At 40.0% G+C, this 72,089-nt stretch overlaps 1 long non-coding RNA gene across 2 annotated transcripts; it reads left to right on the top strand.

Annotated features, from left to right (window-relative positions):
* Positions 1–10,805: 10,805 nt before the first annotated feature.
* On the top strand, positions 10,806–44,379 carry LOC111771612 (uncharacterized). Of its 2 annotated transcripts, none has more exons than XR_011440281.1 (3): positions 10,806–11,018; positions 40,962–41,073; positions 44,106–44,379. It is a non-coding gene; the product is annotated as an uncharacterized lncRNA (long non-coding RNA). The 2 variants fall into 2 exon arrangements; XR_002805527.2 differs by having other exon boundaries at positions 40,962–41,029.
* The last annotated feature ends 27,710 nt before the right edge of the window (positions 44,380–72,089 follow it).

Consider the following 72,089-nt stretch of genomic DNA (forward strand, 5'->3'; position numbering starts at 1 on the left):
TTTTATAATACCGTTTAATGACTTGAATGATTTCCCTCTGCTTGTTATTACTTTCATCTTCATCTTATTATTATTATTATTTATTATTATTTTTTTGCTGAGGAAGACTGGCCCTGAGCTAACATCCATGCCCATCGTCCTCTGCTTTATATGTGGGACGCCTGCCACAGCATGGCTTGCCAAGCTGTGCTTAGGTCCATGCCTGGGATCCAAACTGGCACACCCTGGGCCGCTGAAGCAGAGCGCCAGAACTTAACAACTATGCCACTGGGCCGGCCCTTTATCTCATTATTTAAAACTTTTTTCTTAAATACTTTTATAGTTCATTCTCCAAGGCATATTGTAGAATAATTTTGTCGAATAAAATACAAAAAATAAAGAAATGTCCCACTGGTATTTTGATTGAGATTGTAATTGCATTTAATGTGTTAAATTAGTCTTGGATGATCTGACATCTTTTCAGTATTTAGTCTCATTCCGACATGCTCTTCGTCTGTGAAGTGACCTTATCCTCTACAGACGTTTTCCAAGGTGATACTAATCCTCCACAGGGTGTAGCTATCACATGTTCCATATTTACCCCACAATTTGCCTTCGAGGCTGCCTAAACATTGGCACTAGTCACTGGTGTGGCCAGTTTAAAGTGGGCTTCTTTGCAAAGGCAAAGTCTAATCTAGGCTTACATTGTACACACACACACACACCATAGACACACACACGCATGTGTGGCTCCTCTCCCTTCTCTTTGAAGCAGAGGACTTGGATGTGACTAAGCGAGGAGGAGAAGGAGGAGGAGGAGGAACTTGATCAAGACAGCAGAGAGCTGTCGATTTTTTGATCCTTCTTTAGTTGGTGGAAAGATAAATTACCATAGAGTAGGAGGTAAATTTCCCAGAACCATGAGCCATATGATGGGGATCACGAGGCCCACTGGAGACGACAAGGGCTGTTGCAGAACTGAGCTTGTATCTCCAGGTAACCAGCATTCTGCTCTCAAAGATGGGAGTAGGCTAAGAGCTGAGACTGAAGACTCAGGTGCTCCCAGACCCCCTCCCTGGCCCCTTTGCTGTCTCTTCCCCTTTTCTCAACTCTATCCTCCAGTGTGTGGTTAGGAGGGCAGAGAAGGTGGCTGAAATCAGTGATTTTGACTGTAACATGTTTTGTAACATTATTTGTTAACCTTACTCCCAATTAATCATGCACTCATCCAGTAAGACAAATGCTTAAAATTTGCTTGGGAATGGAGGTTGCATAAAACACTTAGACACTGAAATGGATAATTTAATATTTCACTGATCTATGTTGATTCCACTTTATTATTTATTTATTTTTGCTGAGGAAGATTAGGCCTGAGCTAACATCCCTGCCAGTCTTCCTCTATTTTGTATGTGGGTCACTGCCGCAGCATGGCTGACAAATGGTGTAGGTTCGTGCCTGGGATCTGAACCTGCAAATCCAGACCACTGAAGCTGGAGTACACCGAACTTAACCACTACACCACAGGGCTGGCCCCTTGACCTCTACTTTAGTTTCTCTCTCTCACACACACACACTATATATATATATGTATTATGGGTTCCCCTGGCTATTTTCTGAACTAATTTCTGGCATAATAACTTTTATCTTGTATTAAGCTACTATTTTAAAAATAGATATTAATTTCTTCTGCTATTTAATGGAAATCAGTTGCACTAAATGAATTCTTAAGGAGCTATAAGATTGTCTCCTCAGTCCATCCTTCCTGCCATTTGAAGCCTCGGGTTCTTACAGACCCTCATTTCCTTCTTCTCTGGCACTGAATTGCCCTCAAAGGGGACCTTCAGAACACCACTTGTGTGTCCTCCACTGCCCCTAAGTCGCTCACTCCTGACTGATTTGCCTGGACGACAGGTCTAACTATTATTTTATCACCTGGCATCTTAAAGGGGAAGGGACATTTAGCCTTCTGAGAATTGTAAATACTTCTAACAACAACAACAACAACAACAAAATCAGGTAACAAAGTGAAACGTGTTCTTCATGTATTCTCTAGGACTTCAGAAAAAAATAAGGAAACTAATTTATAGGAACACAGGTTTTTTCCCAAACAAGAAGCTATTGTGAGCAGCGCTGCGTTCTCAGTCATCTCTAGCAGTGTCCTGACGAATGCCTCAGCCTCTGAGGGAGGACGGGAAGGCGGCAGGAAGGAAAGGAGTCAAGTCGCTCTGAATGTGAACCATACGGTTTGCATTCCCTGTACCTAATCACCTCTTGTTGTGATCCAACCCTCCCCAGGATCCCTGGATGCTGACAGAACCCTCTTCCAGGGACTGTCACACCGGCACAGCCGACCCAGCGTCACCTGGTTTTACTCCTTGTCTTCTTCCAAAGAGCCTGTGCTGGCAGGTAACTAAGGATCCTATGTCTCATTGCCTTTCCCACAGGTCCTCACCTAGGGCTGCCTGTTACAGGGATCTGAGTAATTCTAAATAGTGCATGATAGCAGGGTTTTTCCTGAATGGTCCCAAGATTTGACTCATTCCCTGCTTTTCTCTCTTCCATTATCCTAGAAAATTGGAGTGGGTGGGCAGGATTGGGAAATAGAGTCCTGGTTTTCTACCTGGAGACAGACCTAGAATTGCCTTACTGCTATGAAATTAGCCATCTGGTCCCTTTGACCTTGAGGACAGGATCATTGAAGGTGAAGAGTTGAGTTTAAAACTGTGTAAAGATGGCTTTAGATGCTAAAACGACTATAGGAAAAAGAAGGCATTTTTGTCTCGAGGGAAGATGCGTGTATCTGTGCGTCGCAGATTTGGTGTTCTGCCCTGACTACGGTGATCTTCCAGACTCACGCTTCCCCTGTAGGGTACTTGTAGGGCCAGTCACCAGGCAGACAAGAATCACATGTCTCGTGAACCAATTCCATGGAAAATTTTGTTTTAAACTTCACTTTTCAGAATACAAACAAATTAGCTGTTTGAAAAAAGTTCTGGGAAAAGTAAGAATCCTGGAGACGTGAGTGAGGGGAGGTGGTGGCGGGTTGGTCTCTGTGGCTCTTTCCATGCTAGGTGCCGCATAGCCCTCATTTTGATGTTCACTCAAGTGTTGTTCATGGTGTGTTTCTCCCCTGGGTGCTTTCTTCTACTTGGATTGGAGTCTGCTTTTGGGAAGAGTTAATTGATTTGGGGGCAAGAATCTGTTTGATGCTTGTAGGAGGAGTTCACTGTCGGGAATGCAGGGGTAAGACACTTTTCTCTGTCCTAGCCAGGAGACGGGAATAAAACAAGCATCCTTAAATTGCTGTCCTTCTGGGTTGCCTTCGGCTTTCTGAGGTGTATCACAGAATCTCTGTTTAATTTCCTGAGCATTGGGCAACTCCTAAAATCAGGGCTTTATATTTGTGTTCTCTGCCATGTCCTCATTAGAGCGTGAGAACAAAATAAGGTCAGGAGACATGACAAAAGTGTTTCCCTGGAAAATTCTAGATGTGAAATCTAAAGATCGGTGCTAGACTAGAATTTATTTTTTTGAGTCTTCTTGAACAAAACATAACTTAGATGTCGGAGCCAAAATAATTTGGTTCAAACCAAGTCTGACTTCCATCTGTCCTATTTTATCTGGGACACTCAGAGCACTTGTGAATTTCTGTTGGAGAAAAGGAAACATAGATATGAAATTAACTAGCCATGAGAAAAGGAAAGATAGATAGGTTCAAAATAGAGGGACAAAAGTTTGCTACAGAGAGGCAGGAACAATTCACTCTAATGCGGGAAATAAGGGAAAATTTCAGAGAAGTGGTGGTATTTGAGGAAGACTTAAAATATTTCAATACGATGAGAATTGGAGGAGGGGGAACATTTCAAACTGAGGCAATAGCATAAACCCCAGCACAGAAGCATGAAAGGGCTTCCTGGTTTAGAATACTCTCTTCCTAGAGGCATTAACTACAAGTGGAGTAACTCCAAGAGTGCCCTCATCAGCGCTTCCCAACAGCAAAATACGCTGACGTGCATCAACTCAGCTTCTTATGTGCAAAATCAGGTACAGAACGCTGTCTGAGGACGACACCCTGGAATCCGCAGACATCACAAGACTCATGCATTGACCGAAAATGAACAGATCCCTGGGAGGGGGCAAAAGCTTCGATCAGTCTTTATGCTGTCAGGTAAATGGGTTTTTCAGATTACTTGGAATCTTAGAAGATTCTCTTTCTTTCTTCTGAGTGTAATTCACAGAATTTGAAAGTGAAAAATGCAATTTCTTAGACTCTGTTACATGTGGAAAGAAGCCCCCTTCTGTGATGAAGAGACCATGATGTATCACTACTCTGAATTTTCAGCACTGGGGGTACCAAAACTTCCATGCTTGTTAACCTTAAAGCAGGTTGAGCATAGCCCTAGACTGGACACAGTTGCTCTGGAGTATGGCTGGGTTTCAAGAGCATATCTTGCTTGTTGCTTCTGTAACAGAAAAACCAGGAGACGTTTTACTGGCAAATGAGAAATCTATTTTATGACATCCAGATGTCATTCTTGGTTCATGTGGATCCATGTGAGTAAGATTTTTGCCTTTTTTTTTTTGACGTATTCATCATCTGACTGTTATCTTTGTGGAGGCACAAAATCTTTCTTAAAGGTTTTTCAAAAATAGCAAATGAATCAAGACAAGAGGAGGAGGATTGAGAAGTTTTTGGATTCAGTGTTTAAGTATGTCAACATATGAGTCCTGAGTTCTGGATCTGGGAGAAATATGGAATGCAGAAGCAAAATGGAGGAGTACGGAAAACGTGTGCCTGCACTTGAATACAAAGAAGAGATTACCTACCCATCCCGAGTGATGGTCAAAATCTGAGGAGAAGTTCAGCTGAAAGACAAATAAAAATGTGCATGTGTCTACCTTTTTGGGTTCTCTTTTTCTCTAGACATTGGTATCTCCAGGAAAATCCTAGCTATCTCCTCGAGTCAGGAATGAATCTTTGTGTTAACTGAAGTTCCCATATCTGCTGATGACCAGCTCCGAAAGAGTTGAAATCATCCAAGTCTGTTTGTCACAATAAGAAGTTGCCCCTAATGAATCCTTCTTTGGTGACTGAAAAGCAGTTTAGGCTGCTGGTAGTAGTGTCTTGCATTGTCACAGAGTTATCATTAGGAACAGTTAGATGCTTATATTTGAAAAATGAATATGTGCTTTTTAATAGAGATTTCCAAAGGAGATTTAGTTTTATTGATGTAAAATGTAAGGATAACTTGAATTCAGTAAACACCTGCTTTATATAAAATTTAATGTTTACCAGCTATCCCTCAATTTGCTCAAATGAATATCTATCACTGCTTAGTGCCTAAGAGATGAATTCTTATCTCAGGGACTCAGAGATGAAAGAAATCTAAAGTACTTCTTAAGCGGCATGCAACAAAACAAAATAAAAAGAAAGAAGTATCTGGATTCTTTTCTTTCTTTCTTTTTTTTTTTTGAGGAAGATTAGCCCTCAGCTAACTGCTGCCAATCCTCCTCTTTTGCTGAGGAAGACTGGCCCTGAGCTAACATCCGTGCCCATCTTCCTCTACTTTATATGTGGGACGCCTACCACAGCATGGATTACCAAGTGGTGCCACGTCTGCACCCAGGATCCGAACCGGTGAACCCCGGGCCGCCAGAGTGCAACGTGCGCACTTAACAACAGTGCTAGGGCCGGCCCCTGGATTCCTTACTTTTTGATTCAGAGAATTAACCACAAAAATGTATTATCTCTAAAAATAATCTGGTATTAAATTTGAATAGTGCCATAGAGTACAAAACATCATCGATCATATTTATTTATAGATTTTCCTGTCAACTCTCTATGCTCCATTTCATAGATAAGGCTTGGGGAGATTAATGATGGAACCAAACTAAGCAGCTATTAAATGGCCAAGATGTGACCTGAAACGGATATTCTTAGTGCAGGTGCCATGCTTTTTCTACTAAACCAGATGCCTTAACTTTGAGTCTTCATTTCTTCAAAGCTTTTTAGCAGATATTTGCAAATTGTCAAAAGAACTTTTCCAAAAGAAAAGATCTTGAGGCAAATTCGTGGACTCTGAGGCAACCGTCCTCTTTCCTATTTCAGCTGTGGTTTTGGTTTCAATCTTCTCCTTTTCTACTTCCTCTTCATCCTCTTCCACTTCCATCATCATCATCATCACACCTCATCATCGAACTCAGCTTGCCAATGGAGCAGAGGTTGTGGTCACAAAGGAGTCATCATTCTATGCTACCTCCCTCTTTATTTGAGTTACAATTTATCCAGTTGTTATTTACCAAAGAAGGGGGAACATATAATTCTTTTCTTTATTCTTTCTCTCTCCCTCTTTGAGTAATCTTCCTCCTCTTTTTTTCCCTTCCCTTCATCCTTTATATCTTATCCACTTTATCAGCTCTCCCCCAAATACCTAACCACAGAAATTCCAAAGCAGCTGTTTTCTGGGACAAAACAGCCATATGCCTCCCTGCTTGGGCACCACCCTTACATACCAGAGATAGACAAGCTGTTCTCAGCTCCCTCTGCCTCCAAATGGAGCTAACCACCTTCACAGGCTTTGTTCCCCAGGCCACACATTAGCCTGTGGCTTCAGTAATATGTAAAGATGTATTTGTTAAGTTTCACTTCAGCAGCAGAAGCCAGTATATTTTGCCCATGGTGGCAGTAAATTCAACCCACAGACACACACGCACAAATCACTCTCAGCTGTATCAACAAACAGAGCTTCAATTTAAAATCCGAACTGTGAGATCATAGTTTCTCGACTTCAGAAAGTCTTCTCCTAGACTGGGCCCTACCAAGCCCAAAGGAGCAGTGCGAGGATCTCTCTGGATGTGGACGTGCATTCTCTCTCAGATGCAGGATTGCCCTTCTGGTCTGTTCTAAACAGCGCCAAGGATCCATGAAAAAAGATAGAGTTTAGTTTAGGGAGTAGAAGTTCAAATCTTCCAGACAGTCAAAGATAAGCTAAAAACAGCAGCAAAAAGAACAACAACAGAAGATGCTTTAGTTTAATTTGGGATTTATGTAAATTGACCACTGTGGCCATGGAGTCATTGTCACTCTCAGGGAGATGTTCGGAATCTCTGAGACTGTAGAGTGGAGGCTGTGGCGTTCCACTCGGATGCTGCTTCAGAACAGAGGTACTCATTCCTGCAGTGGCTAGAAGTGTGGCAGCTGAAGACTCTTAGCTGATTCTCCTCCAGGAGTTGGCCATCAGTGCTGCCTTGCCCAAGGACATGTGCCCTCCCTGGGGACAGCCCATGTCCAATGTCTGGTCCTTGTGCTTCAAGGCAGGACAACTATGAAAGGCCATCTGAGCCCCAGAGCTCTCCATAAGATTTGTTGGGGCCTCTGTTGTGCATGTGTCACAGCCAGCCTTTGTCCTGGCTCAATCCTAAAAGCAATCCCCAAAGAAAGCTGTTACATGCAATTTCAGAGTCTCAGAGTCTGTCCCCCGGGGCACGTGACCTACCACAGATTTTTTCAAAACAGGTAAAATATGTCAGGACTTGCTGGAGCGAAAAGCCCCTGGACATCTGCCATAGCTATTCTCCTTTATTCCAGGGAAAAACAAATCCTTCTCATAAGGAATTCTTAGAACTCCCTTGCTATGAAAGAAACTAGCTTCATCTCCAAACAACCCTCAGAGATGAGATGGGCACTGACCTACCCCAGAGACAGCATCTGTATGTGCCATTTCCCTCTTGGCATTTAAATGGAAGACATTGTGATCAATAGATGTTTCAAGGAGCCATTAAAATGCTTCTTCACTGATACCTATAGAAGGCTAATTATAAAAGATAAAAAGGAAATGTTTATTCTTATCGTATGACCTAGAAACTGTTTTCTGAGCTAAATATATGACAACTTTATGTGTATGCTATAAAAAGCAAAATCTTTTAAGAAAATTCTTTGGGATAAAAACTGAACATTGATAAAATTTTATCCCTACATTACTTTATTTTTGGTTCTGAGAATTGTAAGAGGATATCATAATAATAGCTGTCATTTACTGAAAATTTGCTGTGCACCAGTAGCATGCTAAGTGCTTTATGGATTGTCAAAAAAATGATTAAAGAAGACAATTTAGGTGATACAAGCAAACTTTATTTAGCACGTCATGAAGTAGACAGTCTCCTTTCAGAGAGCTGCAAAATGGGGTGGATGGCAGGAAGCTTTTATAGGATAAAGAATAAAGAACAAGCAAGAGCAAAATAGAAAATATCTGATTGACTGGAGCCATATAGTCAATCTTGGGGTGAGAATGCCTGGAATTGGTGTGGTGGTTGGAGATTGGCTGAATGGATGTACTGCTTTCTGGTCAAACAGAGCATTTACAAGGGCAGGAAGGCGATCTGAGTTTCCATTTGCTGACGTGACACCCCAGGCACGGCCAGCTCCATCTTGGACCTAGAAAGTTATTTCAACAATATATATCATCAGATTTAATGTTTGTAGCATCCTTGTGAAATTATTACTATTCCCATTATACAAATCAGGTAATCAAAGCACAGAAGGGCTAAGTAACTTGCACAGGGTCACGTAGTTGGAGGGCAGAGCTAGAATTTGTACCTAGATAGAACAAAGTTTTAGCCCATATGCTTAACCACTGTGCCTCATTTCCCCACCCCAGTCATTGATAATTCTTTTATTTTAAAGGTGGAATGTTTTTGTCCAGCACATCAAAATTCTTTAGCATTATCTCTTAAAAACTGTTGCTGAGGAAAATGCCTGGACTGGAGACTAGTTTTGCAATGGAAGGATGGGAGAAAGCAGATGCTCTCCTCATATACTCAGGCTTCCTACACATGTCTTTGTCATCAATATCTTACCCAGAGACTTGAATTTGCTCTGAAATTCGAGGAATTATGGGAATTATGACTATTTCACCATAAATGTGACTACTCTCTTGTTGTCACTTCTGTCCTGGTCCTGAGTTCTTAGCACATCAGCAACCAAAGATTGACTCAATTCTTTAACGATGCTTCGAGTTTATTCTGGGTACTTTGTTAATTTCTTAGTTATTTGAATACTTGTAGTTTTAAATCCTTTTACACTGAAGCCCGCATGTTCTCATGCTCCATATCTGACTAGAAGTAAGAGGTTTACGAAAATTTTTTTAGGTAAGTGAGGGAGGCTACTGGTGCACCAGACCTTCTCTTCCAAACTTCTTGAGTGTTGTTCATAAACATGCTTCTTATTCCTCAATAAAATGGGCATCTGTTGATTTGCAACTTGCGGGCTTCAGATATATGGCTTCTAAGTTCTATTTCATATACTAAAGTCAGGCTATCAACCTAGGCAGGTGGATTAGCAGAGTATGGATGCTTACTTGGTTCCTTATATTCAAGCAGACACCTGCCAACATGGTAGCTTATGGTGGATTGATCATAAATTTGGTCATTCTTTTCCAGTTTGAAAATCCCCTTATTTCAAAAGTTTAGGGCTGACCACAGCCTAGAGCTGAAAAGCATATTCAAGGCTGGAAGCTGAGCAGAACTTATGGTATCAAATCTGTATCTTCCTGCTTCAGTAGCTTTGAAAGGAGATCCCAGTTAATGAAATAGAGTGAAAAAGGAATAATGTACTTTTTTTGGGTACTTTTACTGAGGTGTGTGTAATTATATCATGTAAATGTATTTACAGTAAAAATGTACAAATCTTAAATTTTGAAAAATTTACATATCCGGATTAAGACATAGAACATTTCCACCACTCTAGAAAATTCCCTTATGCCCCTTCCCAGTCTATACCCCCACCTCACCCTAGGAAGTTTCTGATTAATCTCCCAAATTTGCTTTGCCTGTTTGCCTATTTTTGAAATTCACATAAATGGAATCACATAGTACGGATTTTTTTGTGTCTGGCTTCCCCACTGCCCGCCAACTCACTGTCCCTGAGATTGATCCATGTTCTTTCATGCATCAGTAGTTCATTCCTTTTTAGTCACTGCTAAGTCACATTCTATTGTATAAATATACCACAACTTGTTTATCCATTTTCCTATTGATGGATATCATATTGTTTTCAGTTTCTGACTACCATGCATAAAAGCGCAAGGAACATTCTTCTACAATTTACTTTGTGGACATCTGTTTTCATTTCTTTTTGGTGAACACTGAGAAGAATTGCAGGATCATAAGAAATATTTGGCATTTTAGGTTTTTAAATTTTAACCATTCTAGTGGGTGTGTAGTGTTATTTCATTGTGGTTTTAATGTGCATTTCCCTAATGACTAATGATGTTGAGCATATTTATATTTTCTTTTGTGAAATATCTGTTCAAGCCTGTTGCCCATTTTTGGGGGGTTTTCTTTTGAAAAATTACTTAATTGTAGGAGATCTTTATATGGCCTGAATACATATCCTTTGTCAAATATGTATGCGTTTAGTGTCGAATTTGTATCCTCTCCTGGCCTTTTATCTTTGTACTTTTGCTTTATTCTTAAGTAGTTGCTCTGGAGACTACAATATATCTATCTAACTTGCTACAGTATATCTTGGGTTAATATAATACCACTCTATGTGTAATGTACTATGATTACAACAGTATATGGGCTTCCCCCGCTAGCCAAAAATTCTCTTTGCACCACTTTGCTTTTAGGAAAGACCTACATTAGTACCTATTTTCACTAACCAAAACAGATCCAAAGGGGATTTTCACTTTTATGAAAAAAAGGCAAAATCAAAAATAAGTGTTGAGCTTTTGTTTTGCAGTGAGCCATTTTAGCGGCCAAGCGTACTGTGTGTTTCAGGTCTTCCACAGCAGCCGAAGCAGATGATGCAATTCAACCTTTGACGTGGAAGAAAGTGTAGAGGTTAGTGATCTGCCTGTCCTGGTGGATTCAGAGGAGCTGTTACTAGGTGGTTAATAGCTGACCCTCTTCGTCTCTCTCCTACGCCCCAGTCCCCTGTACCTTCCACCACTCCAACCTCCGACAACTCAGGCTAACACCCCATCATCACCACCACCACCTCTCAGCCTTCCACTGTGCTCACTCTCTTCCCTTTGCTGGTAAGTGAAACCACGCTGTAGAGACATGATTTCTACCTTGTCTAAGCTGTGTATTTATCCTATCATTCCTGCTTTTACTATACGGTAGTGTTATTTTAGGGTTTATGTGTCATTTGGTATGATTGGTAAGTTACTTTTTGGGTCTGGGAGCACTCAGAAATTTCTTCCGTATAAATAAACAGTAATTGCTTCTTTGCTTTATGCCATTGCCCCTTAAGAAACATTTCATAGGAACGTTCTACTTTTGGATAACGGGGGAAACCTGATATTCCATTTGCCTTCCCTGTCCTTTTTGAAATTGCTGTCATATAAATTGCTACTACATATGTTACAAACCCCAAAATACAATGTTGTTCCTTTTTTCATTTTTTGCAGGGAAAGATTGGCCCTGAGCTAGCATCTGTTGCCAATCTTCCTGCTTTTGTTTTCTCCCCAAAGCCCCAGTGCATGGTTGTACCTTCTAGTTGTAAGTCCTTCTAGTTCTTCTATGTGAGCTGCCGCCACAGCATGGCAACTGACAGATAGGCGGTGTGGTTCTGCAATCGGGAAATGACCCCAGGCCTCCAAAGCAGTGAGCGTGCGGAACTTTAACCGCTAGGCCATCAGGGCTGGCTCATGATGTTTTTACTTTTACTTTAAACAAATATCTCTAAAAGAAATTGGGAAAAAATAGTCCATATTATATATTTATATTTTATATATTATATAATATTATATATTTACCAACTCACTTACCGTTTCAGGCACTTTTTAAACCTTCATGTAGAACCAAATTACCAATTTTCAAACAATCATCATTTCGCTTCAGCCTGAAGAACGTGGTTTAGCATTTCTCACAGTATAGGTCTGCTCTCGATGGATTCTCCCAGCTTTAATCTACATGACAATGTCTGTATTTCATCTTTGTTTTGAAGGATATTATTACTGGATATATAGAATTCTGGGTTGACAAACCTTTTGTTTATTTATTTTTTTTGGAAGCAGAATTGCATTGTTTTCCTTGAGAAGTCAGCCATCATTTTTCTTGTCCTTCTTTATATTGTTCATATGTCTGCTTTTAGGATATTCTCTTTATCTTTGCTTTTCAGAATTTGTTACTATATGCCTGTAATGTGTGGCCATTGTTCTTTCAAATATTTTTTTTCTGATCCAATCCTGTTCTTCGAAGACTCTGCTTGACTATATGTTTGACAACTTGATACTGTCCCATAGATCATTAACGGTCTGTTCAACTTTTTCTTTAGTCATTTTTTCTTTTCCTTTATTTTGGATAAGTTCTTTGTGTGTGAAATTCAACATCAGGGCCCCCTCAGAGACAGTTTCTGTTTACTGATATTTTTCCTGAATGTAGCTCATACCGTCTTATTTCTTTGCCTATCTCGTATGATTTGGTTGAAAACCGAGCAATTTAGAAAATATATTACAGTAAAACTCCAGATTCTGATTCTTTTCCCCTGAAGGTTGCTGTCATTTAGTGGTTTTTGCTGTTGCTGCTGTCGTTTTAGGAAGTTCTCTGGACTTTAATCTGCACAGGCTGTCTCCTGCATGATGTCAGGCAATTGTTTTGTTTCTTAAATTCTTATTTTCATTTTATTAGCCTGGCTTCCTAGGCGGCTTCTGTGTCTGCACGGCTCAGTGGTCAACCCAAGACTGGTCATAGGTTGTGCTTAAACAGCCCCAGCCAGCAGAGCTGCCACCCTCTGCCGACGGGTCTGTGTGTGCAGCAGGAGCATGTTCAAAGTCAGGCAGCTTGCAAGTCTGCCCTGGATTGTACTTTCTCTTGGGCCCTCTTGGTCTCCCCTGTGGGTGGGGATCTTATCTGGGCCTACCCAGCCTGGGGTCTTATCTAGGCCTTCTGTCCTGCTCTCATTTCCAGGATCTCCTCGTTAAATGGATGTCTGCTTGGTCTGCCAGTCTGCTACTCGCCCCAACTGGGCCTGCATCCTCAGGCTACGAGAGCTGTGGGGTTCCCCTTTTATTTCCTACCAGTTTTGCTCCTCTTACTGACAGTCCCACTGGGCATGAGTGAGCCTCTCTAGCAGGGAAGCGGCTGGTTTTCCGGGTTGGCCCTGCACTGGTAGAATCGCCACGCTGCCCGAGCTGGAGGGATGGTGACAGCAGCCTTGGCAAGAATGCCGCAGATTTCATCTGTTCTGACACAAAGTGTATCAGTTTTTTTTAATAAGCAAACACTTCTCAATTTGTCGTTTGCCTTTACTTAGTTTCCAAAGCCCTGAAATGGTTATTTTGCCAATTTTCTCCAATTTTATAGTTGCTTTCTGGGGAAGAAGATTTACTGACTTCTTTATTCTATCATAGTCAGAAATCTTGCCCTCACAGATATTTCTTTCTTTCTTTTGGTGAGGAAGATTGGCCCTGAGCTACTATCTGTTGCCAATCTTCCTGTTTTTCTTGAGGAAGATTGTTGCCGAGCTAACATCTGTGCCCATCTTCCTCTATTTTGTGTGTGGGACATGGCCAGCCACAGCATGGCTTGATGAGCAGGGTGTAGGTCCATGCCCAGGATCCGAACCTTGAATCCTGGGCCACGGAAGTGGAGCACACCAACTTAACCACTACGCCTGGGGACAGCCCCCGCTGATGGATATATTTTGACAAAGGATAGGAGAGGCAGAAAAAGATAAAGCATGATGCAGCTACTGGGAACAGTATTCCCTGTCATTTATAAACCTGTAACCAAACCACCAGGCTGTTGGTTCAGAAGCTTAAACGTCCTTGAATAATTTTTTTAACCATTGACTCAAAGGTGAAATGTGTTTAATGATATACGTAATCATTGTGCCATGAGAGTTAAATATCAGTGATAAAGAATTCACAGAAAAATAGATAATTATTCACAGAAAAATATATACAATTATTAACACCTTACCTAGCCCAGAAAATCGTTAGATTTTTCTTATCATGAGATTGATTATAGATCCTGGAAGACTATCTAGATCAACATTTTTCCTTGATACTCCACGTAGTGATAACTGACACCATCCTAACTCATTCCTATTACGTGGTAAATGTCCTGTCCCTTGCTTCCTCATTTCTGTATGATATTAGGGACATAAAGAAGTTATTCCCTTTATCCCTGCTCCAACCCTCCCAAACCTTTCCTAGGACCCCCGATTCCCTTAACTAGAAGCAGAGCTCTTTCCTTCAATAAGTGAGGAAAGGTAGTTAACACACAGGGGTGACCCCTTATCAACCCATTGCCATGTGGTTGCAACACAGCCTTCCCCACTTGTGTGAAGAAAGCAGTTTGTGGGAAACCTGAAGGCCCTGGCCCTGAGGAAATAGGAGAGAAAAGGCATGCTCCTGGGCATCAGGAAGCTGGCGCCGTTTAACAGGAGGCTTCTCTGACCTCATTCCGCCTTATATCACCCATCCGCCTTGCATCACCTGGCTCACCTTCCTCCAAGCTCTGGCAAGCAGGGCTGCTCACCGCCGGCCTCCAGGCCAGTGTGGAAATCCCCACTTGGAGAGAAATCCCAAAAGAGCCCTAGGGCATCCGAGGGCCCTGAGGGGCTGTGGGGAGGTGAGGGGTGCCAGCCTCTCCAAATGTCGTCCCCGGTACTTGGAGCAGCAATTGAGTTGTCTAGAGACCCACTGATTTTCAGTAAACTTCCGCTAGGTCTCCTGTGACATTTTTTTCTGGGCTCAAGGACTGCACTAATTAAGCTTTACCCTTTGTATTGTCATTTGTGTGTTGTGTGTCCTTCACCAGATTTCAGGTGGGGTGGGGTGGCATCTCTTCTGATGCTATTTTCCTTCGTATATCCCTTCCCTATTTCTCTGCAGGCCCAGCTTTTAACATCTAGCATGAACTCATCAGACCAATTTTATCTGTTGTTCCAAATAGAATATAAAATATTCTGGCAACTCTCAAAGGCAGTGTTTCTCCATCGTGACTGCTCATTAGAATCAGCGGAGGAATTTTTAAAACCCAGGCTGCTCTTGAGACCAATGAAATCAGACTCTCTGGTGATGGGATCCAGGCGGCCAGTGCTAAGAAACAATGCTCTCATGGAAAGTAGAAGCTTTATGTAGCATGCTAATATTTGTCTTTACTATTTTATCTTAAATCAACATTTCCCACATCCTTCAGGGACACATTCGAATATTAGTTGGCAGAAGGAACAGCAATGCAGAAACTGAATTATATCACGCTTTCATTGCAGTGTGTCAATATATCTGAGGTCATGTTGGCCAAATGCCCCTCAGTGTCCTTGTATTCAGCAGCTTCTTTGGTGACTGACGGCCTAGGAGAGGTTTGCCACATGAGAGCAAATAAGAAAAAAAACCCTGTCGATGTGAAGCATGTCAGATTTCAAAGGCTGCTGGCCCATTATGTAAAATGCAATGACACATTAGTACAAATATTTACCTTCGCCTGGCTCCCCTGGAGTCTTTGTTCTCATTTAAACACTGAATGGCCATTGACTTCTTTTCAAAGAGAAAAAAGGAGAGTGATAAATCTTTCACTACCTTCTCCACACAAATTTCCTTTTTGAGATTGAGATTTTCCACCCTTGCTTTTTCTACGACAAGATCACCACTATTTCAAGTTCTTGGTTCATTTCTCTAACCTCAGAGACAGATGCAGCTTGCTCTACACCGTGGACAGAAAGTTGGCTAAAAAACAAAAAAACAAAAAAACAGCAAATATTTCTCAGATATTTGTCGAATCTCAAACGAGCACCAACCAACTTTTGAGTTTTCTCCTTTGAACGAGAAGATGAGTGGAAGAGCGAGGATAAGTTTTAAGGACCTGTAGGAATGCTTTTAGCACTGGTGCTTAGAAAGGTAGTGGCAAAGGGTATGAGGCCATGGACGCTGTGCAAAGCCTGCAGCTCTGTGCTTGGTGGGGTGCTCCTCTATTTTAGATAGGGACGGCATCAGAGAGTTAGCCATTGGGAAGAATTTCCTGGCATGAGAGGGGCGAGAGGTGAGACTCCATCATTGGGTAGAATTTTAGCAATTCCATTTTAGAATTTTTTCTCGGCAGGGAGGGAGGTTGGGTTTTTTTCTTTTTTAAAGAAAGACTCAGACTGATTTCTAGATGTGTGAAATCTTATTCTTGAGACAAGAATTTAACAACTCCTGAGAGTTCCTGTTAGGCCTGTAATTCTAGAAGACATTATGTTCAGGGCAGTTTAAAGCAAAAACATTCAACTTTGCTTATTTCAAGACTTAATACGTGTGCCAAGTTTCCCCATCTTTTACAAGTTTGTTAGATATGTTTCTGTACTCATTAGAAAGAATAAATGATAACTTGGACTAGAAGGCTCAGGGCCACCGCATATGACACGCGTGTTGTGCAGTACCAATGCCAGGGGCCCCATAACTGAGACTGCATTGGGGGTAGTGTTCTCTGGAGCTGTGAATTCACTGGTCCTGGGGAAGAGCCTGAGCTTCATGCCAGTCATGGCAGGGTGGAATCACAGTTAGCGTTGCCTGCCTACAATTTTCAATTGCCTAGGTATTTAAGGTTCTTCACTGCTTTTATTTTAAAATCTAGTCTATATATCACTAATTTAGTCCATGTTAGGCGACATTGCATACCTGTAGGAGGAAAATCCAGTGGTGTAATAGAAAAAGATGCTTTGATAACACATGCATCATTTCTTTCGGCAATAAAATTCCTACTAGGAAAGGTCAGTGGATGCGTTGGTCATTGTCTCAAATTGTCCTCTTCCTGTCGATAGCACCATAGCTATTTTCCCAGTGGAGGTCAGAAATATGATTTGCCTTGTGGAATAATCTGAGCCAGAAATGATTATTATTACTGTTATTTTCTCTTAATCCATCTGGTCATTCCCGTTGTGAAATACTAGCTTAGCACTCCCCAAGAGTCACAGGAAAGTGGAGGAATTGCTTGGCTTGGTTCTCTGGGGTGAGCATCACTTGCCATTGTCATACTGAGGGTTGTCTCTCAGCCCAATCACCTGGACTGCACATGGTTCTGAAACTTGGGTGCCCCTTGGACTCTCCCAGAAGTAGAGGAGATGGTCCACCCAGTGCAGAGCCAAGCTGGGATGGTGTAGATATGGAGGGTGCTGTGCTTTTAAGAAGTGACAGGAAGATTCCCAAGCTAATGGGCTATTCCTGGGTCCCTTCTGTAGGAGGATTTGCTGGATGGTTATGCTAGTTCACACTGAGTATTTGAAGACCTTCACTCACATATTTAATGGTTTACGAGCCTGTAATATTAAAAAGACTAGGCTAAGTGTAGAATATAACGTAAGACACAAGTTTTCCCCATTCCAGGAACTTATAACCTTGTTGAGGGAAAAACCATCCATGAAATTGTTAAACACCAGCATGTTGGAGGATGTCCCCAGGGTGGTTTGGAGTGATCAGGCAGATGCTGTGGAAGAAGCAGGTCTTGAGTTGAACCTTGAAACTTGTACAGAGCATTGCTAAGTGGAAGGGAGGGAAGAACGTACTCTGCGTAGTAGTGGACTACAATAGCTTGGACCAAACTGGGGTTCAGAGTTTCGTGCCAGGAAACTGGAGCCATTGTAGTGACTTCTACACGTTTGTTCAAGGATTTAGCTGATGTTGTGCCTTGAGACCTAGTAAGGCTTTGGACTTTCTCTAGAATATGTCCTCGGATGCGTGGTAGGACCGTTCCAATGTGTTGGACCAGCACTGTACTGAAGGCTGGATGCTCTGGATCATAGATGGCAGCAGACAGCACGACAGAGTAGGACATGGGGAGCTGTTTCCACTGTTTGTTATGACTCTTACTAATAGCATCCTGCTCGCTGTTTGGCTTGGCCTGGTTTCTTTTGAGCTCTGTGCCTATCTGTGGGTTGAAGGTAATTTGTGGTGTTACTGCTTTATTGATCTTTTCCTCTCCTGAGAGAGAAAATGTAATTTAGAGCTTGAGATTATTCTGGATTATCCTGGATTATTCTGGTTTATTCTGCAGCTTCATCTCAGAAATCCAAGCTGGCTCCTCAAGGATGAAGAGACAAGGCCCTCTCTAGCCAGGGTTCCTCAGACTTCAGTGTGCCTATGACTTGCTTGGGGATCTTATTTAAAAGGTCCTGATTCATTAAATCTAAGATGCAGCTCAATATTCTGCATTTCTAGTAAGGCCTGAGGTGATGCTGATGCTGAGGGTCTGAGGACTACTCTTAGTTTCAAGCCTCAGGGCATAGTACGGATGATTATGGCAACAGAGTGGCCCAGGAAGGTTGAGTGTGGGAAGGAGCAGGATGGAATGGAAATACTTTTCATATGAGATTATAGCCGCCCAGGCTCCCACATAGACTTGACAATGAGTCATGGTCACTATCCACCCAGACCTTTGCTTCGCATTAGAAGGTGCTCCCCTAAGACATGCCCACGCTGAAGCCTCAGGAATACCATGCTTTTCCCATGAAAAGCCCAGTGAAGAAGCTTGTAACTTCCCAGCGGTGAAAGAGACAGGGAAGCCAAATCCTCGGTGGGTTTCGCCTTTTCCCCTCATCAACTGCATGGCTAATTGGAAGGCGAATCTGGTGGTTCCTTCCACTCTATTCAACTCAGTGTGTGTTTATGGCAAGTCTGCTCTGGGTCTAACACTGTGCTAAGTATGTGGATTTCTGATGAAGGGTGAAAAGTGGTCTCTGCTGTCCAGGGACTTGCTGTATTATTGGGAAGAAGAAAACAGAACACTGACAAGCAGTGAAAGAATAACATGAGACAGCAGGGCTATAATTATGTGCTAAATTGAATATAATCAAGTGCCAAATCTATGACACAAGCAGTAAGTGCTGTGAAAAATCAGGGAGAGTTTGGATATTGGCTTGGCTCCCTGAAACTCAAATTATAGTTTTCAATCGAGAGCTCTATTGTTTGATTTGTATTGGGGTTTTGGAGATCTTGTGGATACAGAATTTGGAGCTACTGGGTGAGAAAGGGAAGGGCTGAGTCCAGCACAGAAACACAGTTCGCTTGTTTCAGGTACTAAGACCCCCACCATGAATGCAAATCGCACCTCCCACCCCAGCCTTCCCATCCCCACAGTGAATGAAGCATTTCTTTAAATGAAACCACCCCTAGATAATGAGATCATTGCTGCACTGTGCTGGGTTTGACTGGACACTCCCACAGCTTGTCGGAGATTCCGACCTAGAGTGAGTTCTTTCCATAGATCATGAATAATAATGGGGCTTAATGGGAAAGGTCATCGTGGAATCTCAGGGCAGATACCTTCCAGTTTATCGATGGGGCAGACAAAAGGAGAAGGGGCTGGGAAAGGCCCTCAAAGGCACAGAGAGAGTGCCTATCTTTTATCTTGTCCGTGAAAGCCCTGTGGAAGAACAATGCCATTCAGTACTTACATAGCACTTTAAACTCTTTCATAAGCAGCAGCTGGTAAGGTCTTGCATGACACCCCTGGAGAGCAAATGCACATTGGTCTTCCCTGATTTCTGAGAGTGAATCATGGGCACGGAGCCTTTATGTGTCTGGTGGAAACACTCATGCATCCCTTGGCCTGCCAAACTGGGGGACTGGGCCAAGCCCACATGGCCAAACCTATCAGGTGACTTAGCTGTGTCATGCATGAACCAAACACCAATCCTCCACACCTCTCAAGGTCAGGAACAAATATCAGGTTCTCTGAATTGTCCCATGGAACACCCCTCTCCCAACTGGGACTGAGGGCAAGTTAGCACCTCTCCTGCCTGCCCGCTAGTCAGGTTAGGAGACTCACTCCCAGTTTCCTTCAGAGATCCTCCTCAGATGCTCTCGCCTGTCTGCACTGTGTCTTTTTTTTTTTGTGAGGAAGATTGTCCCTGAGCTAACATCTGTTGCCAATCTTCCTCTTTTTGCTTAAGGAAGATCATCACTGAGCTAACATCCATGACAATCTTCCTCTATTTTATGCGGGATGCCACCACAGGATGGCTTGACGAATGGTCCTAGGTCCACACCCGCCCGGGATCTGAACTTGTGAACCCTGGGCTGCTGAAGTGTATGGCACGAACTTAACCACTATTCCACCAGGCCAGCCCCTGTGTCTTGTTTTCATATCCTTTTCTGGATGAGTAGTCCAAGAGTTACAGAACCTCTTGTTGAATGCTTCCTGTGTGGACATTCCCGAAGCGATCTGTTTCATGCTCACTTGATATCTGAGACCGATTGTGGGGGTGCCTCAGGCTAGACTAAGGCAGGAAGTGTGTGCTTGTAAACTTTGGATCACACCAGCAGCTGTTTCCACTGATGGAAAAGACTGACAGGAAATGGCCAAAACTTATCTATAGGCTGAACTTGAAAGAAACCGTTTTCACTTGCTGGTCTTACCTTCTCTATCAAGAATCTTTGGAGGCCCAACAGGTTCCAGTTGGTGGCCCAGAGGCCAAGTCTGGCCCACAGATGTATTTTCTCTAGCTGGTCTTGTGGTTTGTAAAAATCTGAATTACTTTTTAACATTTTTAAATGAACTTATTTTTATATAAAAATTGGGATTTCTGGCTTCTCTTGAAAAAACTTTGAGGAGCTGGCAACCCTGGGCCCATCTTCTGCTTGGAAACGTTGACCTGAAGCTGCAGAGCGAGCCCCTGCTCTTCACTCTGTCCTGCCCCCTCGGCCCACTGCCCCCATTTCTTCACTAGCCCAGGCCCTGTGAGCATTTGGGTTTTTGACCTTGATGAGTCGCAGATACAGCCTGCATTTATTTCATCTTGATATTAGGGGTGCTGTGCCTAAGACAGACAAGAGATCAGGGTAGGTTTGGCTAGTAGTGATTCAGGAAAAGTGGAATGTTGATTTTGGGACAGCTCAGAAATGCTCCAAACTAGAGGCAGAAAAATAATCTCTGAGTGCTTCTCAGATCGTCTGTGGAGAAGGACCAGTTTGTTTTCCACTTTCCAAGTCATCACAGACCTGTAGTTTCGTAAAATACAATATACGTGAATTCCTAGAAACACAAAAGAAATAGAAGACACACAAAATACAAGGCAAATTTTATGATTAGAGTCTACAGGCATAAAAATTATTTTAATAAATGTGATCAGAATAAACATAATATGGGAAAAGAGAAAATAATTACAAAGTTTATACTGTTCATTTAATGCATGCATATAAGCTATAACTATAGAGAATCACTATTATAGCTTTCTATCTCTGCAGTTATGAACTAATGAAAAGTTATGAATGAGATGGCAATTTCCCATATTAAATGTCTATATGCACGCTTTTAATGAACAGCATGTACGTTAAATTTTAAGTTTTTTTAAATGCAATAAGTAAGCATGCTTCTTGCTTGTTAATTTAGCTAGTATAGTTAAATCGACAATGACATTCCTTATGGTGAAGATGTTTCTGTGTTTTGTTTCGATAACATTCCCAGTAGAGAATCTAGTCTCACAGAGGTATCTTGACATGAATGGGAGAATAAATTTTAAAGTAACTTCAGCAAACTCAGGATATGCATTTTTAACTTTTCTTCAAAATGAAGCAAATAATACAGTATTTGCAAAATTCATCTTTAATCTTTCATTAGTAGCAAATTTGGACAATTTATCCTGCAAAGTTAAAGTTAAAATTAATTTAACTTTCAATAAAAGGAATGGATATCAGATCCATTAATTTCCTCTTCGTGAATGTTCTTATAATGGAAAGTAAAATCCAAAACCTTCTCCAAAATTTCTCAGATGTATGGCAATAACTTTGCAGATGTGTAATTTCAAGATCATCACCTACTTTATTATTAGTTGCTGTTAAATTACAGGACATCAACACTCTGTAGAAATTGTTTGTCCAAGCTTCCAACTTTTCTTTTTCCCTTTCTTCTTATCTGCGCTTGAAAACATGTCATGTCCTTTATTTGAATGGAGTATTAAGATCTTTAAAAGTATAAAAGATATGCAACAAATAAGCATGACAGACTGTCTAATGCATATCTTTGAAATGTTAAAACTGGTTCTTTTCTTGTAGAAACACAATAGGTTTGTTCAGTTCAAATATTCCTGATGGAAATTTCCCTCTCAGGAACCATCATTGCACAGTAGTTGTTTATAATCAGCTTCCATATGATTAAAAGTAAAAAGAATGCCCTCAAATTTTACGAGTTAGCTTTTATGTACTTTACAACTTACACCAAGAGCACTTTTTAGTTCAGCCAACATTTTTGTTTTGTTTTCTTTTGGAATAAGACTTCTTGATGACGGAAGCATTCCCTTGATTTATATTGGGCACAGCTATTCCAGAATGCTTCCTGTTATGAGAGCTGTGCCATCAGAACATACTTCTAAAAATTTAAACTCCAAATCACAGTTGTTGATTAATACTTCATGGCTCTATATAGTTTAGAACTGGTTGTCTTTTTGAAAATGAAACTTAGAACACAAATTCTTCCTTTAAATCACCTTCATGTTCAAACTGCACATATGTGAAAAGGATGGACATTTTAGCAATATTTGTATATCTGTCTAGCTGCAATGAAAATTGTATTACCAGCTTTATTTGTTTTATAGTTGATCCTGCATGACGTTAAGTTTTGTGTCACTGGAAAATGGCCGTTGAGCCACCCTGTTTGACAAGATTCTCTCAACATTTCCAAGCAAATATCTTTTTTTTTTTTTTGAGGAAGATTAGCCCTGAGCTAACATCTGCCACCAATCCTCTTCTTTTTGCTGAGGAACACTGGCCCTGAGCTAACATCCATGCCCATCTTCCTCTACTTTATATGTGGAACACCTGCCATAGCATGGCTTGTCAAGCAGTGCCGTGTCCGCACCCAGGATCCGAACTGGTGAACCCCAGGCCACCAAAGTGGAACGTGCACACTTAACTGCTGTGCCACAGGGCTGGCCCCCAAGCAAACATCTTTGATGCATTCGTTCATTAATATTTAAACAAAGGCATGTGGGTCTTTAGACTTAGCAACTCAAAGTGTTATTTTATAAGAAGCCCACAAAGCACATTTGTTTCTGGTGGCTTTTTAATTCAAGATCCTTTCTTTTTAAAAAATGATTCTTTTGGTTTTGAATCTACCTTTTATGATTTGGCTGTAAGTATTCCTTAGGTCTTAATAGTTTCATTGATTAGCCAATATGTCTCTTCAAATAACACATTGTTATTTTAGCTCTTAGGCATCAATTATGACTGCAAAACTGAGCTCCGTATACAAAGGATCATGCTTTTAACTAAAACTGGTACAACTTTTTGATCTTTATTTCTTTGGACTCTAGTTTATTGTTATCACTGAGTTAGCATTATAGCTGTAATCAGGATGGGTTGATATTTTCTTGACAAAAATGTTCAGCGAAGCTTATTTTTTATCTATAAGTTGGGGTTAAAATTAATAACACCAATTTCAGTTCCCTAATATAGGTAATGAAGTTAAAAATAGATTTAAAATAGGCTTGATTAAAACTATTGTAAGAATGAATTATATCTACAAATTTTATTTACATATGCTTATAGCATCACACTTTCTCAGGTATCTATATACAGAGAGAGATATATGTGCAAAAATATGTACTTACACTTTCTCAGATTTTTAAACAATTTTGGTGAGAGCTGACAAAGTGACCTTAAAAGTCCCATATCATGAAGTTCCATTGAACACGGTTAGTAGGCGGTTTGCGTTACATGTGACTCACCAGGAAAGTTCAACAACGTCCAACTGGTTGTATGAGATGAGTTGGGCCGTGTGAAATTGATATAAAAGTTTCTAAATGCTTACTACTCTCAAATTCTCTGATTATCTTGTCATGGGCCCATAACGAATAGCTTGTGGATGGTCATTGGTCCATGGATAGCATTTTGCATTTAAATAGATGCCCCCTCACAGACCCTTATGAAGCTGGCATCAGTTCTCTAATATTTGCTGAGAGATGACAGACTGATAAACTACTCCCTCCTCAGTCAGAGGATAAGATTAGGGATTACATTTGGCCGTGAGTATCAAAACAAAACAAAGCAAAATAATGCAACTTATACGAGATAGCAGCTCTTTTTTCACATTAAAGGAGTCTGGCATAGGGACTGGGGTCATCAGGGATCGTTTGCATCAGGGACCCAGGCTTCTTCTATCTTATTACTTCACTGGACGTGGCTTTCTTTCTCAACGTACCTCATGCTCCAAGATAGCTACTGGAACTCCAGTGTTATGTCAACATTCCAGCCAGCTAGGAGAGGCGGTGGGTGTTGGAAGAGCAATCCTTTTAAGGCACTTTCTGGAAGTTGCATGCATCATTTCTACATACACTTCATTGACAAGAGCTTTAGTTGTGAAGCCAGCCATACCTAGTTGCAACAGATGCTCTGAAATGTAATAGTTAGGGGAGTCATGCTCACCTAAAATTAGATACTCTGTTACTATGGGAGAAGGAGGAGAATGGATGCTGGGGGTCATTTGGCAGTCTCTGACAGACGTAACTTCTGAACATTAGGATTCCAAGTAGAAATGAATGTCAGGGTTCCGTAAGGCAGCACAAACTGATAGAAGCTTCCAGCAGACGAGGCAGTGTAATTTGATCCCTTCAGTGACAGGGCCTGCCCAGGGTCTATAAAGATTTATCCAATTTAAGATTTTATAACCGACTTGCAATTTTAAGCAACCGCTTACTCATTGTGTATAGATTTCCAGTCCAGATATTAGATTAGTGCAAATGTTTTCCAAATAAAAAAATGAACAACTGGGGCCGGCCCCGTGGCACAGCAATTAAGTTCGCACGTTCCGCTTCCACGGCCCGGGTTTTGCTGGTTCGGATCCCGGGTTTGGACATGGCACCACTTGGCAAGCCATGCTGTGATAGTTGTCCCACGTATAAAGTGAGGAAGATGGGCACGGGTGTTAGCTCAGGGCCAGTCTTCCTCAGCAAAAAGAGGAGGATTGGCGGCAGATGTTAGCTCAGGGCTAATCTTCCTAAAAAAAAAAAGAAAAGAACAACTGTGGAAAATGGTGCACAGGAGGGGCTGGCCTGGTGGCATAGTGTTTAAGTTTGTGAGCTCCCCTTCCACAGGCCGGGGTTCCCCGGTTTGGATCCTGGTTGCAGACCTACACACTGCTCATCAAGCCATGCTGTGGTGGCATCCCACATACAAAATAGAGGAAGATTGACACAGATGTTAGCTCAGCAACAATCTTCCTCAAGCAAAAAGAGGAAGATTGGTAACGGATGTTAACTCAGGGCCAATAGTCCTCACCAGAAAAAAAAAAAAGAAAGAAAGAAAATGGTGAACAGGAACCCTCACAGCCAAAGTTCAAAACCTTCCATAGGGTACTGTCTATGAGAGGTGCTGGGGATAGGGCAGCGGATGAGGCAAGTGTCTGTCATCAAAGAGCTTACAGTCTAGCAGAGGAGATAGTGAGGGGACAAATGATGGCGATATGCTATGCAATGGGCTCTGAAGGACTCTGTCAGAGTCATTTCAAAGCAAACTAAAAGACTTCCCATTGGAATCAGAATCAGTCCATCCTCGTGAAAGTATTATGTGCAGCAGGGGTTCTGCTGTTCAGCTAAAAATTACTTGAAGCCGCTTTGGACTGACATCAGATATGTTAACACGAAATTGCCAGTTTGTTTCTCCTAAATGTACCTCATCGAGTCTACATTGGAACACCCATCATTGGAGAAATTCCAGGTCTGAGAAATCCTCGAAAGGAGCCTCTTGTTTGCACCACATTGGGAGCAGAGTTCTCTCTCTACGTAAAAAGGAAAATAAACCATGAAAAGGAGCTTTTCTTAAACCATAGACGAATGTGCTTTTATCAGTAGAAGTTAGTCACCTGTTAAAAAACGCACTCAACTTGTTCAGGTTAGTAAATTAGAATTGAGGGATTTCTGAAACGTGTGGGTGTGGGTAAATATGTACCTTCTTGTTATAGATATTCTTGCTTATCTTAGTTTAGACTTCTTTCTTTCTTTCTTTCTTTTTCTGTGAGGAAGATTGGCCCTGAGCAAACACCTGTTGCCAATCTGCCTCTATTTCATGTGGGACACCACCACAGAGTGGCTTGATGAGCAGTGCTAGGTCACCATCCAGGATCTGGACCCATGAACCCTGGGCTGCTGAAGGAGAGCACACGAACTTAACCACTACACTACTGGGCTGGCTCCTAGACTTATTTCTTTTGGCCAAGACCCTGCTGTTGGGGTCTGTGCGTCAGACTTCTGTAACAAGCGAAAAAATAGCTACTTTCACATATATCCAATTATTGAGTTCCCCAAACAGGGAATTTTTCTGGGTTTTTCAAACTTTGTTTTTCATAGATCTTATCTTGCTTTCTTTCAAAGACTTCATTCCATTCTCACACTGTTAGTTTCTTTCAGATTGCTCTTTTTGACATCTGTTTCAGAAGGAAGCTGTTATGGAGCCTTCTTCTATTTGTGGGATTACCACATATGTCTTTCATGAAGCCTTTCTCAATCATTTCAAATCAACTTCATTAGCTTTCCCTTCATCAGTCTCAGGGCAACTGGTTTTTGCTTCTCTCATGGAACTTCTGTCAGAGTTGATGCTGCAGTTATGCCTGGGTGTTTGTGTTGGTTTCTACTCCCCAAGCTACCCCTACATTGTAACCTCCTTGGGGGAAATCAGTGCCTTGTTCATATTCTCCCCTCATTACCTGTTTGGATTAAATGCTCCCCCCCAAATTAATATGGTGAAACTCTAACCCTCAATGTGACTGTATTAGAGATAAGGCCTTTAAGAGGTAATTAAGTTTAAACAAGTTTGCGAGGATGGGGCCCTCATCAAATAGGACTGGAGTCCTTATAACAGGAGGAGAGGATGCAAGAGACCTCTCTCTGTGCACATAGGGGGAAGGTCATGTGAGGGCACATCAAGGTGGCAGCTGTCTGCAAGCCAAGAAGAGACTCACCAGAAACCCAATTTTCTAGTGCCTTGATCTTGGACTTCCAGCCTCCAGATCTGTGAGAAAATAAATTTCTATTGTTTAAGCCTCCTAGACTGTGGTATTTTGTTATGAAAGTTCTAGCACATTAATATACTACCTAACACAGTATTTTGCGAATAATTTCTAGTCAATAGATAATTGCTTATTTCTTACTGACTATAACGAATTATATTTAGAGGAAAAATTTGGTTTTATAATTACCTGAAATTCTTATACTATACAAGTCATCTCTAAGAGTTGATTTAAATGCTTCTTCCCAACATCTTTTCCCAAGCATACAAACATACACAAACACTCACGAACACACACACACACACAAAGCTTGGCATGAGCCATTTTGAGTACATAGAATGGCCAGTAAATTTGCTTTTGTAATCAGAGAAAGTGCCTAATTTCAAACTGTTGATAGAAATATTGAAGAACACATATATATTTCCCTAGAATCCTACTTTGGAAGATACATGGCATCCTAGTTTATTATTTCCTCTAATGTCCATCTTTTGATGTCTGAATCCATAACTTTTTGCTCAGTTTTTGTCATTGGAGCAGTGGCTCCAGCACCTGTCGGATGGGTCAATGTGGAGGAAAGGTTAAAGGGGCTTTTAAACAACACTTATTCACTTATTCATTCACTCAATCATTCATTCAAAACACTTCTAGAGAATCCACTCTTACAAAGCACTATTTTGGGAGCTATAAATAAAGGGGTGAAAAGACAGGGTGTGTCCCTACCTTTGAGTTTACAGACTAGTGGTAGAAAAGGCAGGCTAAATACCTATGAACAAGCAAATAAAAAAGACGGTTCTAGACAGTGATAAGTTCACTGTAATTCTAAGACCAGCCTCCCACCACCCCTAAGATACTGGTAGAAGCCACTGGGTTAAGTTTCATAGCTCTTGAGGGGACCCAATAGTCTAGCGAATGGTCTCCTTGAGATCTTACTTGTGACTGATATATACCATCTTTTTCAATTTTTAACATTTTATCCTTTTGGTTAAAATATGTATCTCATTTATTTAAGTGACAAGTATCTGGGATGCTGCTGTCATAGAAAGGAAATGTCAACTCACATGATCTGGAGGAGAGATCTTAAAATTAAGTCCTATTTCCTTAAGAAAGAGGTGTGTGATCTTAGAGACCCACTTCTCTAACTGCCTAGATAGATTCTCATCTATCTATTCAGGATGATTCTCATATTAAAATGTTATTTAAAATTTGTATTTGTGAGACTTAAGGTCAAGATGGTGGTGTAGGCAGACTCTGAACTCACCTCCACCCACGAACACAACCAGGTTACAACTATTCTTGGAAAAATTACCCCAGAGAGAGTACTGAAAACTGGATAAACAGAACCCCCACAACAAGGCACAGTCTTGACTGAGGTGAAAAAGGCAGGAATTCCTTCTGGAGAGAAAAAAAGCCACCTTCCTGAGCCGTGGAGCTTCTCAGCCAGCTAGGCAGGAGCCACCCTAAGGCATGCAGCCTTCCCTGGAGAAGTAGGGACCTGAGCAGGGGCACGTTACTGCTATAAGCATCCTTCAGACTCAGCACAACTGAGACAAGTGTCCTACAATCTGGCTTCCCTGGCTGTTAACTACAATAGGGAATACCTCCAGAAAAGTGATCATTAACGTAAGCGGAATAAAGCCAGCTCTTAAAGGGCCCACACACGAATTCACCTGTCTCAGAGAGTCACGGTCCTTTGGTGAAAACAGACTCACCTGGTAGGCTCTGAGTTCATCTCGGTGAGAGGTAGGACCTCTCCAGAGACTGACACATTGCTGGTGGCCATTGTTATGACCTAGTACAAGTGTGCTGACACAGAGCTGGCAGATGCCATTGGAGTTCTTTACCTGGCGTTTTAGCCTAGGGATCTGCCCCATCCAGGAGAGTGTGGATTTAATCTAACTCAGCCAGGGCAGGCAACCCACCCTAGGGACTGGCCCCATCCAAAAGCAAGCCCTCAGGCTACTTGTCAGCCTGCATAGACTGGATGCCTGGGTCCACTGCAGACAGGCGAGTGTATCTGCCTCTATGTGACAGGGCCTGGGTGAGGACCAGGTGAACTGCAGGGGCATTGGAGGAGAGGTGGGGGCCTCTGCAGTGGGGTGACTGGGTATGCTCTAGGGGGTTGGGAAGCATGCAAGGGCCAGGACTGTGTTGACAGTGTGTCTGGACATATGCGGGGTGGGGCTTATCAGTGGGAGAAAACCTGTGCTTCACAAACAGCCACAAAGGAGATAGGCTTTGACATCCAAAGCCTGAAACAATTGGGTGCACCCATGCCTAGGCCAGCTCCACTCAACTGCAAACCTAAGAGAGCTGACAACAGCCTTGTAGGCCTGAGGCCTACAGCAATTGTAAGCCCCTGAGCCTAGCAACCAGCTACACTGGGTGCCTACCCATTTAACAGGAAAACTGCAACAGGAGTGTGCTGTTAGACCTTGCAGACATCTGTGCTGGGGCTCCCCAAACCTGATTTACAAACAGCAGCCAGGGAGGGAAAGCCTAAACTCTCTGGGTACCTGCAGTAAGAGCAACCCTGCCACAGCAGAAGGACACAAGTAGCCCACACAGGGGTCACTTTTGGATCATTTGGACTGGTGATGAGAGGGAAGCACACTACTGGGCCTCAAAAGATGTCTTTTACATAAGACCACTTCTCCAAGATCAGGAGACATAGCTGACTCACCTAATACATAGATATTAACACAGAGAAAGAGCCATAATGAGGAGGCAAAGGAACATGTTCCAAGCAGGGGAACAGGACAAAACTCCAGAAAAAGAACTATATGAAACAGAAATAAGCAATCTTCCTGAGAAAGAGTTCAAACAAAAACTCATAATTATGGTCACTGATCTTGGGAGATGATTGAATGTACACAGTGAGAGCATCAACAAAGAATTGGAAAATATGAAAAAGAACCAATCAGAAATGAAGAAAACAATACTGGAAGTGAAAAATTCACTAGAGGGACTCAATATCAGAGTAGATGATACAGAAGAACGGATAGTGAGCTGGAAGAAAGACTAGAGGAAATCTCTCAAGCTGAACAGATAAAAGAAAAAAGAATTAAAAAGAATGAGAACAGTCTAAGGGACCTCTGGGATAGTATCAAGCACACTGACATTTATATTATAGGTGTCCCAGAAGGAGAAGAGAGAGACAAAGGGGCAGGGAATCTATTTGCAGAAATAATAGTTGAAAACTTTCCTAACCTAAGGAAGAAAACAGACATCCAAGTACAGGAAGCAAAGAGAGCACCAAACAAGATAAAATCAAAGAGGGCCACACCAAGACACATTATAATTAAAATGTCCAAGATTAAAGATAAAGAGGGAATCCTAAAAGCTGCAAAAGAAAGGCAACAAGTAACATACAAAGGAAAGCCCATAAGGCTATCAGTGGACTTCTCAGCCAAAACGCTACAGGCTAGAAAAGAGCGGCATGACATACTTAAAGTGTTGAAAGGAAAAAACAACAGCCAAGAATACGCTATCCAGCAAGGTTATCATTCAGAATGGAAGGAGAGGTAAAGAGTTTCCCAGACAAGCAAAAATTAAAGGAGTTAATTACCAACAAACCAGATCTACAAGAAATGCTGAAGGGACTTTTATTTTTTTAAGGAAGATTAGCCCTGAGCTAACATCTGTGCCCATCTTCCTCTATTTTATATGTGGGACGCCTGCCACAGCATGGCTTGACAAGCAGTGCATAAGTCTGCACACAGGATCTGAACCAGCGAACCCCAGGCCACTGAAGCAGAATGTGGGAACTTGACTGCTGTGCCACTGGCCCAGCCCAGAAGAGACTTATTTAACTGGGAAAGAGAAGACCACAATTAGGAATAAGAAAATTATTTAAAAAACCAAAACAAAACAGACAATAAAATTATTGGTAAAGCAAAAATATAGTAAAGGTAGAAGATCGACCATCTATGAAGATAATATGAAGGTTAAAAGACAAAAGTACTAAAATTTCTATTTCAATGATAAGAGGATAATGGATAGAAACACACAAAATAAGAGAACAGATATGATTTCAAAAACATAAAATGTAGGAGGAGGGGAGTAAAAGAGTAGAGCTTTTAGAAAGAGGTCAAAGTAAAGAGGCCATCAACTCAATATAGATTGCTATAGATGTAGAATATTATAAGTGAACCTCATGGTAATCACAAACCAGAAACCTATAATAAATAAACAAACAAGTTAGAGAAATGAAATCAAACATATTACTAAAGGAAGCCATCAAACCACAAGGGAAGAGAGCAAGAGAGGAAGAAAGGAACAGAGAAGAACTACTAAAAACATGCACAAAAAAAGCAACAAAATAGCTATAGATGCATTTTTATCAATGGCTACTTTAAATGTCAATGGACTAAATGCTCCAATCAAAAGGCATAGGGTGGCTGATTGGATAAAAAAACAAGACCCTTATATATGCTGCATACGAGAGACACATTTCAGAGTTAAAGACACTCACAAACTGAAAGTGAAGGGATGGAAAAAGATACTCCATGCAAATGGCAAAACAAAAAAGAAAGCTGGGGTAGCAATACCTATATCAGATTTAATACCTATCCCTCTCAAACTCTTCCAAAGATCTGAAGAGACGGGGAAGCTTCCTAACTCATTTTATGAAGCCAACATTATCATGATACCAAAACCAGACAAGAACAACACAAAAAGAGAAAATTACAGGCCAACATCTCTGAAGAAAGTCTGTGCAATAATTCTCTAGAAAATACCAGCAAATTGAATACAACAATACATTAAAAAGATCATACACTATGATCAAGTGGGATTTATTCCAGAGATGCAGGGATGGTTCAACATTCACAAATCAATTAATGTGATAGACCATATTAATAAAATGAAGACTAAAAATCACATGATCATCTCAATAGATGCAGAGAAAGCATTTGACAAGATACAGCATCCATTTATGATAAAAAATCTAAATAAAATGGGTATAGAAGGAAAAAACCTCAGCATAATAAAGGCCATATATGACAAACCCACAGCTAATATCATTCTCAATGGAGAAAAACTGAAAATTATCCCTCTAAGAATAGGAACCAGATAATGATGCCCACTTTCACTACTCTTATTTAACATAGTATTGGAAGTCCTAGCCAGAGCAATCAGGTAAGAAAAAGAAATGAAAGGAATCCAAATTGGAAAAGAAGAAATGAAATTGTCACTATTTGCAGATGACATGATTTTATATATAGAAAACCCTAAAGAATTCACTAAAAAACTTAAATTAAAACTAAAAAACAATAAATTAGTACAGTCAAGTTGCAGGATACAAAGTCAACATACAAAAATCAGTTGTGTTTCTGTATGCTAACAGCAAAGTAGCAGAAAGAGAAATTAAGAATACAATCCCATTTGCAATTGCAACAAAAAGAATAAAATACCTAGGAATAAACTCAACCAAAGAAGTGAAAGATCTGTATGCTGAAAACTATAAAACATTGTTGAAAGAAATTGAAGAAGACACAAAGAAATGGAAAGATACTCTGTGCTCTTGGATTGGAAGAGTTAACATAGTTTAAATTGTCTATACGTCCTAAAGCAATCTACAGATTCAATGCAATCCCTATCAAAATTCCAACAACATTTTTCACAGACGTAGAACAAAGAATCTTAAAATTTATATGGAACACCAAAAGACCCTGAATAGCCAAAGGAATCCTGAGAAAAAAGAACAAAGCTGGAGGTATCACACTCCCTGATTCCAAAGTATACTACAAAGCGATAGTAACCAAAACAGCATGGTACTGGCACAAAATCAGACACACAGATCAATGAAACAGAATCAAGAGCCAAGAAATAAACCCACACATCTATGGACAGCCAATTTTCGACAAGGGACCAAGAACATACAATGGAGAAAGGAAAGTCTCTTCAATAAATCATGCTGGGAAAACTGGACAGCCACATGCAAAAGACACTATCTTACACCATGCAAAAAAATCAACTCAAAAGGATTAAGGACTTGAATTTAAAACCTGAAACCGTCAAATTTCTAGAAGAAAACATAGGAAGTATGCTCTTTGACATTGGTCTTAGCAGCATTTTTTCAAGTACTGTGTCTGACTCGGCAAAAGAAACAATAGAAAAAATAAACAAATGGGACTACATGAAACTGAAAACCTTCTTCACAGCAAAGGAAACCATCAACAAAACAAAAAGACATCCTAACAATTGGGAGAACATATTTGCAAACCATATATCATACAAGGGATTAATATCCAAAATATACAAAGAACTCATACATCTCAACAACAAAAAAGCCAACAACTCAATTAAGAAATGAGTAAAAGATCTGAACAGACATTTCTCCAGGAAATATATATGGATGGCCAGCAGGCACGTGAAAATATTTTCAACGTCATTAACTATCAGGGAAATGCAAATCAAAACTACAATGAGATATCACCTCTTTCCGGTCAGAATGGCTGTAATTAACAACACGGGAAACAACAAGTGTTGGAAAGGATGTGGAGAGACAGGAACTCTCATATTCTGCTGGTGGGAGTGCAAACTGGTGCAGCCACTATGGAAAACAGTATGGAGTTTCCTCCGAAAATTAGGAATAGGTCTACCATATGATCCAGCTATTCCTCTGCTGGGTATTTATCTAAAGAACTTGAAAACACAAATGCAAATAAGGATACATGCACCCCTATGTTCATTGCAGCCTTATTCACAGTAGCCAAGACTTGGAAGCAACCTACGTGCCCAGCAAGGCATGAATGGATAAAGAAGATGTGGTATATATACACAATGGAATACTACTCAGCCATAAGAAACGATGAAATCCTCCCATTTGGACAACATTGATGGACTTTGAGGGTATTATGCTGAGTGAAGTAAGTCAGAGGGAGAAAGTAAAAAACCGTATGATCTCACTCATGAATAGAAGATGAAAAGAATGGCAAACACACAGATAGAGACAGAGATTGGATTGGTGGTTACCAGAGGGAAGGGGGGAGGGAGGAGGGCGAAAGGGATGATTAGGCACATGCTTGTGGTGATGGATTGTAATTGGTCCTTGGGTGGTGAGCATGACGTAATCTACACAGAATTTGAAATATATTACAATGTACACCTGAAAGTTATATAATGTTACAATCCAATGTTACTGCAATAAAAAATTAATTAATTTAAAAAGACACCAAAAAATTCGTATTTGCTATGTCTGTGAAAAGTGAGATTCTAGGGTCATATAAATGTAGAAACAATTAACAAGCAGAATAAAAGTACAGTCCATAATTGGAAACATAATTTCAAGATGCTTTTTTCTACTTTAAGGGTGTATATCCTTCTATTTGTCGTTCTTTGTAAAACATAAGTAAAAATTTGAACTGCTTTTAATTGCACTTGGCAGACTGTTTCTCTTTGAATGTAATTTTATGCTTAGATGGAATTACATGGAGTCCTGTCTTTTATTAGGGTTACTTATGAGTTTTCACCATCCTGTGTTACTCTTTAAAAAGGGTTCTAGAGATGGGAGAGCATTTTTAATTCAGGGTTTGTGGAAGGTTATATTCTGCTATATGGTGACTGAAAGACAAAGGTCTCTGAATTTCCTAATTAACCACAAGTTATTTATACACTGGAAATGCAAACCACATGGTTTAAAGTTTAAAAATTGCTAGTACTTTTCACTAGATTCATGAAAAAAGTTAGACAATAAAAATTCTTGGTAGAATGCATGGGGTGATAGGTTAAGAACTTAATCTAAGATTGTAAGTTTAGTAGTCAAGTTTGAGCTCCAACAATATGTCCATTGCCACCATATTGCTGTACATTTCAAGCTTCAGCCTGCAGATCTATTGTTCAGAAAATAGATGTACATTGTTCTGTCCTTATTCTGTTACTCAAGAACAACGCAAAAAGGAGTGAAACATTTCAACAATTGTAAAAGGTTTGGGAAACGTGCAGTCTCCAGCATTTGGTAATTTCCCCACTCCCTGCCAAACATACATTCAAGCACTCCAGAAGCAAGCAAGTAATATCATTTTTTCCCCTGAACCAAATTTCTGAGCAATTGTCTCATTTCTCTGCTTACTTCAACTGAATGTAAAAGGTGACTCAATGAGAACACTGCTTGTGATGTGTCTGGGAAAACTACATAGGGGAGGAAAACACACCTGTTATGGAAACATCTGTGGCCATTCCCAAGGAAAACAATAAGCAGGATTGGCATGTACATATCAGTGCCAGATGGTACTCCATATCCCTAACCACAGTGGTCATGCCCATTTGTCCAGTAGAGGACTATTGCACCCCCTGAATTTGCTCACTTGTACCCTGATCCTGTTGGAACAGTAGGCTATGGCCTACCGGTGGGAAAGTACACTATATGCCACAGAGGTTGGACCTATATCCTAGGATTTAGCAAGTAAACCCCCGGAGTAACCACCTTTACTCACTGCATGTCCTAATGACCCCTTTCAGTCTCATATATTGTTCTTCAGAAATAGTGCTAACTACTTTACTAGTCTGCTTGGGCTGCCATAACAAAAAACCGTAGACGGGATGGCTTAGCAACAGAAATTAATTTTTCCACAGTTCTGGAGACTGAAAGTTTGAGATCAGGGTGTCGGCATGGGCATCGTCAGTTTCTGGTGAGAGCTTTCTTTCTGGCTTGCAGATGGCCACCTTCTTGCTGTGTCCTAACAAGGTAGAGATCTCTCTCTCTGTATCTCTCTTTCTCCCCTCTTCTTATGAGGCCACCAACATTAAAAAATGTATATACTTACGGCTGGCCTGGTGGTGTAGCGTTTAAGTTCACGTGCTCTGCTTTGGTAGCCCGGAGTTCTCAGGTTTGGATCCCAGGTGCAGACCTAGCACCCCTTGTCAAGCCATGCTGTGGTGGCATCCCACATAAAATAGAAGAAGGTTGGCACAGATATGAGCTCAGTGACAATCTTCCTCAAGCAAAACGATGGTGATTGGCAGCAGATGTTAGCTCAGGGCCAATCTTCCTCACACACACAAAAACGTGAACACTTATCTCCACATTCTTAAAGACTGAGCTCAGCCAGGATCTCCTCTACAAAGTCTAATCTGAGCCCTTAGTTTGAGCTAAGTGTTCTTGTAATTCCAACCTATAAACACATAATAAAACTGTTCAAATGATGTTGAAGATTCCATGAACCCAGGGACAGTGCCTTATTGATTATTGTATTCCCAAAGCTTAGCATAGTGCCTGGTACATAAGAGGTTTTCAATAAATTCTAGGCTGTTGCTAGAATAAAATTAAATCAGAAGCAGGCAGCATTGAATTGGTGATTTCATTTTTTAAGTAGTATTAATTGCCTGCCTATATGGACAATAAAAGCAACAGCAACAAAAATATCCTGCCAATAAATTGGTCATTTTACTAGTTGCCTTGAAGAGCCTTGTAAATATTATGGAACATGTTTCCTATTCCAGTATGAGCCAGAAAACTAAACTCGGTAACTTCATGTGAAGCATCTTCAGTTCTTTTATATTCAGAACCATTGGAGTGAGACATGTTAAATCAGTCAAATGAGAAATTCCTCATTTCCACCTTTATGTATCTCCTGGGTTTTCCCTTGTTCACCCAGTCACCTGCAAAAATCATCAAATGTTCAAATTCATAGTATGTGACTCAGTGACCCTGAACCTCTTGGTGGCCTGGAGTGAACATGGAATGCTCTCATTTAGCACCTGGAACTCAGTCAGATATTAGTTTTCCTGCACTGAAATCGTCTGATGCCAGTGAAGAGGGAAGTCAGAAACAGAGATCAGAAAATTCTGGCCACCCCCTCGCAATATGATGACTGAGTCACTGACAGAAAGGGGGCTGGAAGCTGAGTTTCTCTCGCCTAAGTCCTTTTATGCCAGTTATTAAAATTTGTTACTTCTCAGAGCTATGGAATTGAAGACTACTTCATTGAGATGATGAAGAGTTTAGACTCTAAAATGTCCCCCTGCATCTCTGTCAGGCAGTGTGAGCCCCAAATGGGACAGGAGTCAACTTTCTGATGTTCATACTCTGTATAATGCATGTTCCACCCCAGAGACTGAGTTTTCTGTGCAAAGAGCTATGCCAATCCCTTGAAAATCCTTGAGTTGCATGTTTCCTTGTTTATGACTTCTCCGTATAGTCGGTTCTGCTTCAACTCATTTGAAAGGGACATCTGTTGGATGATTTGACGTGGTATCTGTGTTTGCTGCAAGTCTGCTCTGACAGGTCAATGTAAAAGAACCCGGGGAGGGAGAGCTCAGTCACATGCTGAGTGGCTCTCAAGTGCAGGAACAGATTTGAGAGGATTATCCAAGACAATGACTTCCAGATCAAACTAGGCCATGGAGTTAGCCACAGGGCTCTGCAAATTCTTTGTGGCTCAGTCCTCTGGGGTGTCCTGTCACCATGCTTGCCAATAATGAATTTTACTTCCATGCGGGAGCTTTCAGGTCTTCTTGACATACTTTAAAGCCATATGCATTTCAGTCACTTCAGACATCATCCTGCTCCTTAACTTGAAGAACAGTCTAGTAAGTCAGTGAGGTTTGCCACAGCATCAAACCTCCTTTTAAATCCACATCTATTGAACAACTACGATTCTGGATAGTTGACTCATGAGTATTTCGTGCTAAGGAATAATGGGGGTAGTCTGAGGAAATTAAATCCACACAAGCAATTCCCAAACTTTATTTCGTTCCATGTTTGAATACTCTCTAATGCCAAATGTTTTTACCAGACCTGTAACATATAGCAAAATCAGCTGATATGACTGTCCTTTTCTTTCTTCCTTCATCTTTCACTTCTCTGGTGTGGTGCTAACTGTAGAGAAGTCACCAAAAAGAGGTGGCGAGAGAAAACAAAAATCAAAGATCACAATCCATTTTTCTCTCCCCTGGTAATCCTATTTCTAAGGCAGTCACTGCTTCTCAGAAAGGTTAAGCCCAGCTCAGTCAGAGGTGGGACTGGAAACCTTGGTGACACTATGACACATGACAGACCTATCTAAATAGACAGTCAGGTTACAAATAGCTGGCTCTGAATATCTTCTTTAAAAACGTCTATTCTCTTGGCATAATTATAAGACTGAATCCCCAGGAAAGCCTGCGTTGAAGCACCACATTGCTTAAGAGTATGATATTACCTTGCATAGTTTTATTCTCCAATATTATGGAACGATGTAAAAAATATCCAGCTGCCTTGTGAAGTCTAGAAGGAGCCAGAGCTACTGTTTCTTGATAGAAAGAGTAACAAGGCAGCCCTTCTGAGCCCTCTGAAGACCCTAAATTCACACCTCCCAACTACCCAAGTGGTATTCTATAAATAACTGGATTCTGGTCTATAGAATTGTTTCTACATATGAAAAAAATCAGTTTTGGAATATGAGTTACCACCAGCCAGATTTCTGTTCATTAAATACCTACCAGCACCAGACTCTCCATTAGATACATCACCGGTGCTCTTTCATTCAGTTTTCACCAGGAAACTTGTAAGTCTTGTGCACATTTTACAGAGGAGGAAAATGAAGCATAGGGGGGATTCAGTAACTAGTCCAAGGCAACCCCTATATCAAGTGGGGGAACCTGGAGTGGAGTTCAAGTCTGAATGAAGCTTCTTGACATCAGAACCTTTTCTCTGTTCTGCTCATTAAAGTGTCCCCAAATGCCTGGAAGAGTGCCTGGCAAATTGTAGATACTCAATGTACATTTGACAAAGATTCCAGCACATGTACTCCTAACCATTATTCTATACTGTCTCACCTGGGTCTTCACTCCAGTCCTGTGCCTGCCTCTCTCTCTCACCGTCTTTCAGAGGGAGATGGAGGCCAGGGCTGCATCAGCCTGCTGTAGGAAGCTATGCATCTGTAGACATTCTGCTGGAGGAACACAGCAGTGGTCAGGAAGTTGTCTCCCCAGGTCTGATAACCTCCTTCCCTCTCTCTCTCTCTTCTTTCCTCTGTCCCTTCCTCCTTCTCACTACGATTCTCTGAGTCCTTGCTATGTGGGCTGAGCATTGGAGATTCATATGAACAAAGTCTGTCCTCACACAAATTATTGGTTAAATTATAGGTAGGATGAGTGCTTTGACAGAAAGTTTGAAGGTGTTATAGAAGCACACAACAAGAGAACCCAACTTATACTTTGAGCTCAGGGAAGACCTTGGAAATTTAAACTTTAAGATGAGACATAACAAATGCTGGCAAGGATGTGGAGAAAGGGGAACACTTGTGCACTGTTGGTGGGAATGTAAACTGGTGTGACCACTGTGGAAAACAGTATGGAGGTTCCTCAAAAACTTAAAAGTAGAATGACCATATGATCCAGCAATCCCACTTCTGGGTACATATCCAAAGGAGATGAAATCATTATCTCTATGAGATGTCTATATTCCCATGTTCACTGCAGTATTATTCATGCTAGCAGAGGTATGGAGACAACCTCAGTATCTGTTGATAAGTGAATGGATAAAGAAATTGAGCTATATATACAATGGAATATTATTCACCCTTAAAAAGATAGGAAATCCTGCCATTTGTGGCAACATGAACATGGAGGGCATTATGCTAAGTGAGATAAGCTGGACAGAAAAACAAATACTGTGTGGTATTGCTTAAATGTGGAATCTAAAAAAAAACGTCAAAGTCAGAAACAGAGAGTAGAATGGGTGATTGTTAGAGGTTAAGGGTGGGAGAAATGAGCAGAGGTTGACAAAAGCATACAAGCTTTCAGCTATAAGATTAATAATGTCTCAGGATCTAATGTATAATATGGTGACTATAGTTGATAACACTGAATTGTATAATTGAAATTTGCTGAGAGTAGAACTTAAATGTTCTCACCCCCCACCCTCCCATAAAAGACATCTATGTGAGATGATGAATGTGTTAATTCAATTCTGGGTATCCTTTTGTAATGTATACATATATCAAAACATCATGTTGTACACTTTAAATATTTTACAATTTTGTCAGTTGTACCTTAACAAAGCTGGGAGAAAAAAAGAATGATGAGAGTTCTCAAAGGTTAGCCTGGGATCCCTGGAGGTCCTACCTAGGACACTTTAAGGGGTTCAGGAGTCAAACCTATCTTCATAATAATGCTAAGAAGTGATTAGCCATTTCCGTTCTCATTCTCTTACAAGTGTGCAGCGGAGTTTTCCAGAGTCTACATGACGTATGCCGTCACCACGGATTGACTGTAGAAGCAGACATGAAAATCCATCTGTCTTCTATTAAGCCACACATTAAAAAGATTTGCAAAAATGTAAAACAATGCCACTCTTCCCACTAATGTATTTTTGGTTTTGGAAAACGTAGTTATTCCTCATAAAATATATTATTTAGGTTTAAATGGAATCAGCTTACCATGTTATTTTTAAATGAATTAAATATTTAAAAATTTCTCAGTTTTAATTTATAACGTGTAGATATCCATAGGTAGAGGGATAGTGAAGGTTTTTAAGCAGGCTGGAGTGGTTCAGATTTGCTATGAAACAAAGGAAGGAAGGAAGAGGAGAGAGGAGGGATGGAAGGAGGTTGAGAGGAAAAGAAGGAGAAAGGAGGGAGGGAGAGAAGAAGGGAGGGAGGAAAGGAAGGTCAGTAAAGAGGTTTTGGGGAAAACTTGGTAAGCCAGGAGGTGGGGGCAGTAGGATTGGGTAGAAGAGAATGGATTTACATGACATCGAAGAAGGAGAATCTAGAGAACTTACTGTTTGGCTATCAGTAGAGAGAGAAGTTACTGCTTAAGAAGGAATGAATTCTCACAGGGGTCTTCAGTCCCACAGCTTGGTTTTAAATCCTAGTGCTACCCTACTAGTTCCATGACCATGGGCCAGTTATTTCACCTCCATAAGCTGCAATTTTCTCATTGGAAAATAGAAATAGGGATAAGAGCCACACTTTGTATGGTTGTTGAAATGATTTAAAAAAGTAAACATATCTAATGTAATAACTGGAATATCGTAATTATTTAATGATTATTAGTTTCTTTATTATTGATTATTTATGATTATTAGTTCCTTAACGTCTCTTTAAATTCACTTTCTTCCTAACCACTTTTAGATGGAGCGGGGAAGCTGTCAGTGTTCCTCAGGAATCGAATGAAGTTCTTGGCAGGGAGCGTCTACACGGTTTGTGAAAGCTTCTCCTGTGATTCCTAGACACCAGTGGAGAGGTGCTTTCCTCGACCCCTAGCAAGCTGTCTCTGTCTCTGTCTCTCACCTTGAGGGCTGTGCTATCATTTCAATTCAGTTCACTTGTGCTGTGGGCTCCCTTTTAACTTGAAGCTTTGTCCTGATTCTCTTCTTCCACAGTCTGATTCTCAGTACCCTTTGCTGTGTTTCCAAAGTCTTAAATAGCCTTGTGTATTTCCATGCCTTGCCATGTCCCCAGCTTTGCACAGCTCTCTTCCCCAGCAACCACCATCTACAGACAAAATAACTTAGGAGGAGAGTTCAGACACAGTCTTTAAGTGATTATGAATAAAAAGTGGTCATCCTTAAGGAAAATCACATAACTGGGGCCTGAGCTGCCTCCTGTGTTGTTTTTACTCTCTTTTGAAAGGCTGTTCTCAAATGAATTGACATGAGAGTTTGGGGTGGTATTTCTTTGAGGGCCTAGGGGAAAAGGGGACAGTGAGCTGCAAGGTCATAGGACCATGAGAATGTTTTGCATTTTGTCAAGGGGCCCTTAGAACAGAGAAGCAGAGCCCAGGAGGTGAACAGAGGAGAGCATGGGTCTGGCAGTCTGCCCTGCAACAATGAGCTTTGTCTGCACGCAGGTTCCCAACTTGCAGACGGTACCCATTTGAATAGAGCCCATTGTTTACCACTTGGGTGGAAAACAGAGGAAATAGGCCAATGAGTCAGGAATTTTTCTAAGTGTTTCAGAGAAATATAAACAAAACCAGGAGTTGAAGAGAAGATGAAACGGATAAGGACAAATAAGGTCTGCTTGATGTTAATGATGCTCTTCAGTCTTTGCTGAGAGCCTGTCATTCCTGGGCTGCAGATTCTAACCTTGAACCTGAATCCAATAGGGAAGCAAATTCCACTCTAGGGAGAGACTCTGACTAAAATCTAATCTCAGGTAGTTTGAAGTAGTCGATCCTCCTCTTTTCTCCATTTGAAGTCCATTTGTTCAGACTCAGGGATAAAGTTTACTGGAATCATGGACAATTTTACTCTTTTAGAGGGAGAATAGATCTGTGAACTGTGGGGTAAACCGGCTATTTGGTAGGTAAGGGTAGGGCAAAGGAGGTGGACAAGAGGATGAAAAAGGATCACAGTAGTGGGACAGCCCTAAAAATGCAACTTAGTAACTAGATATTGTTGGAATTTTCCAGCTGGATTCTTCAAGTTAATTGGCCCTGTGATAGAGACCACAATAAAGATGCCAAAATCAAGGCACAAAAAGATTCAATAACAAAATAAAAATAAAGGACATTTGCTCAAAATCCTTTCCTCTTCATAGAGGTTGAGGAAAAGAGAGAGGGGATTACAGGGTGTGTAATTTTTTTTTTTTTTTAAGTGTAGCGACTGACCAGCAAGTGACATAAGCTTAGTCTTACCCTGGTGCTACTCCATGACCTGATTTCCTGAGCTGCAGATGCTCAGACTGACATTTCATTTTCCTATGGCTCGGCGCTTAGTGTAGGAACAGTCTTTCCATTGTGTCATCTCAGTTGGGAAAAATGCATGGTGGTGATATGAATGCCACTGAAAAGAAGGAAATGACTTGGTGTCCGTGGCAAAGACTCAACTATGCTCTCCTGAAAGCTCCAGTTCGCAATTCAAACTTGATTCATTTTCTTTTTTTATTTTCAGTAGCTTTGTTTTCAAATTGGTTACAAAGGAATAAAATCCAGAAATTACAGAAAAATCCCAAGGAAGAAAATGGAAACAATCTGTAATCTAACTCCCAACATAGTGTGCTGCTGTCTATCTTTTCATATTCCATAATTAATGGAAGATTTTGTACTATTTAGTAACCTGCCTTTGTCGTCTATCATTCATTTCACAGTTTTTATATCACTGTATATTATATTCTTCCTCAACATAATTTCAAAGCCTGTAAAACATTTTTAAATAGTTCTCTATTTTTCACTGTTAATATTAACTTCAAATTTTCACTATTAAAATAATGAAATTTCATAAGGAGCATTGATTTATTTGTTATTCAACAAATATTTCTTGGGTACCTACCATGTGCAAATCATGAAATTAGGCATTATTTGTAGCTGGCAAAAGGATAAATTAAGACACAAATAGTCCATTCCTTAAGGGACTCAGTGAAAAGGGGCTAATCTTTCCTCAATGATAGTAACTGTTTAAGAGGTGCCTTTTCCTCTTCTTTGATTTTCAGGTCCCTTTGTAGTTTCTGTAAATCCAGCTCATAAAACCAACTCCTGGGGCTTATTTGGTCCATCTTCTTTCTTCCAGACAGTATTGTGTAACAGTCCAATTAAATTATCTGGGGTTGATTTGTCAGAGATTTCAACTCATAAACTTCATATAGAAGTTAGAAAACATTCAAAATAGTATTACAACGATTATGATTGGTATACTTTTGTAGCAATAAATAGAAACTGCGCAGAGAAATAGCTGAAACTTAATTCCATTATAATCAGGAAAGCAGCATAATCATATTTAGCTCAGAAACTCTGGGTTGCACAACATAACTGAAACTGGGGCTTCACAGCAGGATAGCTGGGTTTCCAACTCAAATGGCTGTCACAACCTTACTTTTTTGGGGCACTGAAATATTTTAATGCAATCATTGGCTTTTGATTCTGCCTCTGACATCGAGGCCGCCTTTATTACCACTTGCCCAGTGGGAACGGCTGGTTTGCTCATTTGTGTAGCACATACTTCCTTTGAAGTCAAGACCATGGGAGTGATTCCATTTGAATCAGTGATTTTCTAACAGCTTCAGGATCTCAGGACGCATTTCTTAATCCTAAACAGCCTTCATAGAAAATCACATCCTTGATGTAGATGAAAAGATGAAAAAAAAATAAGGATACATTTGATTAAAAGTAGCGCAATCATGGTTGTGGTAGGCAGAATTTTAAGATGACCCCCAAGACCACTGGCCCCTGGTGTGACTCCCATGATTATGTTAAGTTATATGGTAAGAGGGAGATAGTCCTGGTGGGCCAAACTAATTCCACGAGCCCTTTAATAGCAGAGAGTTTTCTCTGGCTAGGGTTAGAAGAGGAAGTCAGAGAGATTTGAAGCATAAGAAGGACTCAACCCACCATTGCCTGCTTGAAGATGAAGGGGCCATGTGAAAAGGATAAGAAGGAAATGAATTTTATCAACAACCAGTGAACTTGGAAGAGGACCTTGAGACCCAGATGAGGACTGCAGCTGGCTGACACCTTAGTGGGAGACTTGGAGCAGAGAAACCAGCTGAGTCCATCTGGAATTCTGACCTACAGAAAGATCAGTAATAAATTTGTATTGTTTCAAGCTGCTAAGTTTGTGGTAATTTGTTACTGAGCAACAGAAAACTAATGCAGTGATCACAACAACTCAGATTTTATGTCTTACTGACAGCAGATTGGTCACACATTTACCATCAACCAGGGACATAACATTTTCAAAAATTTAAATGAGGTAAAAGTACCTTGTGTGAAACTCTTAGCTAAACCCACAAACAATAGAAGGAGACGGTGTATCAAATGAAGCCCATCATATAAGCACACTTTGGATATTAATGAAAAGCTTCTATAATTTATGATAAATTAATACATAATAGTTCAACAAATGACATCATAGAAATATATTCAGGCTGTTATTAGGGTCCAGGGGAAGCTCGCCTATCCCCATCCGGGCAGCACAGGAAGTTCTTCCCGGAGGAAGGGTGATTGCCAAGGGAAGGCGAGAGGTAACTTTCCTTATGTTTACAGGCCCAGGGAAAATCAATTTTCCTGGTGCTGTGCATGAACAAATTGGGGAGATATAGACAACTGTGATGAGCCAAGAGGAGGGGACTAGCAGACGGACAAAACAACTTGGGATTTCATTTCCTCTTCTACTCCAAGTCTTAGGATGATCATCTTAGAGAAGAATACTCTTGTCAAGACCCTTCCTCAAAAACCTCCCCAGGGAATAAAAGAAGCCTCACTCACAGGGGCTAAGGACAGCATTTTATTACTAATCTAAAGTCTGAGGGACTTTAGATGTGAGTTAATTTTAATGGAAGATACCCCTACTGGGACTCTAAATCACAGGCATCTAAGACAACCTTAAGTAAGGGCTGAATGCTAAACATCAGAGGGCCTAGAATTCACAGCCTAGAAAGGGCTATAAAAAGAAACAATTGCTGCTATCATTATTACTGCCGTTTCTTGAAATCTTCATTTATAAAATCATGGTAGCAGCCGTTCCTGTCGATCTTATTAAACAATATGGTGACAAATGAAAAGATCTCCTGAATAAGATCCTTTTTTGGAAAGAACATGTTGTGAAAATGTATAAATTGAGCCATTTCTTGTGGTGTCTTTGTGCTCTGCAAAGTGTGGAAGGCTCTAGAGCTCTCTGCATCCTTTGGAGTCTTCTGTGCTTGTGGTGAGTACACCTGCTGGAGCATGTGGAGTCAAAGGTGATTGTGGGGAAAGCCCAAGTGCCTTTGGAGGAGCCCACCTCTATCAACCCATGATTGACTGTAGGAATTAAAGGGGAGATAGAGGATTTAGACCAATGCCAAGCAAAGACCAATGGATCCATGTGGGCACAAAGAGAGACAAAGCATGCAAAAATATAACTGAGCTACAAATCATTCCCTTCACCATGCTTTCACTCTGCAAGTGATTATGAAAGTAGTTCTTCCCTCTGTCTGATGGCCCTGTTCATCAGGCTTCATGTCAATGGTTCGTGCCAATCCAAATGTTTGCCTTTATCTTATGCCATCATTGACTATTTTGCGGAAATCAGGATGTTTTTCTCTTTTCCGAGATGTCCTGTTGAGCAGGTTTTAGTATGATCAAGGAAATAGCCTTGTCCTCACTCTCACTGTTCCAGCTGCCCTGGCAGCCCTCCTGGTGCATGAGGAATGAGGTCATCTATTAGTTGGGTGCTGTCTTAACCTAAGAAAGCTGAGACAAACAGAGACGTTTCTACATCCACCATTTAGAAACAAAAACTACAGGGAAGATATTTTCAGGTATAAAGCAGTATGCACAGGATTTAGAGGGAGAAAGATTTGGGCTTACTGACTCTGTAATCTTGAGCAAGCTACTTTATCCCTCTGATTTTTCATCTCCTCTGAGTTATATAAATTGCCATGAAGTTTGCTTGAGATAATGCATGACAGAGTATCAGCTCAGTAAATGTCAGTTCTTTTCCCTTCCTTCTTGAGCATCCGGTTTCAGGGAAATTTGATATGTGGTATAAGAGCTCAAAAGAATTACAAATGCCTTGTCCTATGAAGCAAGAAACTTTGCATCATTATTTTCCTCTAAGCTCAGAGTCTTCTCCTGCCCTTCCCTTCCAGGGCTAGAGTTCACAGGAATGCCAACTCGTAAAGGGGGTCCTTCAAAGCCTGAGGTTCTAAGACGGACAGCTGAAGAAGCATGTCAGAATGAAAGCTTCAGATTATTCACCTTGGGAGTCTGCATACTGTCTGAAAACAATTTAAACTAGCGTTTAAATCATTCTTGGAGTTTTTGACTTGAAAGTTTTTACATGCACATTTGGAAAGCTCTTTTGTGGGCAAGGGTGAAAAGTGTGATTCTCTCCGATCCATCCACAAAATGACATTTAGATAACTATAGCTACAATATCAATAGTGCTCCATTTAACTACCTACAGCTAATGGTAAGCATATATGAATTTGGAATCCCAGTACAAATCAAGTAGACACGTACAGACTCATTTTTAAGAAGAATGCATGTCGATGTGTGTGAGAGCTACAACTGAGCTCTTGAGTATTCCCTTCAGAGAGGCTTATCAGCATGTGTTTTGGTTTTTGCTTTTTTTGTGTGTGTGACCCTGTTTTTCATATGGCTTCTAGAAGACCCTCTGTGGTCTTCTAAAACAATGTGCCCACAGACCCACTTGGTCTCTCTGGTCTTGAAGGTCCCATGGAAGACCGGGGGACGTGGTGGTGCGCTCCCTACTAGCACAGACATTTTTCAGAGGGATAGAAGGGCCCTTTCCAAGTCTGATCTCAGCCCTGGCTCTGTCCAGATTGTGTCACAGGCTGTGTCCAGAGTGTGGTTTCAGGCACTTGCATTTACCAACTTGGTTTTGGCTGAAGAAAGAGGAGTTTCTATCATGAACACATCCAATTGCCTCATGATTCAAAGATGGCAGCAGATATGCACAATCTACTCCATCCTTACCCACTTTTCTTTCTCTCCATCTGGCTGTACTCAGGAACAGGAAAAATTTAATTTTAGCTCTTTAGTTCTTTCAGGTAGTTTATTTCTTTGCAAACTTACAAGTGTTTAATGGAACTTTTATGGGACTAATTTTGTTCATAATTACTTAATATTCTCACCATTCAGAAAAATTTCTAGGCTCAAAGTCTATCAATTGATGTGGTATTCATAATGTATACCTGTGCTTTAGCATTTAGGAAGCCAATGGTTTTCCTAAAAGAGCTCACACAAAATTAGAGTATTATATGTATTCTTGCTGAAAAAAACTTGGGATAACTTCTAAGCTAAGGATAATAATGGTAACAACGGCAAGAATGACAGGGTCAAGAATAGAAGCTACCTCTTCACGAACCCTCACATGTTTCAGGTACTGTGCTAGCTTTTTATGTGAATTATTTAATTTAATCCTCACCAAGTCCTGATTAAGTCAGTCATGTATTTTCTCTATTTTCCAGATGAGGAAATTGAGGCTTAGAGAGATGTAAAGACCTGCACAAGGTCACAGAGGAAATAAGTGGTTAGAGCTAGATTCTGAGCTGAAGTGGTCTGCTTTCAACTTAATAGCTATCCAAGAGTGAATGAATGTCATTCAACATCACGAATCATTTGGAAGATGCAAATCAAAACCACAGTGAAATACCACTTCACATCTGTTAGGATGGCTAGTACAAAAAATGGAAAATAAAAAAGCACTGATGAGGATGTGGAGAAACTGGAATCCCTTATGCATTCCTGGTGGGAATATAAAATGGTACAGCCACTGTAGAAAACAGTGTGGCAGTTCCCCCAAAAAGGTAAACATAGAATTACCATTTGATCTAGCAATTTCCCTTCTGAGTATATACTCAACAGCATTGAAAGCAGGGACTCAGATATTTGTCCACTCATGTTCATAGCACCATTATTCCCAATAGCCAAAAGGCAGGAACAACCCAATATCCATGGACAAAGAAATGGATAAATAAATACATATAATGTATGTAATAAATGTAAACAAATTTGTAAGCAAATTCTATATACATACAATGGAATACTATTTAGTCTGTGCTGATTAAGACATCTTTGACCACTCCAGTAATATGTCTAGGGGTGTGACTCTTTCCCCCATCAATTCAGTGGGAGAAAGGACCTGTAGACTAGCTGCACTTATAAGAATGGACTTGTTTCTGCTCTCAGCCTAGACACTACAATCTTCTCTCCCATGTGACTAATTAGAGAATAATCCACTTTTTCACTCTTGTTCTTTCCTTTGTTCTCCATGTCTAAAATTCCTGCCTCATCTCTACCTTCTCATCCTTTACTTTGCCTTTTTCTCCCAGTCACCTCTTCTTCAAGTTCAATGGTGGAAGAATAATGGAAGAACTAGTTATTAAGTACATTCCCAGGAGACCCTTGAAGACCCCACATAGTCATCTTGGGAATGGAAGGCACACATATATACAGGTCTTAGGTCTGTGTGGTTTACTGCAAAAAAAACAGGGATTTCTTACAGGCTCCATCACCTTAGGTAAGTAATTGATCTTCTCTAAGACTTCCGTTTTTAATCTACACAATGAGAGGAATAAGTCTCTTCAATAAGTGGTGTTGGGTAAACTGGATAACTACATGTAGAAAAATGAAGTTTGACCCATAGCCTGCACCACTCACAAAAATTAACTTGAAATAGATTAAAGGCTTAAAGATAACGCCTGATACTAGGAGTGTTCCTAAACACTTCTCTTTTGGCACTGCTCAATTCAAATCAATTTTTGCTTAAAATTTTTAATATGCTTCAGTTTATCTTTTAATAGTTCTAGCATCAGAAGAGGAAACCAAAAGAGATCCTTGATGGCTCCCCGGGAGGAAGAAGTAAGCAGGTGTGGGTACCCCTTGAGCTCACTGCCTCTGGACGGCGTGGGTAAATCCTTGGATCCTGGATCCCTGCTCCTCAGCTTTTGCATTATGTGCTTTCTGACTTTATTTGAGCATTTCTTTTTCCAGACTGGGTCTGGAAACTGGCCAGAACTGGACTGGTTTTGACTTAGAAACCAGACTGGTTCTGAGGTAGGACTGGATTCAGGGTCAGACTGGCTCCAACTTAGAAACTGGACTGAGTCTGACTTAGAAACCTGACAGAGTGCGGGCTTGGAGTGGGTCTGACTTAAACTGGACTGCGTCCAGTGTGAGACCTCAGGCGAATAAAATTTTGTTTTAAGGCTGAACAAGTAGCTTAACTTTACCAAAGATCATCTTGATTTACAGTGGCCACAGTGGGGAGCCTTTAACCATCTTAGATAATCTGATCCATTTACGAAGTACCCTAGAGAAAAAGAGGTCTCAGTCAGGCACTCACTATGAAGGGCAGAGGGAAAAGGATTTTTCCTCCTCTACAGTTTCTGGTGACCAGAATGAGAACTGCTTGGACACCCCACTCTCTCCAAAGCCTGCAGACGGCATCCTAGGAAAACTGGCAGAAACTGGCAAAGGGTAAGAATTTTTACCAAGGTCATCTCTCACAGATCTCCATCTGTGGAGAGAGGAAGGTAAAATTTCACATTGTCTTCTCCTTTCCAAGGTCAGATTGGCATGAAAAAACATCAGTTATCTATCCTTTCTCTTGCAGAGACAGCTGTTGCCCTCTTCTTTATCTCATTTTGTGTTTGGAGAACTTGACTTGGCAACTATCAAGTTGGGGACCCCAAAAATATGGCAGGACAAAAACGTGGGCTGCACTCCACTTGCAGCCAGGGTCCTACCAACTGTTGCCAGCTCTCCGAGCAGTTGTCTAAGTCTTTCTTTCTTTTGGTTATCTTTGGAAGTGTCTCTGGATCTTGGGAGAGGAGTATGTTTTGCACTGTTTTTTGGAGACCCCTTTTGTGTCCATGGGTTTTTCAATACTGTCAGGAATATTTACGGTTTGTCCAGGCTGAAATCTGATGAGATATTTGAAAGGATTTTTTTAAAAGTAGCCCTATAGTCAGCAGTTGGCCAAATTGGAAGCTGTTCTTCAAAGCCTGACAGGAACATCTTTTTAGGCTTTCTCCCCCAAGGTAACATGAAAGTATGTAGCCAGAGGGAAAGAACAACATTCTGAAGGCTTTATGGAAGGATTTACTGCAACATTCCAAAGACACACAGCTCTCAATCTAGAACATAGAAATCTTTGGATGTCCATCATAGTTGAAGATATGCTTCCTGATATGAGGAAGCAAGCTGAGGATAATGTATGGATATCTTGTTATCATTCAGGTTACAACCCAATTTTCTGAGGAATTAAAAACAACTGTACTTGTCTTACAAATCTAGTTTTTACAAGAACAGAAATGGGACTCTAGAAATAACTCAAATCCCCCCTATCCTTTTTACCAAGCCCCAAACCTGGAGCTGTTAGAAACTCTGCTAGTGTTTGTTCATATCTCTTAGTGTGTATGTTTGTGGGGTGTGGAGGGGTGTAGACAAAATCAGTTGTGTTGAAAGTCTGCAGTTTTTACAGGCCAAGGTTGAAGCCTGGGCAAGGGGCTTCAGAGGGGCCTGACTAGAGTTTGGTCATGGAGAGAGTCTTCGTCACCTCTCCCACTGGGTCATGTCAGTGTTCCAAAATCATCAGTACCAAATGGCATCGAGCCATCAGGGAAATGGGGAGGAGTGATCTGCATCATCTTGCTGCCACTCTGAGTATTCTCCCTATCAATGTGACCCTTGGGCTCCAGTGGCTTTTTGTTGTTCCTTGCCACACTCAGCCACTCAGCACACAGGAATGCTCCTCAAGGCAGGAGATCCCCATGGCCATTGACTTATCCCCCTAGAGACAACTGGAAGTCAGTTCTGGAATATTGCCATAAACAAGCCTGAGTCCTGCAACCTGTCCTCAGCAGGGGAGTTTCCCTCTTTTAGTTTAGGGGTAAAACTCCTCTGGCCTATCTGGTTTTTGCAAGACTCTATGCTTTTTTTTTTCTTTAAATCAAACTCTCTCCTTCTCAATGAGCTTGGGCTTTTGAAGACATAATTCAGGAAGTTATTCATGCTACTTTGACTTCTGCTAGGTCACATATCTCCCTGAGACACTGAAACACAGTCTGCTCTTGAATTGACTAGGGGAAAGGTATAAATACAGAGAAAGAAAAACAGGAATGAATGTCTTAGAATATTTTCTAGCCACACATACCAGTTGGCATGGAAAAGATGAACCTAGGTTTAAAAGTTTACCCCTGGACACGATGGCTCAGGTTCATGGCATCGATAGTTCCCTTGGTTGAGTGTAATGGAAAACACACTGGGCTGGGTTGGAAGATCATTATTCTGGTTTATCTCTTACCCAGTGTCACATGACTTCTAGTTCCTTATCTGTGAAATAAGTTGGATAGGTATCTCTTCCAGCAGTCAAGTTTTTAACTTACAGTAATAAGTCCTCTTCATGAGAGTAAATATCCGAATAGCACATAAATTGCCAGATCAATCAGCACCTAAACAATGCTGCTAACTGATTTTCATATATCTAGAGAAGAATTTACTTGATGCCCAATACCATGCCACGTGGTCATTTCAATCAATTCAGAAAAAGGCCATCAGTCAGTTACTAATGTCAAAGATTAAACTTTCTGATTGAATTTTTGGCTTCTATTATATATTAGAGATATTCCATTCTTGGACACAAATGGGACATCACCTTGCTTCTGGAAAAAGTAATGGACATGTGCCCTCATAGCTTCTCTCCCTTTTCTCCTGGAACCGCTTTCCAGGATGACAATAATTTTCCTCTTTTAAAAGTATGATTTTTTAAAAAAGAAGATAGAGCCACAATGTCTGTTAATATAATTACCTACTTATCCTTTTACCAAGTGGCCTGGCCAGTGGCTGGGAAAAAAATTATAATCAATAGGGTTTCCATTTTAAATGGAAATGTATTGATGCTCTTCTTGTAGGTAAAAAGACAGGGGCACAAAAAGATGCTTTGAGACATCTATTGGAATACACACATGTAGACCTGTTATCAGCTCTCTTCAAAGGTATCCTTTACTGAAGCTGCTGCCCCATCTCTGCGTTATGTAACTCACACAGTCTAAGACATCCTCTATTGCACTAAAGAGCTCATTCCTTTTACACTGTTTTCCCTTTTTCTCACTTGGCATTTGGTAATAATGTCACCATCTAATTGCCCTGAGGAACTAAAGGGTGGGTTTGGAAGCATTTAACTGATTTTCCAAATTGTTTTTTTTCCTTTTGTTATGTTAAGGAGATGCAATCACCAACCACCCGGAACCAGACTGAGCCTCACCTCAGAGCTCCACCTATGACCTTTGCCTTATTTTTAATGCTAAGATCTCTCCAGGAGGAGCTTAGGCCTTATTACCATAACCTGCACTGTTTGTGGAAGCATGTTATCCAACTGAGCCTGCGCAAGCGAATACCCACCTCTTCCTTTTGAATATTCATTCCCCATCTGAAGTAAGATATCCTAGCTTCCCTTTGTTTGGGGACGCCATGACTTTAGAAATGCTTCCTCATGGTCTCCTATTTGCTGCAAATATACCTTAGTCTGTGACATGACTACTTCTGGTGGAGAGTCTGATTTAACTCGCCAGGAGGGAACCCACTTCGGTTTCGGTAACAGTACTTCCGATTTTCCAAAGCTGTTTATAATGTAGAAGACTAATGTCTTTCATGGGTGTCTTCTTAATTTTCCCCTTCTGAGTTGCACATGAATATTGGCATCTGATGGAATTTGTTATAAGCAAATGGATGTCAGAGTCCCCTCCTGACTTCTCTCCTCTCCCTTTCCCTTGAGCTGCCCTCCCCAGTGTGCACTCTGTGTATTTAGAGGAGTATGTCTCACTCGAAGTCAGATGTTCTTGGCCAAACTTCAAGACACATCCTGAATCTGTTTACAGGTGAGGAAGGGCCAAAGTCTAGTGCCCCGAAGAGACTGGGGGGCCCAGAGTTAATCACCACAGGCATGTGTCAGACCAAAGCAAACAAGAAACTGGTTGGCTTCCTCTAGAGACTGATGTCACAGTCAGACTTGTTTTCTGATTTTGGTAGACACTGAAGCCAGGATGCTCTTTATTATGTTTATTTCCATCGAATGAATTACAATTGCCTCCTGCAAAAAACAATGACAGCGGAAGAGGTGGAATGTGTTCCTGGCCACATTCTCTGTCTCTGCATACTTCTAAAATGGAAACGAGCAATTTTTCTCGAATGCTATTCTGTCTCCTGAGCTACTTCTCTCTAAACGTTTCCTGAGAGCTTTTCTTTAACCAGGGACCTATTTCCCAGGGTTTCTGGTGTACATCTAACATGGGTTTGTGGACAGGGGAACCCACAGAGAGTAAAAAAATTTTTTAAAAATGAGTACACACAATCTTGGGTTTGAAAGCCACCCTGTAAAATATAAATAAGGATAAATGAGATGTGTTCTATGTTATTTTATGCAAGAGTTGGATTTCTTTAATAACAGCGAAATGGCTTTAATATTACAAAAATAAATACATGGTTGAATATGTCAGGTTTCAATGCCTCATTGGTTCATTTATCATCTAATCCGAATATTGCTTGCATATCTGCTCTCTGCCGATCATTGTGCTCAATGCTGGGGAGAGTGAGGACTGCCAAGTAAGATCTACCAAATAAAATTTGGTCTAATTTTGCATTTCACAGCTCTTCACTGAGATTTTTAAAAAGCTTTTTTAAAAAATAAAGTAATGTAATAAATGGTCATTGGAAAAAATAAGAATTGAGAAGCAATATAAAGTGAAAATAAAGTAAAAGTAAAGTAAAAAAATGACCTCCTTTCCCTTTTGCCTGCAGACTGCCTTATTGATCATTCGCGGAGTATTCCATTGTTCCAGGATATTTTCTCTATATTTACAATATTCCAGAGTTTTTAATACAGATCCAAGCACACTATAAAAACTTTTCTGGAAAAATTTTCCATTACCAACGCTTTATGGATTTTTTGGTGCTAGCACGCTGTGATTTTCTTTATTATTTTTACCCCTGGTGCAATGTGCCATCACGTGAATATGCTGCTATGAGTTGACCTTGTCCGTCGCCTTTGGAAGCCCACTGAGGTTGCTTTCCCTCTGTTGCAGCTGTTCTTTTACTTTTGTTCCTTTCAATTTAAAAATAATACCACAGTGAACATCATTGCATATTTATCTTTACAAAATTCCTAAAATTTTAGAATGGCTAGATAATATGCATACTTAAAGCTTAACAGATGTCATCCTCCAAAAATTTGCATTGCTAATGGTATTTGAGAATTCCCATTTTTCTATAGGCTTGCCAATATAATTTTATTTTGCCAACCAATAATTTTAAATTTGCCAACCAATACATATTTTTAAAATCTTTGCTACCTATGCGTACAAGATCATATTTGCATTTCTTTAACTATGAATGGAGTTAAGCATATTTTGATGGCTTATTAGCCATTTGTGGTCTGCAATGCAATTTTCTTGTCATAGCTTTAACTTTCCTTTCTGTTGAATAGTTGATACTTTTCTCATTGGTGTTAAACTTTCTTCTCATGTTTAGTAATAATCCTTTTCAAAATATTTTTTAACTTTTTTTTTAAAGATTGGCACCTGAGCTAACAACTATTGCCAGTCTTTTTTCTTCTTCTTCTTCTTCTTCTTCTTCTTCTTCTCCACAAAGCCCCACAGTATATAGTTGTATATTCTAGTTGTGGCATGTGGGACACCACCTCACCATGGCCTGATGAGAGGTACCATGTCCGCACACAGGATTCGAACTGGCGAAACCCTGGACCACCGAAGTGGAACTCGAGAACCTAACCACTTGGCCACGGGGCCGGCCTCTCAAAATATCTTAATATATTATAAAATTAACACATACACAAGAAAATAAAACGAAAATGTGTAGAAGAACATATGATAAAAATAGATGTCATTTGTACCACCTTGTACCCTACCCCAAGTCCCATTCCCTGAAAGTCACTACATTTAAATATAATCCTAAAAAAAATTTACTTCCATTTCATGATTTAACTGCTTTTAATAATATCCATTAGCTCCTGCCATGAAAGACTAAGAATTTAGCACATTTACGTGCCCTTTTCCTCCTTACATCCTTCCCAATTGTATACTTTAAAAAATATTATTTTATTACCTAATTTTGTCAAGTAATTCAGCATTTTATTATCTTTTATTAACTTATTAACTTTTATTTCTTAAGCCATTTATATTAGACACTATTTTTTAAACCCCAATATGTAGGAAGAAGAAATCAGCACCCGAATACTTTCATCAATCTAGTGACATTTTTATTCTCTCAAAATCCTGTTTTATACCTGAGCTCCACGATTTCTCTTAGATTGGTTCTAAAAATTGAAAGCCAAGGAATATAATTTGTAATATTTTAATTATAAAACTGTTATTCCATTCTGAGCCAATTAAACCTATAGATTTGGAAACGTACTACTGTGCTTTTAAACCTGTGCCCCACAAAGCAGAATGTCGCAAACCTCCTCATCAAAAAGATTCTCCCTTTTTTTTACATTTTATCAACATGATCTTCAAGTGCAGCTTTTTCTTCTTTCTCTTAAAGTTTCTAATTGCCTTTCTTTTTCTTATTAAATAATAGCATATAATTATATTTTTTGTTAGAGGTAACAAATACACAATCTTGTTGAAGGCATTTGTCAAAGAGCCTTATATCATGCCCTAATTTGGATAGTTTTCTTTTTCCTACCAGCTTCTCCGTTGTCTGCTTGAAGTTTGGCTATGGTGTATATTCAGGTTTTCTACCTACTCTGGGACCTTTTTTTATAAACCACATTAAAAAAATATTTTGTACAAAGTAATCCCTTCTATATCCTCTGTATCTTTGATTATGCTCTTCTTCACAATTTTACTTTTGTGTATTTATTTTCTCTCTTTTTTTTTCTTGATTAAGCAAGCTGGTGTTTATTTATTTATTTATTTATTTAAGATTGGCACCTGAGCTAACATTTGTTGCCTATCTTTTTTTTTTCCCTTCTTCTCCCTGAAGCCCCCCCTCCCCGCCTCAGTACATAGTTGTATATTCTAGTTGTAGGTCCTTCTGGCTCTGCTATGTGGGACGCCACCTCAGCATGGCTTGATGAGCCATGCTAGGTCTGCACCCAGGATCTGAAATGGCGAAACCCTGGGCTGCTGAAGTGGAGCTCGGGCACTTAACCACTTGGCCACGGGGCCGGCCCCCAAGCTGATGTTATTATTCATGTGTGTGTTTCAAAGAACTGTCTTGGATTTATTTTTCAATTCTATTTGTTCCTGTTTTCTCATTTCATTCATTGATTTCTGCTTTTGTCTTTTCTATTTTTTTGTCTCTTCTATTTTTCTTCAGATTTTGCTCTTGTTTTTTCTAACTTCTTGAGTCAACATGAAGTTTTCTATACATACAAATAATGTACCAGAATGGTCTACAATCTATGAGAAAAAAATTACCCACAGAACCCTATGTGACTTCGTAGAGAGTTGAGTTTTGGAAGGTCAGTTCTCAACGGGAAGCTTATTAATAACTTGTGGGTGTAATGGATACCAATGACTAGTGCTGTGGGGCATCTTTTCACCCAAAGCACCCTTCCCACTGAAATAGGAAGGATGCTGAAAAGCAAGGCCACATCTGGGAACCCTCACTCTGCAACACATTCCCTCTAAGTTGACCTTTGCCATTCTGCTTCTGCTCTCACTCCTCTGATCTGAAAATGTTTAATATAATTGTTTATTGTTGAATACTTCTTCATGAAGGCAACCCAAAAATGTGTTAGAAACTATTCATAGCTTTGGGTTAAGTCTTAATACCTTTCAGCTGTATCAGTTAGGATTCTATCAGAAAGCATGTGATGTGCTGAAAGTAGGTAATGCAAAGAGAGTTTAAGAAAGGGACTATTTACGAAGGTTTGGGTAGCATGCAATAAAATGACGAGGAATAGTTTAGAACCTTGGAGCTAGTAACAGTGAGTGGCCCTGTTACTACCTGTAAGCCTGAAGGGCAAAGGGAGACAGAGGTTTCTGGAACCTAGAGGCAGAGAGATCTGTGTGGAGAGGGCCAGCTGGTAGGAATTGTGCTCTCTGGTCAAAGGAAGTGTCTTGCCTCGACCCCACAGGGAGGGAGCCAGTGGAATAAATACCCCAACTTCATTCTCCTCTTTCCCTCTTCTCCTAGCATCTCCCATGGTCTGAAACCAGGAGAAGCACTAGGGGACTAGTACTAGTGCCTGCTGATGTAATCTATGAGTGACACGTTGCGGGGCAGAGAGCAAGGTGGAGAAGGATGAAGGGTGGATATCAAAGAGAACACAGAAGGTACTCAGCACACCCACCCTCCCAGCTACCACCCATTCTAATCCTCCCCAGAGTCTGAGAAATCCGTCCACCCAACTTGTTCAGAATAACTTTGTGGGGCTCACTTACCACTTGATGTCTTTGCTAATTACTTTCTTTGTGGACAGGTTTTTAGTAACAAATTCAAATTATTTAATAGATATGAGGGTGTTCAGATTTTCTATTTCTTTTGTCTACTTGAGTAAGTTGTATTTTTCAAGAAACTTGAATTCATTTCATCTAAGCCACCCAGTTTATTTCTATAAGTTGTTCATAATATTCCCTTATTATCCTTTTTGATATGTGCAGAATCTCTGGTGGTGTACTCTCTTTCATTTCTGATATTGGTACGGTATGTGTGTTTTTTCTTTTTCCTTGATCAGTCTTGCTAGATATTTTTCAATTTTATTAGTATCTTTGAAGAACCAACTTTTGGTTTTGTTAATTTTCTCTATTGTTTTCTATTTCACGAATATCATTGCTATTTCTTTTTTCTACTTAATACGCTCTTCTTTATCTAGCTTCTTAATGTGGAAACTTAGAGTGTTAATTAAAAACCTTTCTACTTTTCCAATATAAGCATTTAAATGCCATAAACTTCCCTCTAAACTTTGGCTGCATCACACAAATTTCCATATATTGCATTTTCACTATTATTCAGTTTGAAATATTTGTTAATTTGTCTTGTGATTTCTTCTTTGGCCTATGGGTTATGTAGAAATGTGTTATTTAATTTTTAAATATTTGGGGATTCAATAGGAATCTTGTTGATATTTTCTAATTTAATTCAATTTGTGGTTAGTTAACACATGCATCAAGATTTCAACTATTTGAAATTTTTATGGAGCAGCATATTTTTTATCTTGATGAATGTTGCCTGTGCTCTTGAAAGGAATGGTATTCTGCCCTACTGCGTGCAGTATTCTATAAATGTCAGTTAGGTTAAGAGGATTGATAATATTGTTAACAACTATATCCTTCCTGATTTTTTGTCAGCTTGTTCTATCAATCATTGATAAGTGGGTATAAAAGGTCCAAATATAATTGTGTATTTACCTAATTATCCCTTTAGTTGTGTTTGTTTTCGCTTCATTTATCTTGAAGCTCTGTTATTAGATGAGTGAACATTCAAGATGGTTCTCCTCTCCATTTTCTTGATTAATTGATTCTGTTATCATTGTTAAACTTCCCTCTTCTTCACCTATGGCTCTCCGGCTCTCCTGGAAGTTCTCTGCTTCGCCCATGGAAATACCGCTTGTCTGGATTATTATAACTACAGCATCGTTCTTATGCTTATTGTTTGCATTGTACAACTGTTTCCATCCGCTACTTTTAACCTATCTTTGTCCTTCTATGTAAAATTAAGCTTTTCTAAATGCCTACATTAAAGCTTGATTTTTTAATTTTTTTAAAATCCAATTAATAATCTCTGCCTTTTAATTGAAGTGTTTGGTTTCTCTTCATTTAATGTAATTATACATATATCTATAATGTGATTATAGACATAGATGGACATGGTTCTCTCATATTGCTCTTTGTTTTCTGTTTGTCCCATATGTTTTCGTTGTTGTTCTTCTGTTCTTCCTTTCCAGTCTCCTTCACTTTAATCAAATGCTCCTTTTAGTTTTCCATTCTGTCTCCTCTGTTGACTTTCAGTTATGAGTCCTTGTATTTATTTTTCTAGTGGTTACTCTAGGATTTAAACTATGCATCCTTAACTTATTACTTTCTACTTAGAGATAATGTTGTAACATTTCAAATAAATACAAGAAACTTATAACAAAATAATTCCATCCTTAATCTTTTCAGTTATTGTTATCATATATTTTGCTTCTAAATACACTATAAACTCCAAAGTTTGAGTTTCCAAATGGAATAATTTCTTTTCATGTGACAGAATATCTACTTAGTTTTTGTTTTTGTTTTTTTGAGGAAGATTAGCCCTAGGCTAACATCTGCTGCCAATTCTCCTCTTTTTGCTGAGGAAGATTGGCTCTGAGCTAACATCTGTACCCATCTTCGTCTACTTTATGTGTGGGACACCTACCACAGCATGCCTTGACAAGCAGTGCATAGGTCCACACCCAGGATCTGAACCCACGAACCCTGTGTTGCTGAAGTGGATGGTGCAAACTTAACTGCTGCACCACTAGGCCAGCCCCTGTTTTTTTTTTTTTTTTGTAGTGCAGATCTACTGGTGAAGAATTCTCGTGGTTTTTAATTACCTGAAAGTTTCTTTATTTCACCTTCACTTATGAGGATATTTTTGCTATACATAGAATTTGGGATTAAAAAACATCATTGTCTCCTGGTCTCCATCATTTCTGTTGTGAATTAGCTGTGATGAGAATGATTGTACATAATGTATCATATTTTCTGCTTTAGAAAATTGTCTTTGTTTTAGGATTTCAGCAGTTTTGTTATAATGTGCTAACTGTGATTTTCTTTTTCTTTTTCTTTCTCAGAGTTCACTGAGCTTTTTGGTTGTGTTAAGTGGTTGCCTTTTGCCAAGTTTGTTTGGGAAATTTTCGTCTCTCCTTTCTTGTCTCTCTCTCTCTCTCTCTGTCATCTCCTCTCTCCCTTCCATTTAGGACTCCACTTGCAGCTGTGTTAGACTATTTAATGTTTTCCTGTAGGTCAGTGAGTCTCTGTTCACTTTTTTAAACTTTTTATTTTTCTCCGTTATCGAGTGGACAGTGTCTGTTGGATCTATCCCCAAGCACACTAACTACTGCTCTTCAGTGTGCAGTCTGATATTGAGCCCAGACAGTTATATTTTCATTTCATTTCAGGAACTTTACTTTTCAGTTTTAGAATCCCCCTCCTTTTTCCTTTTACAATTTGCATTTCTCTCTTTATTTTTAAAGATTTTATTTTTTTCCTTTTTCTCCCCAAAGCCCCCCAGTACATAGTTGTATCTTCTTCATTGTGGGTCCTTCTAGTTGTGGCATGTAGGACGCTGCCTCAGCATGGCTCGATGAGTGGTGCCATGTCCGCGCCCAGGATTCGAACCAATGAAACACTGGGCCACCTGCAGCGGAGCACGGGAACTTAACCACTCGGCCATGGGGCCAGCCCCTTGCATTTCTCTTCTAATACTTGCTATCTTTTCAATCAGTTTTTCATGTTTTTCCTTTAAGTTCTTGGACATATTTATAATAGCTATTTTTTAAATCCTTGGCACTTCCAAGATGTTTCTCTTCACTATTTTTATTTTTCATCATTATGAGTCACATTTTCCTGACTTTTTTGTATGTCTAGTAATTTTGATTCTACACAGGGAGACTGTAGGTGATATTTTGTAGGAAGTCTGTATTATGTTGCCTTCTTTGACATAGTTTTGCATTTTGTTATGGTGGGCAGTTAAATTTCTCATGGTTCCTATTGTTTCTATCAGTCTTGGTTTTATTCTTTGTTGGGGTAATCTATATTGGGTATTACCTTTTGTCCTTGAGTATGGCCCCTAATCTGGGGGGGGGGGGGTCCTTACCCCCAAGGCATAGCCTAGCTGGGGTCTCAAATGAATGCTTTATAAGCTTAGTGAAGTCTCTCTGCGCTAGCTGTGCCCAAACACAGGTATCTCTGAGTACCGTGTAACCTCTGCTATCTCTGTTCTGCTCTCAGCTGCATGGCAGGCTGTGTCTAGTACGCCTTGCTGGTCTAACCTTGCATATGCACATCATAGCCTCAAACAAAGACCCATAGTTAGCCCTCACAGAGACCTCTGGCAGCCCCCTCAATGGTGTAGCTCCATCCTTTTCAGTACTCTGTTCTGCAAATTCTAGCTGCTTCAACAGCCTCAAAATCCAATCTCAGCCTCTTCAGCTCAGCAAGATTACCATCTTCTCTTAGGTGTCACTTCCCTGAAGTGTGGTCCACTTTATACCTTGAGCCAGAATGCCAGGAAGTACCTGGGACTCACATGTTTTCTTTTTCTCTGCAGTCCCTGTCTTCTAGTGTCTCTGGTCCAATGCCTGAAGACTGCTGCTTTAGAACTTTTTTTTTTTTTTTTTTTTTTACCATTTTTATGATTAGTTATGGAGAGTGGGTAAATTCAGTACCAGTTACCTTCTTATGGCCAAAAATGGAAGTCTGCTGATTGTTATTTATAGAATGATTTTTCCAGACCATTTGTTGTTTGCCCACAGGGGCACTTTCTCTTTCTAACCCAGTACAGTCTGTGTCATTTCACTTTATAGTTGATGAAAAACTTTGTAACCTATTGCATTTTTCTCAATGTAGTCCTTCTTCTAACTCCTGTGTGTTCATCTTCCTTTCTAAGACCAAAGGAAATGACTGATTAAAAATAAACTGATAGGCTGCGTACTTTATGATTCTAACTATGTGAAATTCTGGAAAAGGCAAAACTATGGAGACGATAAAAAGATGAGTGGTTGCCAGAGGTGGTGGTGGGGAGATGAACAGGCAAAGCACAGAGGGTTTTAAGGGCAGTGAAAAGACTCTGTATGACATTATAGTGATGGCTATATGTCATTACACGTTTGTCCAAACTCATAGAATGGACAAGACCAAGAGTGAACACTAAGGTAAACTACGTACTTTGGGTGATTATGTGTCAGTATAGGTTCATCCTTACTAAAAAATGTACCATTCTGGTGAATGACATCGGTAATGAGGGAGGCTATGCACGTGTGAAGGCAGGGGACATAGGGGAAATCTTTGTACCTTCCACCCAATTTTGCTGAAAACCAAAAACGACTCTAAAAAATAGTCTTAAGAAAGTGAGCTGATTAATAATAACAGTGTTTTAGGGCAAAACTATAACCTGTATGACTAATTGTTTTATATGTTTGCTTAATCAATATTTTTCTCACATGTAGTTTTTTATTTCTTAATCACAGAATTGTATGATTTTTCCCAAATCAGTTTTCACTTAGGCTGATTTTTTTTTTAACATGTATTCACTTTATTTGCTTTGTGCTATTCCTGTCTTAAGATATAGCAAATTTCTTGAAGATTTAGATTATTAACTCCTATGACCTCTTCTCTTCCTTTTCTTAAACAGGAATATCTGGCCCCATTTTTTATCAATAAATATCTGTCTAGTAAAGGAAGCATAATAGTATAGGACATAAATGCATGGGTGCTAGATCAAGGTCCTGGATGTGACTCTCACCTTGGTGTGATTTAACAGCTGTGCAATCTTGAGCAGCTTTCCTAGTCTCTCTAAACCTCCTCTGTAGAAGAGGGAGAAAAATTATGACATCTCTTAGAAGGTGGTTTTTTTGTTTTTATGATTTCAATCCATGTAAAAACACTTGGCACAATGTCTGGTACACAGTATATGTTTAGTATAATAAGTATTAATAATATCCAGTCCTTAAAATACTATATTGATTTAAAAAAGGGAACAGAGGCAGCCTAGTAGTGTGGAAAAGAGTCAGAAAGTATTTGTCCTATTTCTACCTCTTATTATCTGTGTGACCTCAGCTAAACCCCTTAAACTCTCCAGTCCACATTATCCTATGAAATGAGCTGAAAAGGTCAGCTTTGCCTACCTCACTGTTTGGTGGAAGAATCGATTAGGTTAAAATTCTATGCTTGTTAAAAAAAAACTTTACACAATAAAGGAAATACAGACAATGCAATAAGACAGTAATTTTAATAAATTATCCTAGCCACATGTTGAATCCTAGTATTCCCTACCAAATAGAATCACCTTTCTATAAAGAAAATACAACTGTTTGTTTTCTTAACTTTGTACTGGGATTGTCCCCTTCTGGGCTTCCATAGTCTCTGCTGAGGAACCATTGCTTTGAGAGGAAATAGCTGCATATTCTTGACTTAAATTTAATGAGGACTTACAGATCTCATTACAAAATGTATTATAAAAGAGAATATGTTGGGGCTGGCCCCAAGGCCGAGTGGTTAAGTTTGCACGCTCCGTTTCGGGGGCCCAGGTTTCGCTGGTTTGGATCCTGGGCGTGGACACAGAACCGCTCATCAGGTCATGCTGAGGCGGCGCCCCACATGCCGCAACTAGAATATACAACTATGTACTGAGGGGCTTTGGGGAAAAGAAGGAAAATAAAAAGAAGATCGGCAACAGATGTTAGCTCAGGTGCCAATCTTTAAAAAAAAAATAAGAATATGTTATATATCTAAAATATGGATACAGTGTATGTGCCTCATATATAGGTGGCACATGCATGTATAAATGTGTGTTTCTATTTAATGAACAACACATTCAAAAAAGCAAAATATAATTATAAAGCCCAAACTGTGGAAATTTAAAGTAAAGGCTTGACTCCCATGACACTCTCAATTGCCAAAAAAGTCCTTTCAGGATATTGCCAGATGTTCTGATCTATTGCTAAAAGGATCTTGATTTTTCCAGACATGTGTTTATAATGCAGACATCTCACTCATTCAGCTCCTGCGGGAGAGCTGGACCGGCGCTCAGTACCAGCTCTGCTGTGTGGGATCCGGTCAGGAGACAGAAAGCACACTAGTAGTTTGAGCAGGGAGGTTTAATACGAAGAATTGTTAACTAGGTAAAAGGTTAGGTTCTAAAAGGGATAGAATAGAGACATCTGCAGTTTAATTGGGGTGGAAACTATAGAAAGCAACCACTGTCCCCAGTCCTTTGAGGAAAAGTGAACAAGGAAGAAACTCAGATACTTGGGTGGGTGGAGCGTGGTGCTAGTGCATTTTAAAAGAGTAAACACTACTGCTTTGGGCTTAGGAGTTCTTCTATATGGCAATTGCTATCAATGTGACATTCTAGAAGCAATTTTATGTCTGAGAGTTTCCTGAATACTATCTGAAGCTACTACTTTAGGAGGAAATAAGTAAGACATTTTCCCTTCAAGAGCAGTTTTTTAAAAATATGAACAATGAAAACAACCATCAGAGCTATCAACTGTGTACCACCGGGGTACCCTTACCACGTAATGGATCTTTCCTTAATATTTGCTGAAAATGTGCAAAATTTCTAGGCTTCCTCTTCTGGGAGACATAATGATACAAGTTCCTTTCAATAATTTGCTGTCTCAAAGGGGAAAGAGGAATATTTAAGAGATGCTATTATACAAAGTAGAATGTGGTAGAGTTAAATAAAATTAGTAGGTATACACAAAAGAAAAGATATGATGGTAAGAATCTCTGTTTGTCTGGGACTTTCACAGATTTCATAGCACTTTTCATATAGTACATCTGGTTGAACTCTCCAAGTAACCATGTAAATAGGCAAGTTATCATTATTCCTATTTTACAGACGAAGAACATGAGGTTTAAATGATTTCCCCCAAATCGCACAAGAAAGAAGTGGCAGAGGAGGGATTTAAAACCATTCCTCTTAAAACACAATCCTCTGAACTTTCCAAAGCAACTCAATACTCTCGAAGGAGTGTTAAGCTACTCATCATAAGCGAGACTCCATCTTGATATGGACAGACACAATCTAGTTTCTCATCCTGAGGCCCCAAACTTCAACAGTTAAATGGGGTTGAGGAACCAGGTAGCTAGTCGGGAACCTGCACAGAAAAGCGATTGAAGTCCCATCTAGGAGAAACAGGGGGAGGCCGTTTGGTTAAACGATGGTCTCTGCATAAGAAGCGAGACTTGGGCAATACCGACTCAAACTCCCTAGATAACTGCAGGATTTCTGGCCTCTTTCCTAGAAACTCCTCGTCCAGTTTCTGGAAGCTCAGCCACAAAGACGAGGGCAGGTTATTTGAGACAGAGCCATTGTGATGTACCTGAAAAGGTCTTCTCTTCTCCAGCAGGTAGCCGGCCTCACCTGGAGGGTCAGGACTGCTGAGTCACTTGCTGAGGGATCAGCTCAAAGACAGGCCCCTATTGATGTGGCTGCTCAGAATAAAGCCATTCTGGTGCCTCAAGAATTCCAGACATTTGTCAGCTGCATTCTTTACATTCAGCTCTTAACCTAGGCCTGTCCGGTGCCCTTGCTCCACTTAACACTTTAAGTTTCTAGTCATGGGCACACACTTCCTTCTGCATTCTTTTCCATTGAATCAATGTTTTCATTTGGGAAAGTTTAAGCATATTTTTTATCTAGTTAATAATTTACCTATATGCAGTCAAAAGTCTTGTTCTTCTTATTTAAGAAGTGGTGTTGTTTTACCTTGAACAGCTGGTCTTTTCTTTCCGTGATGGGTCTTCCCAGAGCGAAGGAACAAGAGGCCTAAAGGACAAGGACTTCACGGAATCCATGGCTGTGCATTCTCTCTTTTTTGTTCATCTCTCTTTCCCTCATCACATCTCACAGCTCAGTTGTCCTTTTGGACCAAAACAGGACCATGATATGGGACCTTTCAGCTAGGCACGTGTTGGCCAAGGACAGCTCTAGAATAACTGATCCTGGTCTATGACTTATTCAAAGCTGTATAGATCAGATTCATCTCACTCATCTCCTAAGTCGTTCCCTCACTCCTGATTAATGAATATGCTGGGCTGGAAAGCAACAGTCAGTGCCTACAACAAAGCGTGATATAGTGGGCACCAATTAAGTATTGATTCAATTGGATTGAGAATTTTTTAAATTAGGTTATCAATTTCGAAATAGAGTTTTCCCACCAAGATGAAAACTATTTTCATTTACAAGTTCTTCGTAGTGAAGTTATTGACTTTAACATCTATTTATTGCCCAACAGGGCTTAAGGATCCATGCATATAGTAGATATTTAGTAAGTACCCATTATAAATGAAGGAACAAATGACGAATGTAAATTTCCACACACGGATCTGAATAAATTTATAGACATAGGATAAAAAAGTGCCTTGATAATGGAGTGCATTAAAAGTACAGATGTATTAGGTCAATTCTACAATATATAAATGCTTACTGTATGTCTTACTATATATATATATAATATAACATTAAATAACATTATAATAGGTGCTGTGAGGACCTTGAAGGTGAATCAGACACTGAACTTACTGTAAAGAGACGTAGATACAAATGACAAATTAAAAAGGGAAGATGGTAAATGATTTAAGGGATCTGTGAAGGATCTCCTGCAGAAATAAGGCAGCTCTTCCAATCTTCCAAAGCTTTGGAATTCCTGTACCCATCACAGGCAGCAGCTTCAAGAGGTTTCATCATTCCTTCTGCCTCTAATCACAGAAACTTCCACGGTTACATGGGCTATTACTCTCCTAAATAGAACTGTTCCTGCTGTGTCTGAGAGAACTCTGGTGCTCACACGCTGCCTCCTTATCTTCCTGGAAAGGTGTTCTTTCCATCTGATTAAATGATGTCTCTTTTTCTGAGTGAAGTTCTTTCTCCTTTCAAGTGGTGTATTCCAGCTTTTTTAGGCTCTTAGGCTAGGGCAATGTATTTATTTTGCACTTTCAGTTTCTATTCAAAGGTAGGCAAATTAGGATCCACTGTAGATCCCACTAAAGAGGGATGTAAAGCAGAGCTTTTCCAGGTTTTCACTTCCACCGTGTCACATGCTTTGCTAACTTCCTGTCAATGGGATTAAGAAGCCACACCACATTAGCAGGAGGAACAGAGGTGTTTCTTTTGATGTGATGCCAAATAATTGATGGCTAAATATTGTTAAATATCCCTAGGAAAACATTACTTCATATGAGGAACAGAATCATAACCGCTGTCGTATTTAACACCACAATTCTAGGAGAGACCTGTCTTTGTTCTTCCTGATGAATCTCGACTAATTTCATTTTCATTTCGTATCTTAAACAAAAGTTGTATACGAGTGTAGGTTATCTCGTTGGCTCACCAAACTTCATGATATAGACATGTTCAGAGCATTTATTCAGCAAAATAGGCCCAGTGGTGTGTTTTCACACTGCCTACACACTATGGACCAGATATCTAAACTTTGGTACCATCAGGACTCAAACACCATGGCTTACAGACCTGTTTGCTCAATGGAGCATGAATAGGCATATGCATTAACTGTCTCTGGCATAATTATTAATGGGATATATAATTTTACTCCTTTGCAAAATGGTGTATATCACTTTATTCCTGCAGTCATTTTTCTGAGAAAAGGAACGAACAGCAAGAGCTTGAATACACTTGCATATTGCTTGTCAGAACAGCTTTCCTCACTCTGTTCAGAGTACATTCTCCATGTAGAATGTTGTTCTGCTTACTTTCCCTCCTTCTACAATCCTTCTGCCTCTTCCTAATTGGGTCTCCTATACCAGAAGTATCTAGCAACCTTGAATATTAGACAATCTTCTTAGACTGCTTATGATCCCTGGACCATATTTTGGAAAAAATTATTATCTTCAGTCCCAAATATACCCAAACCTTCTCTTATATTTGAAGGGATCTTTCAACTTTCTATTAGTTTTTTTTTCTTTACTTTTGACTTTTGTCTTATATTTTTATCATGTTAAAAAGTCAAAGGAGGGCCTGCCGGGTGGCATAGGGGTTAAGTTCACATGCTCTGCTTCGGTGGCCCAGGGTTCCCTGGTTTGGATGCTGGGTGCATACCTGCTTATCAAGCCGTGCTGTGGCAGGTGTCCACATATAAAATAGGGGAAGACAGGCTTAGATGTTAGCTCAGGGCTAATCTTCTTCTTCAAAAAAAAAGTCAAAGGATTAGATTCTTTTCATAAGAAGTTATTCGTATAATGTTTCAAATCCTGTTATGTGGTTTTTCATAGTTTACATGTTTTTTCATTGTTTTAGGTGAGAAGAGTATACCCTCAAAGCTATTTCTTTGGATTTAAAATCACTCTAGAAAAAGGTTCAGTGGTTTATGGTATTGCCTTGTGTGTGCAGTGGTGATTGGAGTTGAAACTTGATGAGAGAAGTTCAAGTGTAAGATGAGGGAATTGAAAGACTGGAAAGATGGAAGATACTAGAGGAGCAGGGAGGGGGAGGGAGGTGAACTTTACTTTTATAATGGGGTGGAGTTGTTGATGTGCCGAGTAGAATAAGACTGCTACAACTCATGATTAGTGTCTGTTGAGAAACTGGTTTGGATGGTCCTTCACCCTCCATTGAACTGCAGAGTTCCAGAGGCAGGAGCGTATCGTATATAAATGGTAGTTCAAGGTGTGTTAAATCAACTTTGACATTCACTCCGAAGAGCTCTTTTAGGTTTATGCCTCTGTCCCAAAGAGTGAAATTTTGGTCTTTACAACTTCCATTAAAAAAAAAAAATGATATAAAATCTTTGAGTACAGGACCAAGTAGTCAGGGGAATTTTCTCACTGGAATTTTCTTCCAAGGCTCAAAAAATTATCAGACTCTTAAATATGATTGAACCACCCTCTTTATAGGAGAAGTCCTATCACCACGACTCTCAGTGACTTTAACATTCATCTTCATGATGCTCAGTCTTGAAATTTCTCCCCATTCTGATTTCTATGACCTACATTCTCCCTTACTTCAACTGTTATAAGCCTTACCTAAGGGCTGATCATCTCATGGAAGCTCTCAACTCACTACTTCCATCGTAACCTTTTCCTACTCTCTCATTCCTGGTATATTTAAGTTTTTTGACCTCAAAATGTATTGAGCACCTGTTCTACACCAGGTACTATTCTAAGCACTGTGGATATAATAATGACTTTGTGACAAGTGGTCCTTTTCCTCATGGAACTCAGAGTTGAGCAGGAAGGAGAGACAAGTCAATAGGCTATTGTAATATGTCTCATTAAATATTTCTACATGGAAGCCCAGGGGCTCTGACCAGGGGGTCAGAAGAGAGCATAAGAAGGGCATGTTGGGGTGATAAGCAAAGCAAGTCTTTCTGGAGAAGGTAATATCTAAGCTACCATCTAGAAGAGGAAGAGGATAGGTCAGATGAAGGGGATGTTTGGAGGTTGTTCTAGGCAGAGGATTTTTCAGATTCTGATCCAGAGTCTAACACTTGGCTACTCATCAATAAATATGCACTCACAAGACCCCATGATTTACACTACCAATAACCCATGGCTTATGCTGTAACACAAAATAAAGGCAGTAAATATTGCCACTCAGAAGATAGTAGGAAACCTTGCCCAACTGTTTTAGCTACTGCTGTTCAGAGACACAGGCTGGAATCTATTTGGAAATTGATCCAGTTGGCAATAGGGTTTACAGATACTGTAGTCTTAGCATATTCTTTCCTCTTCTGAGAGAATAATAATAATTATAATATCCTACACTTATTTCTTATTAAGGCTTAAATGTATTTTCTTATTTCAGCTTCAGAGCAACCCTATTCAGTAGGTATTATTATTATTGTTGTTGTTATTTTGTAAATGAGAAAACTGAAGTTCAGAGCAGTTAAGTCAATAGCTAATAAATGGCTAATAAGTAGAGGAATCAACATTCACAACTAGGCATCTGACTCTAGCGTGCACTCTTATCTGTTAGATTCTGCAGCAAGGAATGGTTTGGTACATTTTATTCCTTGGAGATTTTTCATGGTCAGGGAAAACTCATACTCACCTTCTAGAGACCAACTCAAAAATCACTTCTTTTAATTCCCTCCCCACTGTAGCCAGTGAAAACTTAGTTAGAAAACTCTTAGAGTCTTAGAAAACCCTGCTTAGCATGGTGCATGGCATAAGCTAAGGCAGAGTATTGGCTGAATGGATAAGTGAATGAATGTATTTCTATGACATTTAACGCATATTTCTATCATAGCTGGTCCTGAACTGAATTATGGTTATAGAAGTGTTTATACATTAATTTGCATATTAGATTATGAATTTCTTGATGAAAGAGATCAGTTTTAATCATCTTTTTATGCTGTCACCTAGCAAAACTCCTGGCAGAATAGGTACTCAATAAATGTATACTAAATGAATGAGTGACTTTGAAAGTAAATGAATGAATGAAAGGAAAGGATGCTGGAGATGAGTGCTAGAGTGGTCAGAAATCCCAACAGTGTCAGTGTGTATTTTTTTGTATGCCTAAACATCCTCCAGCATTTATCTCATTTTCTTACAGGTAGTAACTATGAAAGAGACATTTAGTACTTCCCAAGGATCCGTGTGCTTCCTTTTATTTATACAGGGTGATATGACTTGGGCTTAGGTATTTAAGAGTAGGTGTGAGTTCTCCATTTCCTCCCTTCTTCTAGTACAAAAACCTTAGAGATGACACATTAAGATGAAGGCATCAAATGATGGAGGGAGCCTAGATATGTGTGTTATTGGATGGTAAAAGCTGTCATGGTGAATCACTGGAACTGCAAAGTACTTTGTGTGATTGAGATACATACCTTTGTTGGGATAAGACTTTGAGATTTGGTGACATATTTGTTACTGCAACATAAGCTAGCCTGCTGAAACCAATACAGTAAATATTCTATAGCTGTAGAATGAAAGAATAGGTAACACCATGACCTATGATATTAAGACTGGCCCTCACTGTCATACTGAACATGGCATCAATTTTTATTCCATGTCCATTTGGTTAAAGTTGTGTGGCCTGTTAAAAGGAAGCATGGTCAAGCCCTAGAATATTAGGGTCAGTATCTACTAATGGGAAGTCTCTTCTGCGTAGTCCTCTGACCTAAGTAATTGCAAAACATGCAAATTGTCCTGTCTTCCAGTTAGTTAAATTACAAGAAGGATAAAATAAATAAACAAAACAAAAGCAAATCAAAATCTCTTTGGGCTTAAGTGTGGATTGCACCTTAATACTGGCATATTAGTTGTTTATGCCTTGCAAAGAATTGGAGCAAACAGTCCTTCCTAAAGTTCACCAGTCTGAAAAATGAATGTTTGGTTGACACAATCACATGTTGATCTGTGTCAATTTCCACCAGCAGAGAGTCATTCATTCATTCATTCATTCATCAAATATTTAGCGAGTGGCTACTCAGGACTGCTAAAATGGCCACAATGAGCAAGACTGATTGGAATTTTTGTTCATCTTCAGATATTCCTTAGATTTATAGGCCAATTTTAATTCAAAGCAACATGATTTATGCAACCTGGGGATTAGAGGCAAGAGGTAACTCTTACGGTAGACTTAGCACAATTGGGATGTTTCACTTTCTTCTATTTACATTCGTGGCTGTGGTTTTGAAGGTGGCTTGGAATCTTAGTTTTCTTATCGGAGATCTGATTTATTTGGACAGGTAGACCTGAGTTTTTATAAAAGACTCAATTGCTTTGTTTGTTTTTCAGACATTAAGCAAAATCACCCTGAGGGTCTCCCACTAACACTCTGGCTGGTGGAGTGCGGGAGTCTGGCTACATAATTCGTTCTGATGGGATGAATTAGTTGCAACTTGTTGGATGCTTCTTTAGCAACAATAGACTTAGGTGCATCATCAGTGGTTTTTTTTTTAATGGAGACTTCATGTTTGTTGGCTATAACTATTGTTTTCATCAAATAATCTAATAAAAAGAGGGAAGGGCTTGCCTATTTCTGCCATTTCCACTGAGTTTAGCATGTTGGGACCTGGTGCTCTTGACCGAATGATAGCCTATGACCTGGTAGGACCTCGCGGCATGGGAACTTAGGTGGTGATAGGAGGTGATCTCTAGCTCAGGGTTCCCCATTAAAGAGCTCAGACAATCAGG

The sequence above is a fragment of the Equus caballus genome, chromosome 1 (genome assembly GCF_041296265.1).
Source record: "Equus caballus isolate H_3958 breed thoroughbred chromosome 1, TB-T2T, whole genome shotgun sequence".
Taxonomy (NCBI): domain Eukaryota; kingdom Metazoa; phylum Chordata; class Mammalia; order Perissodactyla; family Equidae; genus Equus; species Equus caballus.